Source organism: Polypterus senegalus, chromosome 10 (assembly GCF_016835505.1).
Source record: "Polypterus senegalus isolate Bchr_013 chromosome 10, ASM1683550v1, whole genome shotgun sequence".
Taxonomy (NCBI): domain Eukaryota; kingdom Metazoa; phylum Chordata; class Cladistia; order Polypteriformes; family Polypteridae; genus Polypterus; species Polypterus senegalus.
In genome coordinates, this window is record NC_053163.1 from 2,739,427 (window position 1) to 2,800,374 (window position 60,948).

Sequence of the window (60,948 nt, forward strand, 5' to 3'; positions counted from 1 at the left end):
TGAACAGCAGTCAGGTGGGTTTGGATTGTCCAAGAAAGAAGCCCCCCGCTGATCACGTGGACGAAGGAAAAGCCTCCTGGAGAAATGGCTTATGGTCAGAGGAGACAAAGACTTGAGTAGGGCGGCCATGATGGCCAGAGATATGCAGGGAGGAGAAGAGGTGAGGAATTCGACCCCAAGAACACAGTGCCAGCTGTTAAAGATGGTGTATCATGGGGCATCGCTCTCTGTGGCTGCACAAAGGGGGGGGGGATTGTCATGAAGAAGACTGGCCTCTGAAGTTTTCCACATAACCCCAAAGATTACCTTGGACTTGGCTGGATTTTTCCCCAGCACTGTGACCCTAAACACATCGAAGCTGCTGGTGGAACGGCGACGTCAGACTAACGTGAAGTGTTGGGGTCCTCACCTCAACAACCTGAAACACGCGGACAGTTTCAAAGGGTCCGCTCTGTGCCAGGGAACCAACACATCTGGTTGAACAGCCCAGAACATACCCCACCAGGATTGTGTCAGAAATGCGGTGATGGCTGCCAGACGTTTCTGATTGAGGTGGAACGCGTTAAGGGGCGCTGAAGTCCAAATATCAATCGTGTGATGGGGATACTGGGGGTCTGTACATGTAATGTGGGCCCTGTGATGGCTTCAGAAACCCACAACACTGTATGAGGAGTCTGCAGGAGGCCCAATTCCGACAGACAGGTCCACTATACCAGTCGATGGACACTTTCAGTGCCACCATAAGGGCCAGAAGAAGAGCGGCCCACCTGGGTAGACTGAGCCCATCACCCTTAGGAGGTATTCAGTCTAGGAGATGGCAAAATCCCACCTCAAACCAACTGAGGTGCTCTTGGAACTAAGAACCCCATAAAGAATAACTGCCAAGGTCTTTACCCATCAGACTCTGGAGGGCATTTGGCAGGCAGACCACCAGGACTGAGTATCAAGTGGGGCAGCAAAGGCCAAGCAGAAGGCCTCTTGTTTACTAAGGTGGGCAGTGCCAGGGACGGGGGGTTTGGTCGGGTTAACACAATGAGGTGTTGGCCATTGTCTACTGTCTTGTAATGTCTGTCTCTGTCTGAGGGATGACGCCAGTCATCGTCAGAGACGTGATAACACATGGACTTGTAATTAGGCCAGTGAGGACACCGTCTCTCCGACTCTAACCTCTTGGCAGCCATGATGGGTGATGTTTGGATGGGGTGGACATGTAAAGGCGGAGTTCGCTGCGGCTTTCTACTAGAAAAATCAAGATTATTCTGGAAATCTCCACCGCTGCCAATGGGTAGGGGAGAATCACTAGAGCCCCCCCGAAAAGGCGCTATAAAGGCACGAGGTGACCCCCACACACGTCAAACACGCCTCAGAACATCACATCACATTACCCAGAGTGCCACCTTGTCTAACAATCCCACCATCTCCGGCTCGATTGTCGTATTCGACTCTCCAGAGGATTTGCAGGCAATCAGAAGAAACAAAAGACCCGAAAGGAGAAAGAAATCGGCCACAGTAGCAGGGCGGACTGCGTGAGTTTGGCACGAGAAACCGCAAAAAAAACTGGCATCCGCCCCATACTGGCGACCACCGCCTCCCGCCCGTCACGTGCCGCCGCCTAAGTGCCGCTGACCGAGCCTTCCGCTTCGCCGCCGCCGCCGCCGCTGATGAGATAACGAGACGAGTTGGGACGAAGCGGCGTGCGCAGATCCTGCCTCTCTTTGTCACTCATCTTCAATAATTAATGAGATACCCGGATGTCGGTCTCGACTCCCACCCAGGCACCCCCACAATCCAAGACTGGAGAGCGCGGGGGGGTTAGGGGGCACAGGAGTGGGCGCAGGGATGGAGGAGACCTCTCTAGCCGTCTCTTAGCAACATCAGATTAGATCTAGAGAGAGAAAAGAAGTGCAAGGCACTATATATAGAGAGGCAGGAAAGGCGCTAGATAACCGACAGACAATTAGATGGATGGATAGGCATGAAAGGCACTATAGAATAAATACACAGATAGATAGATGAAAATAATAAAAAGATATGAAAGGCAATATATAATATAGATACCAAATGAACTATATGATGGATCGATACGTGAAAGGCACTATATAATGGACAGGTGTAAAGGCAGTATATGATATGCATAGAGAGATAATGTGAAAGACACTTTATAATAGATAGATACAAAAGGCACTCGACAGATATATAGATAGATTATATAGTGCCTTGTAGATAGCAAGATGAAAAAAGGCGCTATATAACAAACACATTTTGAAAGGGATATATAATATAGGTACAAAATGAACTATACAATAGATAGATAGATAGAGAAAGGCGCTATATAATAGTTATCTATCTATCTATCTATCTATCTATCTATCTATCTATCTATCTATCTAGTATATAGCGCCTTTCACTATCTATCTATCTATCTATGCGAAAGGCGCTATATGATAGATAGATATGTGAAAGGCACTAAATAATAGATAAATAGATACAAAAGGCACTCGATAGAGATATGCATAGATTATATAGTGCCTTGTAGACAGCTAGATAGATGAAAAGGCGCTATATAATAAATAGATATGAAAGGCAATATATAATATAGATACCAAATGAACTAAAGATAGATAGATAGATAGATAGATAGATAGATAGATAGATAGATAGATAGATAGATAGATAGATAGTAAAAGGCGCTATATAACTGATCGCTGGAATCGGTTGTGTCGCTGGAAGCGGGTGGGAGTGCGGAGTGCGTCGCTCTCTCTCTCTCTCTCTCTCTCTTTCTGTGTTCTGGGGGAGGGGACGGGGGGTCTCCGCATCAGCACGGCAGCAGTACCGCCGATCCCGTTTGACGCCGACTGCTTGTTTGTCCCTGAAGCGCCTCTCTCCTTTCCTCTCCTCTCCTCTCCTCTTTTCTGCTCTGCTCCGCTCTGCCCTGCGCTTCTTTTCTCTGCTCTTCCTTTTCTGCCCTGCCTTATTTTTTTCTTCCTTAATTTCTCAGATTTTTTCCTTCGTTCGGTTTTCTCCTGATTCATTTTCCGCTCCGTATTGCGTTGCAGAAGAGAGCCGCCTGCGAGAGAAGAGGCGAGTCGCAGACGGAGCAGCTCGCGCCTGGGATTACAAATAACACAAACCGCAGCCTGAGTAATAAAACTAGCAGCCCAGTACGCTGAGACACGCAGAGGGGCGTTCATCAGAATTGGCGAGCAGCTGGCGGAAGGTAAGCCTGTCCCTGTCCCTGTCTCTGTCTCTGTCTCTGTCCCTGACTCTGTCTCTGTCCCCGTCTGCGTCCGTCTTCTTACAGCATGCATGGGTAATGAAGGGAGCTGTCTGAGAGTGTTGCAAAATGACAAGCACGTGTCTCACGCATGTTCACCGGGGCGACACGCATGAAGCTCGGTGCGGGTGAACACATGAAGCACGTGCCGCCGTGAATGTTTATCACGCAACTTCCATTGTGTGGCGTTTTGTTTTCAACGTTTAACGAAAGGAGCACGCGTGTGTGAGTAAGAGAAACGCGCACCTCCCTCTCTGTCTGTCTCTGTCTGTCTGTGTCTGTCTGTCCGTCTTTCTGTTATATAGCGCCTTTTGGGTGTCTCCCTGTCTCTTATATGGTGCCTTCTTTATTTATGTGGCTATGAATTTCACGGCAGACGTGTGCCAGGTGCTCCTCTCATTTCTGCACACTTTGCACTCCTGGTGCCAACGCGCTGCCCTCCCTCTTCTCCTCCGCTGTGCCCCCCGGGCAGACCCAGCTGTAGGAAGCTTTAATTAACGGGCTGAGGTTTGACTGCTCTGGCACTTTTACCGACAGCCTGATCTTCTGTTGGACGCTCCCCGTTTCTACTCGGGTGGGTGTCAGTCGCCCCTCCTGCCCGCCCGAAGACGCTGTCGCCAAGGCGCTGCCTGGGCTGCGGGTCCCTTGTCGTGTCGTGTCATTTCGGCACGGTCATGTATCCCGGTGCTGTGACATCTGTCGCCCCCAGGGTCGCTCCATTTGATCTCGGGACACCCCATCCTTACTCTGCCAGGTTTACACTGTGCGGTTGTAGCAGAAACTAAGGTGACCAGAACAGAAGAGTCCCATTACAAACTGGTCACAGCTGGTGCTTAGAGTGGGAATGTAAAGGCGAGGGGGTGGTCAGAGGGGCGAGGGGACTGGGACCCCCAGAAAAAAGCAAAACATGTCACAAGTTTTGGACGTGGGGCAAATATTCTGACATGGTGGGTGGCAGTCCTGGGATGAAAAATGAGCGGTGACGTCAACCCGGGAGTGACAGCCTCGGGAGCTTTGAGGGGTCTTGAGATGGTGGAGAAATTCTCTCGGTGTTGTCGTTTGTCTCTGTCACCCTGTCACTTTTCCCTTCTGTCAGCCTGTCTGATTTACTTTCTCTGTCGATGTCCCTCATGGAATGAAAATGAAAATGGATTAGAGGAACACAAAGCGCCCCTGCAGCCCACCCATACCAGCTGAGACCTCCTCAGGGATTTCATCCCCCAGAAAAGACAAAATCAGAGGGGATTAGAAATCGAGCAGGTCACAGCGGACGGCTTGTCATGTAACGTGACAACATGTCACTTCAGCGCGGAGTCTTAGACGTCTCACTTCCAACTGGGAAGGTTTAGAGCGCCGTTAAGAGTCGAAAGATTGAAGTAAAAACACCGCGACAAGGCCACCCGATCTGCATCGGGTCGCAGGGGACATGACGGTGCGAGTCCAGACACACCCGTCCATCAATCTGCAGTGGACGTCTGGGGAGGACACTCGGAAAGAAAGCTGAACGCTGCGCCACCACGCCGCACGAGTCAGAACGAAAGGGACGCCCCGCAAACTCAAGGAGTCAACTCACAAATGGCACCACAGAGCGACCACCCGGGTCCGTGAAGTGCACCCCCCAAAAAAAAAAACAAAAATGACGACGGCGCGATGGAGGTGTTCATCATATTTAAAGATCTACATCAATTATTATTATTATTATTATTACAAGAACTACTGCTAACAATAATAATACAAATTATATTTTGTGAGTACATTACTGACTTCATCAACCCAGGAGATGTTGATTAGTAATCATTTTCTTAATAATAAATTAGGTAATAGAAGAAAATATTAAAAGTATCGTTGATGACAAAAATTTAAAGTAATATACCTCATTGGGAAATAAAACATCGATCTGATATATAGCGCCTTTCAACTACCTATCTATGTAGTCCTGGCAACTGTATGAAATACTGGGTATCTGATCAAATCTAATCCTGCCGACTACACCAAAATAGCTGTCTATATATGCATATTGCACCTTTCCTATCTATCTATCTATCTATCTATCTACTCCAAATTCTCTCTCTCCAGTGCCTCTTATATTTGTCCATCTATCGGTGTTTTCTATTTCTCCGTCTGTCTGGTTCCACCTTTCTTGCTGATGCATTGGTTCCGATTATTTTCTGATTCTGCGGAATTGGGAAATTCACCGGGGACCCTTTTGTGTTGTGCATTATTCATTTCACGATAAAGGATATGAGATCTGAAGTGCTTTCGCCATGTTATGTCTCTGTGGTATGAGGAGAAATGAAAATGGATGAGAAAAGATGAAAAATAGAAACTAAGTGATGGCATGAAATGATGAAAGGAAGAAATGCAGGACTTGGTGCACTGGGTGTGTGCGTGTGTCTTATCTTTCAAATCTATCTATCTATCTATCTGTCTAATAATTGCATGGTGTCTGTCTATCTAACACTCATAACCTTCAAAGTGTGAAGTGCTGACGCTTCAAACTGATTCCATTTGATGTAAAGCCAAGATACCAAACAACACCACCCGCCCGTCCCCCGCCCCACCGATCCCCACCACCACCACCAGTCCCCCTCCTCCATCTTTAGTGAGTTAAGGTGGTCTGGAGTCTGAGGAAAACAATAGACATTTAGACAGGAAAATCCAAAATTTATGAGCCTTTACGGATAAACACAAACACATGAAAGGTGACATAGCGAGACTGACAGAGAGAGAAAGAGAGAGAGAGAGAGACAGCAAAGACAGAATGAAATAGAGAGATAGAAAGAGAGACTGAGAGATGTGCAGGACACGGTATTAAAGCCTTTTAAAAAGTTAACATTTGTTTTAATTTAAAAGAATATTTAATGACATTTATGTTACAATTAAGTTATATTAACAGTCATCATTTTGGAAACATTTACACTTTTCAGTCTTTCTACGCACATTTTACTACTAGATACGAAAACTGTATTTTCTGTAGAAAGCAAAGAAATTATTAATACCCCAAATTTCATTAAATATGTCGATTACAATACTTACTACTTACTTTATAATATGGAAATTCAGCTTTCAATTTGCTGTGAATGAGAACCTTAAACATTAAAAAGTAAAGACAGATAGAATTTGGTGTAGTAGGAAGGATTAGATAGATAGATGGATAGATAGATAGACAGATAGATAGATAGATGGATAGATAGATAGACAGATAGATAGATAGATAGAAATGCATTATATTATAGATAGATAGATAGATAAATAGATAGATAGATTTGAAAGCCATTATTTAATAGATGGTTCCTAGACAAGCACATTCACCCACCTGACAAACACGTGAGCCCCCAGCACTTGCACAGACAGCAGGACCCCCCCCACCCTCTGCCCCCAAACATTCTCCTTCCTCACACACCCTTCTTCTTCTTCTTCTACTTCTTATTCTTATTTTTTTGTTCCACCACAGGACGTTCCCTCTCCTTGTACAGCTGCCTATCGGCTGGACAGCATGGCTTCCCATTAGCACCTGCACTTGAAGACAGGTGTGTGCGGCTCAGTGGACTCCATGGCTCACCACTAATTCCAGGCATTGTAACAGAAGGCCACCAGCAGGAGCACCACGCACAGTGCCAACCAAGCAGCCCCCTTTGATTTCTGAATTCCAGCCAGTGACCAGCAGAGCCAGCAGCCATGGCTCTGAACACGGAGAACAGCCCCTCGCTCACCAACAGCAGCACCCCCAGTGCTGTGCCTGAGCAACAGCAGGATCAGCCGACCCCTGAAAGCACACCCACACCTGCAGATGGCCCCATCATCCCCGAAGCACCCCAGGAGCAGCAGGAGGTGACTGTGGTGGACGAGAAGCGGGTGGAGAACGGTAACGGAGTGGTGGTCGTCCAGTCTGCCGGCAGCATCAGTGATCTGCACGCCACCCCTGATGCCAAACGCCGACAGCTGAAGGAGCCCCGCGGTGGGCGCTCCCGGGTGGGCAGCAAATCGGGCTCCATAGCTCACCTCCCCAGTGTGGGGACCAATTCACCACGGCCCAGCCTGTGTCGCCAACCTTCCACGGCCACCAATAGCGCCATGGACGGGGAGAAGCCCCGGGACTACCTCATCTTGGCCGTCCTGTCCTGCTTTTGCCCCATTTGGCCAATCAATATTGTGGCCTTCGTCTACTCTGTGATGGTAAGTGTGTTGTCGAGGGGTGGTCACGCCAGGTAGGGCTGGAGATGTACGTGGGCACTGTGGTCCACAGATCAAACCTCACGAGTCAGGAGGTGGTCAGAAGTGGTGTTTAAAAGCAGGATGTGGCTCCGCATGGCGCTGCTGTCAGGCTTCTGCGGCTTCTCCACCACAAGCTATGGACTGTGCCTGAGGAGGGAGGAAGTGTGGCGGGGGGGTTTGGGGGTGGTTGATGTAGGATGGAGGACGAGAGGCAGCGTAATGACCTGGCAAATTGACAAAACATCTCTGAGCCTGCAGAAAAGAGAAAGAAAGATCTGGGCTCACTGCCATGTTATCTGGTCAAGAGCTGTCCAGCATTTGTGAGGCTGAAAGGAACCCTGAAGGCTTTTTTTATCTTCATCTTCAACTACCTTAGTGGTGGGTTTAAGTCAGGAGACGTCCAGGACGTCCTGAAATCTCTGAAGATGCATCCTGTAAAGCCCCTGTTGAGCTCCAGAAGCTCAGCCCGCATATGGCTGAAAGCAGCTGTGAAAGCCGCTTCATGGGTGGAGACCCTCCTATTGAATAGTGAACTCGGTCTCACTGTCCAGCTCATTGTAGCTGCTCCACTGGTCCATTTGTCCTACTCACTGGTGGTCTCTGTCCAGCTCAGTGCTGGACTCACTGGTGGTCTCAGCTCGGCTCTTAATGCTCTGCCTTCATCTATGGACATTTGGTTGAAAACATCCATGGGGACTGTAAGGTCCAGCCACCTCATAGATGGACTTTGTCACACTCATTCGGTCACTCTGTCCTACTCCTTTACGCCGTTTGATGCTTTGGCAGATGCGATTCTCACAGCTGACCAGCAGCTCTCCAGCAGTGCGTTGGTCACTTTGGTGGTGGATTCTTTCCTCCTGAGCTCACCGGTTCAACGGTAACTTTGCTGACATCACTTTGGTTAAACCGCCCTGAAGTCCTAAGGCTACTTTCAGACTCAGTTCCGATTGTTTGGTTCATATGCAGTGTTTTGATTGGACAAAGTAATTGAAAATGAGTCTGATATCATTTTGGACAAGTCCCTGCCATAAATCTGCCCCACATGTGCACAATTAAATTCATCAGACAGATGCGACCTCACAGACCACCATGGACACCAACAGCATGCTGGCTCTTGCAATACTTCATGTTGTGAAGGGGAGAGAAACAGCAAAGGAAAAATGGTCCCTGTTGTTTATAGTGCAGCTATCAGTGGCAGATCTGTAAGTACAGAGAGAGGTGCGGGTGGGAGACGGGTGACACGGGGCAGGCAGCGTTGAGGCGTGCTGAGGATTGACAATCACGGAATGTAAAGCAGGACGTTCGATTACTTACTGTATGCCAGCATTGGGCCACAAGATTCTCTCAGAAACACACGTGTGCCTCAGGTGCACCAACTCCATTCGGAATCAGGAAGTTCTGTCTGGATGTAGGGAGAGAGTTGAGCTGATGAGCAATGGAAGCTCCTACCTACACCTCATCTGTGGTCAGGAGCTTCGGTAGAACGAGAATGAGAACGAGATCCTGGATACAAGCAGCGTTGGAGACAAGGCAAGGAGCTCAGTGTGGAGCTGCTGCCAGGCATTTAGGACGCCCACTGGATGCCCCCCGGTTGAGGTGTTTCAAGTACGCCCAACTGGGAGGAAACCTCGGGGGCAATTGTAGGACACACTGGAGGGATTAGATATCACGGCTTGTCTAAAAACACATCGGCTAGAGAGGACAGGATAAATGTGGGCATCTCTGATTGGATAACCGCCCCCCTGAGACTCAGACCGGATGGACGTCTGGCTTTAGTCTTCCCACCGCTCCTTCATTGCTTTGGTGCTCCCATCCATCTTGGTGTTTTAAAGCAGAGCTTTGACAAAGGCTGCATAGACAGTGAGTGCAAAGTCCAACCCAAATCAGAGTTGAGCGTACAAACGTGGGTCACAGTCAAGTCACATTGGCTTTAGTGGTCTAAACCTGACCTGGAAAGTTCACATTCAATGTGCTTTTTGTTATGCTGTTCACACTTTCCAGAAGTTATCAGTTCTGACTGACGCATGGGTGACAAAATCAGAATTGAGCTGCAGTCTGATCTTAGCCTAAGTGATCTGGCATCAGATCTGACCAGCATGTGACCGAGCGAGTGCTGATGTCATCTGAGCCACCTCATGGGCGGGCCCAGTCATCAGTTCTATCGTTTGACTGTCCAGTCCATCTGCTCCATGCTGGGTTCCCATCCTGCTAACTGGTGGACTCCATCCATCTCAGCACTGGACGAGGCTCAGCTCCCTGATGGATTCACCTCAAAAAATGCTCTGGCATGGCCTCTGGCATCAGGTGTTGTCTAGCATGTACATGGATGAAAACTCCTAATGTTGTCTGAGCACCTAATGGATGGACTCAGTCACGATGAAGTCAGCTCTGTCACACATATGACTTGGTTGTCCCACGCTAGTTCTTATCCTGCTCATTGGTGCATTGGTGGACTTGGTTTAGCCCCCTTGTGGATTTGGCTTAGAAAAAGCTCTGGCGTCAGGAGTTGTCCAGCATGCACATGTGCTAAAGTCAGTTGATCCACCTAATGTATGGACTCGGTCAGCTCTTTCTCACATACAATTTTAATCTGATCCATGCAAGGTTCTTATCCTACTCACTGGTGGGCTTGGCTCAACTCAGTTCTGGACTTAGGTCAGCTCCCTGGGGGATTTGCTGTCCAGCATGCATATGGAGTTTTAGTCACCTGATGGGTGGCCCACTCTGTCACACGCATCACTTGACTGTCCATCTCTCCTGACCCTCACTCACTGGTGGACACGGTCCTGGGCTGGCTCTGTTTAGCTCACTGGAGCTCCGGGAGCACATCCAGTCAGGCCACGGAAGCCCAAATGTAAATTGTAAGCACCTCTCGGATGAACTTTGTCTTATTGAATGGCTAACTCATCATCTGACTGTCCAGCTCTGTCATCCTGGTCACTCTGTCCAAGTCAACAATGGGCTCCTTAGTGCTCTTTGATAAGCTTGGGTCTATAAATGGCTGTCCAGTACCCAAAAGCATTAGTGGCCTCTGCCCAGCTCCTCCGGTGGGTCCTGTCCTGGTCACTGTGACCTCAGCTTTAAATGAAGCCATTTGTCACTTGCCTGCGAGTCCGAGCCCCATCTCGTGATCCTGTCCAGCTCTTATTTCTTTCTTTCTTTCTCTCTTTGACGTTTCATTCATCTCAGGCTCTGACTGACTGGCCTCCATCCAGCTGACGCGTCGACCCCTCTGAGACCCTAAACGCAGAGCCGAGTGCAGCTCTCCGTCCAGTCCAGTCCAGCCCTGCTCTACCCAGCTGCCCTCGGGTCCTCCTCCACCTCCTGCCGCCCCCAGGGACACGGGTTACCTTAGCTTCGTGTTGCGGCGGACGCCCTTCCCCCACTCTCCTCGACATCAATTATTCAGGACGAATTCCAATTGCAGCAGGAACTTTGTCTCCTAGAAATCAGAAAATCTTTTCAATTATTTACCAATTAAAACACGGCTGTCGCTCTTAGTGGCTGCGGTGGCTCGGAAGCCGGAGGTCCTTCATTTGAACCTCCCGTTTCTCTAAGTCATATGGCCGCTATGTGTCCAGGTAATCGGCTTACTGGAGCCCATCCGTCTCCCATTACTGGAGCCGATTGCGTTGACTGGTTTGCCTCTCTAGCTTTCTGTTCAGCTGAACTAACTTGTGAGACCAGAGTGTCACTGAGAGTGGTGACCAGTGAGGGTGGGCTCAGCGGTTTGGCCCCAGTCAGCTGTCGTGACGTGATTTAGTGACTTAAAGGGAGTGGCCCACTCAGAATTAACTGGGAATGCTGCAATTCCCGAGTGACGCTGACCTCCGGCTCTTTTATCTGATTAGCGGTCGCTCCATCTTGTCCAACGGCACAGGCGTCCACGCTTACGTTACGTGCGTTTAGCGGATGAAACTCGCCGGCTTCTGGAACGTTCTTCCTCCCTGCCCGTCTGGCGTGTCAGTTTCCTCTCTGACAGTCTGTCTGCCTCAGCGAGTCCCCCGGCTTGCCTGAAGGGTTCACTTTTTTGGCCCACCGTCCACCTGTCCTCCTCCACACCCAGATGTTTCAATAACAAGTCACGTATATTTAGATTTGTTGATTGGATGGACATCTTTATCTATGGCGACTTACAACATTCAGTCCCAGGCTTACTCAGGGTCACACGTTACAGTCAGTGAGCGGGAGCCCACCCTGACCATAATGGGCCCAAGGGAGGGAGCAGTCCTGGAAGATGGGCACTACAGTAAATACCATCATGGGCTGCTCTGGTCCAACTGGAAAGTGCTAGTTAATTAAACGAGAGAAAAAACTGAGCACACGGCCTAACCAACCCAGAGTCGCTAGGAGGCAATGGCGCTACACACTGTGCCACCCTACCGTTAGACTGCAGCACATTTCTTCACTTCTCGTTTGGAGTTGTCATGCAGTGCTTGGGCCGAATCTTCTGGTCTAGAATTTCAAACACAAGCGTATTTATTTATTTACTTTTCTATTTCTGTCTGCTTTGTGCCGAGCTCAGCTCATCCCACTCACGCCATCTGGACGAGATACCAGCTTGTAGGTAACCAATCAATCCACGCACAGGCTGAAGGGTCCTCCGCCATTGGGGAAATTTCTCATGTTGGAGCCCTCTTGGTGGTCCGAGATTTGGCAGGAGAATGGAAGTGTGGGTAGAACTTCACTCAGGAGACGTCTGCCTCACCAGAGTTAGGCGTTAAATGGTGGCGGGCAGTGTGGCGCAGTGCTTAAGATTGGGGATTCAGGTCCTGCTGCTGACCCTGTGGGACCCTCAACAAGTTATTTCACCTGCCTGTGGGACCCTGAGTAGCCCACCTCACAACTGCCATCTTAGGAGACTGGAGAAATCGCCACTCTGTCCGCTCACCAACGCTTGGGACACTCCCAGACAGACAGTGGGGCATACGGCAGCCATGCCACCTGCGCTGTGTCACTTCTGTATGTTGTAGAAAGGGCTCAGAACATCCACCAAAATCGAAGGTCCAAACCTAAATACTGTGGCATCAGATCTGACCAGCATGTGACAAAGGGAGTGCTAATGTCATCTGAGCCACCTCGTGGATGGGCCCTGTCACCAGTTCTATCGTTTGACTGTCCAGTCCATCTGCTCCATGCTGGGTTCTCATCCTGCTAACTGGTGGACTCCATCCATCTCAGCACTGGACAAAGTTCAGCTCCCTGATGGATTCACCTCAAAAAATGCTCTGGCATGGCCTCTGACATCAGGAGCTGTCCAGCACGCACATGGCTGAAAACAACTGGCAAACTCCTCATGTCATCTCCTCCAAATGGTGGCCATATTGCCAACACTTCAGAACAGGTAATTCACTTCAAGCTAAGCATGTTAGACTGCAGCCATCACTTGGATTGCTGCTGAAGGAGATGTTGGTGAGGCCAGCAGGGGGCGCTTACCCTTGGGTGGATCCCAGTGCCCCAGTGCAGGAATGCTGTCCTTCAGCTTCAGATGAGGCCCTTGCACTCTGTGCTTATTAAAGATGTATGAGCAGCCTTCAAAAACAGTAGGGCTAAATTGCCCACCCTGATCTTATTCATTCTGGCCCCCTAATCAGCCCCTGTCTGCCTCTGTCACCCCTCCGCCACCTGATAGCTAATGTGTGGTGAACCTGCTGCCACAACAATGGCTGCCGTCGCATCATGTTGGTGGTTGAAGTGGCTCCCCAGGTTAGAGGGGCGCTATATAAATGTCGATTATTATTATTATTATCATTATTAGTCCATTTGGATCACTGACGGACATGTTGTCGCTCTTCCCTCAGTCTCGAAACAGCTTCCAGCAGGGAGATGTGGATGGAGCGCGGCGCCTGGGTCGTGTGGCGAAGCTGCTGAGCATCGTGGCGCTGGTGGGCGGAGTCCTGATCATCGCAATGTCCTGCATCATCAACTGGGGCAGTAAGTATGGTGACCACACCCCCTGACGTGTACTCAGGCCGCTTGTCTGTCTCCTCTGCCCTCTCTCCCCCTGTTTGTCTGCCCTGCTCTTGGCACCTTGCCCTCTCTGTACTCTTTTTTTTTTAATTCTTCATTTTATGCCTGTGTTGGCTGGGATTGGCTCCAGCAGACCCCGTGACCCTGTAGTTAGGATATGGCGGGTTGGATAATGGATGGATGGATTTTATTTCTTCCTTCTTGCTTTGTCTGCGCTTGTAACAATAACGGTGCCTAAGCGGTTCTTAAGAGTGATGTCACAGGGGAACCATCTTGGGTTCCCATTAGGACCATCCACACCAGGGTTTCTTTTATGTATGTCTTCAGATCCTTAACAAACTCCGTAAATAGATGAGAACTCATTTTAGAAATGCCACTGAGTTTCCAAATTCCTCGCTGCACACCGGCTCAGTTCAGGGTCTGGTGGTCTGTTAGCAAAGTGCGTTTCGACCGCCTATTGGCGCCCACTCTGTCCCAACCAGTGGCATCATTGTGGGGGATTTAGGGACTTTAGCACCTGATCTTCGAGCGACTCCCCTGTATGCCTAAAGCCCATGATCTCCTATGAACCTCCTTCTGAAAATAGCCGCGTACAACGCGAAGACTCAGCACAGCAGAACAGCACGGAAACTCCCGTCGTTGAGTACAAACCCCCCAGTAAGTGCAGAGGCTGGCGACCCTCCTGGTCCCAACCACATAGACACCCCCAAGGCGAACCCTACTAGGCAGGAGACCATTGCTCTTCATTCACGTGTAGCACGCAGTGCTCTACGGGCCTCACATTCATGTATGCTGTGAACAATGGACAGAAAATACATCGACAAAAATGAAACAATAAAAGAAGATTAGATTTAAAACGGTAAACCGCAAAAGAGGCCTTAAGAGCCTTTCAAATGTTACCGTGAAACGGGAAGCGAAGTAAATCCTGCCCGCACCGCTCGTCCCGCACGCTTCTCTGGACGCCGTCGTTTGCTTCAGACTCCGCGCAGACTTCCGGGACGTTTAACGGACTGAAAGAGAAGTTTATAAAAACCTCAAAATCAGAACAGTGACAGGCGAGCGCGCCCACCTGTCATAAACTCTTGGGGAGAAGGACGGCAACCATTACAGGCTACAATTTGGAGATTATAATCCAGGAATAAAATCTGAACTCACGAAGATGAAACTGGCGTCGAATAAGAGGCACGAACGTGACAAAGTCAAATGTGACAGAACTGCAGCTGTGCACTTGACATGCAATGCGACAAGAAGGATTCCATTCCAAGTCCGAGCGTCTCCTTCGCGTTAAAACTCCGCAAGTGCCGTCCTTGGATGTTCAAGACGCACACGAATAATCGGGTTTGGGTGAATAACATGATCGGGGCGGAAAACTCATCTCGAATTAATCTGCGTTTAAATCTTCTAGTAATTTCGGAGTTCGCCTTTGTCAAAACGCTCTGACGTCATTAAACTGCACCAAAAAAAATAAATAAAATAAAAAGAGTTCAAGGTCATCGTCGGCCACCGTAAATATGAACATGACGCCTTGTCTTTTATTAATTATTTTACTAAGACTGACGCTTTATTTCCAAGTTTCTGTTACTGGGTGTCACAAAGCAGACTCTGAGCCCTGAAAAAGACCGACACGCCGGTACGTGTGCTTCATGCCGTTCACTCAGGGCTGATAAGGATAACAACGCCGGTGTCTGCGTCGGGTTATCGTTACTGTAAAAAGTAATCCGATTACTTTTAACTTGCTAACTTCCTGCTCTCGAGATTGTATTGATGAGTTTAGCACTTTACTTTACGTTCAGCTCATCAACATTAATTCGAGTGATTTCTGGAATATTGAGGGGCAGCACGGTGGCACAGTGGGTAGCGCTGCTGCCTCGCAGTTAGGAGACCCGGGTTCGCTTTTTTGCATTATTAATATATACACAGCTACGATGGGCTGGCGCCCTGCCTGGGGTTTGTTTCCCTGCCTTGCGCCCAGTGTTGGCTGGGATTGGCTCCGGCAGACCCCCGTGACCCTGTGCTTAGGATATAGCGGGTTGAATAATGGATGGGTGGATGAAATATTGAGACAGATTACTTCAGCCTGGAGAGACTTAGGGAATTTATCTTGTGGCTGCTCATACCGTGACTGCCGAATGGGAAGAAAATCCACGCGCAGCCAACACGCGTAGAATACGAAATCGTTAAGAGTAACCCAGTTAAGGGTTTACACGGCCTCGGTTAATTCGCGGAGAGATCTCCCGCTGTTTGTGAGGTTTCTCAAAGGTCCATAACCCGATTCCTGTACTCTCTTACTGTGCATAACGGGGTTAATGCATGTCAACACGCTAAGCGACTTGATGATTCGACTCTTCATATTCGCTCCTTCTCCTTGCTGCGCTAGAAAACCCAGCATCACTGGATAATAATATTATTGTGTTATCTGCATCCATGATCCACGATTGGGTAAAGAAGAATCACGGGTAAATGTTACAAGTAATCATTACACTTTGATGGCATTGAAGATCTGATGATATTAGAAAGTCAGTTTAGTTCAAGGCTGAAATATTATTCACACAGTTACAATTTATGGGATTTCAAACTTAAATAAAGAAATTATAATAATTCTGTCACCACTATTGTAAGCTACCTCACAGGCTTAAATACGGAGCACGTTTTATTATTCAAGTGTGATTTTTTTCCATTTGTGACACAGACCCAAATCTTTTTACAAAACTGTGTAATCCAAAAAAAAAAAAAAGCATTTCCTCCGAGCCATTTTCTGAGAGACACATTCGGCGCTGATGATCCCACTGCAAGCATATTTAAGCCCCAGCCATCGTATGCTGGTCAGTTTGTCGTGACATGGGAGTCCCAAAGAGGGGGTGTCACCATCAAGGGGACAGACAGGCCATGTGCAGCTGCTGCTCCTCGCCTGTGGAGCTCTTTACTTTGTCACGTCGACAATTCAAAACGAGATTAAAGACTCGTTTCTATTCACTTGCTTTCTGTGACCTTCAGTAATACTGATGGTTTCCTTATTATGATTATATAGCATTACTTCTATTTATTATTTATGTTCATATATTTGATTTCTATTTATGTTTCGTTTTTTGTATGTTTTCTTTTATTCTATTGTTGTAAAGCACTTTGGCCACAGCATTCCTATGTTGTTTTAGATGTGCTATAGAAATAAATTGACATTGATGTCAAACCCCGGCTAATCATACGGGCAAGCGCCGCATCCTTATAATATAAAAGATTTACTCTTCACAAAAAAGTATTCCAATGAAGCTTTGTGGAGCACAAAGAAATGGAATTGCCGGGGACATGAAGGCGATCCAAATCAAACAGGTTCCTAGTAGATTCCAAAAGTGAGGTCCAAACTCAGAGCAGAAAGTCCAGAAAATCGCAATAAACACAAGCCGATCCGATCCACCAACTAGCGGACTCACAATGAGCCACCAGCTTCCAGGGTGCTGGGCAGTTCCTAGCAGTGATTGGCAGGTGGCCCCGCCTCTTGAGGGCACCATCCACGAAACACAAGGAGCAAAACCAAAAATGAAAAGTGACAGACAGACATCAATAATTACAAGAATCCAAAATGAACACTCGAACCCCAGACTGAGACGCGACACAATTCGCAGACTTCCTGGGCTGCACAGACTCTGATGGCAGCACGAAGCTGATTTTCATGTTTATTTGGAGGCATCTGTCTGATAAATTCATTTTTTATTAATATTACCGAATCAGAAAAGACATCAGGGAAACGAACGCCGATACCACGGACTGGCCTGTGGCTCCGAAACGCGCACGCAGTGTGTCGAGGTGGGCTTCTTCTCGTTTTCCGTTCCTGCTCCGGTGGTCTCTCCAGAGCCCGGTTTCTAATCTATTGACTGTTTCTTGACGCACACCGACAAGGTTCTTTCAGGGCCACATCGCCGATTGCCCGTGTGGGTTCATTTGGCTGAAAGAGGTGAGCTCGATGGGGGTACCATTTAGCAGGACACCCCCAGGCTGTCCTTCTCAGTGAACGAGCGCATAAATGCAATCTTGTGTTTTGTTGTAATGTTACATACACAGAACTCCCCTGAGAATATTCTGTATGAAACAAACCCTGGGGGCTCCGACATCTTCTGTGACTGATGGGTTTGGGACTGCATGTTACGAGGGGCGCGCGCCCAGACCTAACACGGGAAGAGCGCGTGCACGCGCATTCCCCCCGAGAACCAACGAAACTTTCTGTCTGACACGCGCACTCCGCCCAATTTATCCGACTACCTGCACCACGTCACGGATTCCCCCGGTTTGCCCGAGGAAGAGAATTTATTATCCGAGACCTGACCGCTCGTCACGGCCCACCGCCTAGAAGATCCACGGCGAATCCGCTGGAGCCCAGGGAGGGAGCCGCGCACGAAAGCCTGCAGAGAGTGATGGAGCCGCGGCGCTGCAGAGGCACTGACGCCTGCCAGCCTCAGTTTCCCTATCAATTACCATTTGCCTGAGATCGGCACTTTTAACCGTGAAATGACACCGAGCGCACCGCGGATAACGAGAGTGTTTGTGGACCGAACGGGGGGAGCGCGTGTGCGTCTGTGTAGTTCGTATGTGTGTGTGTGTGTCGGTAGAAATGCGAGGGTGCAGTCAGACCTGGGGGCTGGTGGGGTGGGAGGGGGTCAGCAGACGAACCTTTAAAATGAATTAGAGTCACAGCCGTACTGCACTGTTGAAACGTGGCTGTACATTCACAGTCAATAACTCTTTTACTTTCACAGCATTTTGCGTATCATTGACTGTATATTACAATAAAAATACTCACAGTGGCGGATTGAGGTGCGGGCGACAGGGCCAGGGGGCACCAAAATATTCGTGATGGCGACTACAGCCTCAGCCAGTCAGTCCATTAGGGGCGCGCGGTCCGTAAAGTCCCCGTTATGTACATGGTGGGGGCGGTTATGGGAGCACGTAATCCGGACCCCAATATTAACGACCCGCTATGGTCACCAGGGAGCGCCACTAATCCCCGCCATTAAAGTGACGTGCCATTAAGCTGCTGTTAAAATGCCGCAGAGTCCTCACCTTTTACATGTTCAGTGCGGTGGCCGTGATTTAAAGTCAATGTGGCGGTGCAACTGTGTGCGCATTTCTATCACTTTGTTTCTCACCTCTTCCGACCGTTCTTGACGTTTCTTATTTTGCTTCAAGCTGAGTGGGCGACGCACAGACCACAAGTCCCGTCACCTTAAATAAACTGATTGAACGTGTGACGTTTAAATGGGTGATTTAGAATACCAGCGACAGCAGGATTACTTCTTACGACTTCTACAAAATCTGCGGTGGGCTGGCACCCTGCCCGGGGTTTGTTCCTGCCTTGCGGCCCGTGTTGGCTGGGATTGGCTCCAGCAGACCCCCGTGACCCTGCAGTTATAGGATATACCGGGTTGGATAATAAACTTTGATACAAAGTGCCAGCCATTGTGTCCATACCCCGTTTGAGGGTTGGTGTCAAACAGGATTCGATTCGACTTTCTTTTCAGCTGTTTGCTCTTTATTCTGGGTGTTCTTCCAATGCAGGTTTTCAGCCTTCTCGAAGACATTGATAAAGTAGACACTGCAGCAGGATGTATTCTTCACCTTAACGGTGGATCACGTACCCGAGTGGAAATTAGGTGGAAGGGCGTTTAGGAAGCCAGGAAGCGGAGTTTTATGAATCTGCAGCGAGACACTTTGAGAATCTTTAAGAAGGATCAGGATGAGCCGTTGGGACCGCTTAGCCATTAGCCGAACAAACGAGCGTCACGTGGACCGAATGGTCTCCTCTCGTTGGCCAGAGGTTGTTATGGGTGACTGCACTGCCACAGGCTCACAGCGATGGTGTAAAATCGTAAAGACACTGCATGCTGTGTGCCATTACTGTTGCGCCCTTGGTATATTTTACGACGTCAGCTGCTGACCAGTCACATGACCGTTACTTTACGGTTCCATTTTTGTTCGCACGCCTAACCTAACGGCAACGACTGATTTACACTCCTACGTTGAGCTGACGTCGTGTCGAAACTGACCCTACGCAGACCCCCCACGTCTCTGATTGGCCAGTTTAATCAAGTACGGCGTTCCTGAAACGCATTTCTATTTGTCTTCTGCTGTTCTGAAGTAAACTTGGAGCAGATCGAAGAAAGACTTGTTGAGGAGGGTAGAAAATATATGCAACACATCACAACAACATCAACATCAACATTTATTTATATAGCACGTTTTAATGCTACGCAAAGTCCCAAGTACTACAACGACAATCAGATGGCGGCCAGTTTGTGGTGCAAAGTATTGGCTTACATCAGCTTCGGAAGCCGGCGAATGTATGAAAAATTAAGCAATGTGAGGAACAAATACAAGGAAAATGTGTCGTGGCGAGCGGTGATCCTGCCTAATTTTTAAAGGATCGTTCACTTTTTTTGCGGGCTACAAACATCGCCGAGTGTTCAGGCGCATGCGCCTGTCATGTTACGCGACGATTTCAAGGCTCAGTGCAGTAGTTTAAATCAGCCACGAGGCGCATGCGCATGTTTGTCCACGATGGCCTCGGCTCGATGCTTCACGTCCCCTACCCATGATGTGACAAGTCTTCGTTGGATGTTGATATGTCGTTCTGCTTGCTGCCCTCTCTGACTTCGCCTTCTCTCCATCTTTTCTTCTTTTCCAGTCTTGTCGTGAGATGATCCCCAGCGCTCTTCAGATCGAACCCCCGTCCTCCTCCTCTGTGCCCCACCCCACCCCAGATCCAGCCTGTCACCAATCACTGACTCATCCTCGTCATCCCGACCCATGGCCGGCCAATGGACACGACTTGCGGTACCTAAACCGATGGGACTCCGAACCTCAGAAAAGGAGTCAAAGGAACGGGCGCAGCAATGCGGAGGTAAAGAGTCGGCACCTTGTTAATCGATCGCCCCCATTACCATTTAAAAGGATCAGCTCACCATTTTCTTTTTTTTTTCTACACGAAGCTTCTGGTGGATCGTTTTTGAAAGTGACTGAATTTCGAGTAACTTGTATTTCTACCATCGATCCATCCTTTTTTCCCCCACCTTCGTTTTTGTCGCTCTTTTTTGCGCCCAGTGGCCCGTGACGTGTCTTTCTTGCCCGTCTCCACTCGCTGCAGCACAACGCTATGCCAAGCCGTGTTTCTTACTCCTAGCATGCCTCCTGCCCATTAGCCCACTGTGGAAAAAGAAAAGCGAGAAGCGACGGTATGTTCGTTTTGCCTTTTCGGACCCGTTCCTTCAAACGCGACTTGCAAGTGCCAATTTCAACTCTAGAGGGCGCACCCACATCTCACACAGGGGGCGCCCGGTTTGATCGAATTCACGATACACTGAGACGGGGGTGCCCGGGGGGTCTTCATTTCAGCCCAAGTACTCAAAAGTCAAATTGGAGGACTCTAAAATTGCAAAATGTAGCGCAATGAGCTGCTAACTCCGGGAGACGACTGAGGGACTGTAAAAGCACACGGGACACCTACAGCCCCACGAGGCGCCATGTTCTCTCCCGTTGCGTTGGCTCTCTCTGGTTCCATTGATTATATAAACCCTTATAGCCCCCTAACTCCCCTTGAAAGATGCCCCTGTGGCCTGGAATGCCCCAAGGTGGAGAGACCAGAACTTCCAGACAGACAAGAGTGCTTAGGCTGTGAGCAAAAGGGTCTCATGATGTTTACAACACAACCTCAGACAAGTTCAGTTCATGCACGTACCGCAGGCTGAAACCCCCTTCCACGCTACCCTCCCACCCAAAAAAAAAAAAAAAAAAACAGACCGACCGCGTCGGCTGGCACCTAACCGCACACGCGCCTATGGCCCCACTCACGCGGCCACCGTGAGACCCTGTCATTCATCCAGAACGTCTCATCCCGAGACCAGCGGACACCCTAGCGGTCTCCTGAATGTAGGGCGGGCCGTCGACTCCCGTTCTCACGCACGCGCATTCGCTCGGAAGAAACGCCACAGAGAACGCGCACACAGACAGCGACAACACGTTTTTGCGCGCCATCGGTTTCGATTGATGTACCGGCATGCAACACGCGCACGTTCGTGCCACTGGGAATCCTAGTCAAGCACACTGACTTGAGGGGCAGACGCACAGCCAGCTTTTGAGGTGGGCTCTCAATGGGATGGACATAATGGCAACGTTTCTTTTTAGAAATCAGGGAGGTCTCCTTGGGAAGGAGCCCAGGATCTTCCTCTTCATCGTTTGGAATGAACGCTGAACAGACGGACTGGCGTTTTTTTAATGCCACAACACAAGTTTACACATTTCTGTTTGTCTGAGCACTAGTTAAACCGCCAGTCATTATGGCCTTGTACCAATGGCTGATAAAAACAAAAACATGATGCCTGACCAAAGCTTTGGATGGACTGACCTTGTCAAGCAGAGCTGGCTCCAAGCTAGCAGTCGCCAAGTCAACCCAAATGAAGCCAGACCAAGGGTGGTGGGTCGTGCCAGGCGAGCGAAAAAACTGGTCCGCCACCTTTGAATGGCTTCACCTCTACGGATGCTCCTACTTGATCTTCACAGAACTTTTGAGTTGCTACAGAACTTGAGATCTTTTTGAGCGGTGGCCTGGTGGTTCGAAGAAGCGGGAAAAAGAAAGAAAAAAAAAAAATGAACGTACCAAGTGCCTGTTCTTTCATGGGGAACTGAGCGGCACATTTCTGAGGGCGGGCACTGCCACTTCCTGGAAACATAAGAGACGAGTGGGTGGGGGCACAGAAGCTTAGAGGGTCATGGAGGAGGCAAGTGATCAGGGTGGTGAGGATCTGCGCTTCTTCAGAATGGTTCAGGGTGCAGCTCAGAAGTCAGACATGCGCTGAGACTCGGGAGGAATTGTCATCATGGCAGTCTTAACGCATGGGCACGCTGGGCAGATGCCCCATGTTTTTTTTTTTGATGCATATGTATGTTTCTGCTTTGCCTGGGGGGCTATGACGCTATTAAGACAGCCGTGACCGTGATGGCACTCAACTTCATGAGCTTTTAAACAGGCCATCATCTTTAGTCAGATCAGAGGTGGATATGAAGAGGAGGGATGGTGGCTCCAAGAACGCTAGGAAATGTGCTGGAGGAGAGCAGATAACACGAGAACAGGGAGGGGAGGCTTTGTCAGTCCCAGGTGGGGTAAGCTGGATGCTGGGGGCGATAAGCAGGTCCTTACGTGGCAATGCCATGCGAGGTCTGCAGACTGAAATGATAGAGTAGATGATGAGCGGTGCAGTAAGGACAGAGGTCGGTCTGATAAAGTCTCAACATGGGTTCACTAAGGTTTTGAGACCTTGGGGACATCTTTGGGTGGCTTGAGGTGGACCAGACTTGAGTCATTGAAGGCAGACAACGTGGTTGGCATCCTTAGGGCTATCAAGAATGTTGCTGATGGATATGGTGAGGAACAAGACAAAGGCTCAGACCTTGAGAGAGATGGCAAAGCTGAGTGGGCACAAGGTGGTTCAGCAGGTGGAACGTTTCTCCAAATATGAGTGAAGCTGGCAGCTGCAGGTGAAATTGAGGGAATGTTGAGATTCCCAAAACAGTTTAGTGTGTCCTCGGCCATCAGGAGGAGGTCCACATGTGGGCTTTCTGAGGTGCTGCAGATAACGAAACAACGTTTTTCATGAGTCACTTTGACAGGGCGCTGAGGTTTCTGGGAGTATCTGTTATCACTGGAATCATCCAGACATGAAGAAGGGTACTTTCAAACCCACTAAGGTGCTGAGCACAAGGAGGGTGGGCTGAGGTGGCCCGCTTTGAGCTTCTGAGGTTTCCTAAGATATGCGCTTGAACAGGAAGTGACCTGCCATCAGAGATGTGCCGGCCAGTAGAGATGTGCTGAAGATGCCGTGGTCTGCGGCGGTCCCGCCTCAAGTGTCAAAAGCTTCCAACTCAGCGGTGAAGAAGACATTGTTTACAGAAGAGAATCTGTTTACAGACCAGTTCAAAACCGTTTACTGCCAAATCCTTCTGGGCTCGTGCGGTGAGACTCCGAGAGACAGGTGAGTCGGCGGTCGTGGCCCACCGGCCGACGCGCATGACACCCACATTTACTCTTGCATGCTGAAATCACGCATCGCCCAGCCTGTCCACATGTGCAGAAGCTCTGGGATGTTATCTCCAGGTGCCCTGCCCCCAAAAGCAGGGTCTTCCAAAGGATACGGGGTCCGACCAGAAAGGTCACCCAGGCGCATCCCTGTCTTGTGGGTGTGTGTGCCACCCATCGACTGCTCACAGGCCTCACGGCTCCTGGTTTAGGTCAGGGGAGACGGGCTGACTTTGTAGCACAGGAGCCACGTCGGGGGGTCTCGATATGGGGGTCTCGACGAGAGCTCACTCCCGAGACTGCTGCTCAACGCCAAGCTCTCATCCCCCTCGCTCCCACGACGGATAACTGGGAGCCTGTCTGACCCCGACTCCCACTCCCACCAGTGGGCCCAGGACCTCGTGACACTCTCAGAAGCCCCTGGGCAGGCGGGGTGCCCCCACAGTGCAATTCCGAGGGCGGGACGTGAAGCGCTCGCCCCCCCCCGAATGTACTGAGCCGGAGAGAGCAGGAGAGTCGGCCCCGGGCCTCAGGGCGCCTTCATTTTGGGTTTTTGCCTGTTTACAACACAAACCGACACACTAAGCTCCTTCCGTTCTCAAAGTGGACAGCCCACCCGCGAGGGCTGCATGGTGGGCTCCTCTTTCTTTGATGGAACGGAGGCTCGAAAGTACAATGTGTTTTATATGATGAAGTATGTAACCGTTTTGCATGTTTTTTAAGGAACAAGTGAATGAAATCATGTAAAAAGCTATGCTGCAAGTTTTTATAAAAATGCACTTACGACGTTGTTCTTCATTTACTCTTCTTAGTATTACTCTGATGATTGTCCTTATTAATGACAGTATTGCTGTTGTGTACTTTGACTGTTAAAGAACAGAAGAATACTCTCTTTCATGTCTCCTTTCTGTTGCTCGTCCACAGCCTCCTGCAGACTAGAGGGGGCGCCAAAGATGCTTCTCTCTTCGGATCGATGGACACCCCATTAGACCACCTTGAGCTAATCATCCAAAATACCGATGGCGTTTCTGGGTTACATGCTAAATGCCTCGGGTCGTAAAGACCACCCCGTATTACAAAGACTTGATTTTGACATCGGGCGGCACGGTGGCGCAGTGGGTAGCGCTGCTGCCTCGCAGTAAGGAGAGACCTGGGTGTTCGCTTCCCGGGTCCTCCCTGCGTGGAGTTTGCATGTTCTCCCCGTGTCTGCGTGGGTTTCCTCCACACAGTCCAAAGACATGCACGTGAGATGCACTGGAGATACTTAATTGTCCCTTGGTATGTGTGTTTGTGCCCTGTGGTGGGCTGGCGCCCTGCCCGGGGTTTGTTCCTGCCTTGCGCCCTGTTTTGGCTGGGAACGGCTCCAGCAGACCCTGTGTTAGGATATAGCGGGCTGCACGATGACCGACTGACTGATTTTGACATCAATCCCCCAATTCTGGACTGCCCGTGGCTGTGGACGAGCCCCTCGTTGCACTGCCTTCTCTTCTGTTTCTCTCACTTGATGTTCCAAATGCATTGCCTTGTCACCAGTGGTGTCTGGAGACCACAGGCTGGGAGTCTAGTCGGCCCTGTCACTGGGTGAACCCCCTGGCCCACCGGGGGACAGCGGTTACTGGAAATTCACTGACTGACGGGTTAGCAAAGGAGGAACAGTCGGAGCCTAGTTTATAGATTGGACCTGACGTTCAGGGGTCCGGTGCACTGGGAGACCACCTTGCTGTCAAAGGCACTGGCTGGTACGGTACACTCTTAAAAATAAAGGTGTCAAAGTGGTCCTTCGGAGCGAGAGCGATGCTATAGTGGGGAGCAGTTTTGGTTCTTTAAAGGACCACCCGTATGAAGGTTCTGGAAAGACCCTTTCAATTGCGTTCATAAGACTTTTTTTTTGGTCAGACTGAGACACACCCTTTGACCCGTCTTGATGTCTACTTACACAACACACCAGGCTTTTTGGGGTTTCCCCCTATTTTTGCCCCCCCCCCCGACCTCGATTTCAGGTCGGTATTTTGTGCCGGTGATTACAGCCGTACTGTAAAGAGTCAAACGGTCGCCGTCTCCAGCAGAGATGAGCACAACAACTTAGGGGTTTGTCCCAATCTGGGATATGAGGGGTCAAAGTTACTCCTTTTGACAATATTGGCACGTCAGGTTATTATGGGATTGCCGTCGTTCACTTTTTTGACATTTGGTCCTTGCCCCTCCTGGAGCCCCCCCAGATGATAGAGGCGTGTGGGGTGTCGTTTCGGACTACTTCAAGGTCCCTGATTGTAATCTGGTGCTGGTTTTCATGTTTGATCCTTTATTAGCCCTCTGTGGACCTCAGTCAGAAGGTGACACATTTGTATTACAATCAGGAATGTTTAGACCTCAGACATTTCAACTGAAGTACACTTGTTAACATTTCACATATGTGACTCTGATAATCTTATTTATGATGTACTTCTAGCCAGGGGTGGGCTTCAAGGGGCCTAAAAGCCTTTGATCTCTGGTCCTTAGCCCCTGGCCTTCGATGGCATCATACCCCAATAAGGAACTGCTCACGCAATCGATAGACCATGAGGGAGACCCCCCAACTCTTCAATCTGGCATACATGTGATGTGTCACACGAAACCCCAAGAGGACAAACACCCCCACCACCCCCAACATCCAAAATGACAGAGGGGGCTAGGACCCCGATAACTGCAAATCCTACACATTTCTTTACGCTAATCCAGACTCTTCTAGATTTGTGACATGGCACTGGATGTGCCAATGGGTTCCCGATTATGAAAGGTTAAGCTCAGTCGTATCCTGCCAGCCAGCCAACTATACGTTAAACATTTCTGTTTTTGTCCAAATATTCAAACCTCAGATATTTAATATCCCATAATGTCAATCACCGAGGAACCACACACCACACCAGGATTTTTAAGAGTGCAGAACTTTGGACTCCCACTTTACTGTAGAAGGCAATGAGGGAGGAGGAGGAGGAGAGGGGGGTGAGTGGGGGTTTAAAGACGGGGGGTGCTGCATTTCTCCTTATTAAGGGACAGACGTCACTGGCTATGGGTGTACTGGTGGAGGACGCAGGCTGACACGGTCCAAGCAGCACCGGCATTAGAGGTGACTACTGGGACCCTCACTTTGATTTTGGGAGACTAGTTAGCGTAGAACACGTTAGGGGGTACACGGACTGGGACATCGAGGGGTCATTCAGCCGCTATGCTTCTCTTCTCGTTTTCAGTTCCTGGTCCTGTGGTCTCTCGGGGGCCCGGGTTTGGCATTTTTTATCTATTTACAGTTATTTCTTGATGTACACTGAGAAGGTTCTTTCAGGGCCACACGGGCCACCTCAGCGATTCTCCGCAGTGCTTCTGTGGGTTGAATGAGGTTCGCACGAGGGGAGGAGGTCCACTGAGCAGGACACCCCCAGGCTGCGGCTCAGAGGGCCTTCTCAGTGAGGGAGCGCAAATATGCAATCTTCTGTTTTGTTACAAAGTCGCATGCACAGAACCCTGAGTCAATAAAGAGAAGATTCTGCATGAAACAAATCCTTTGGCCTCCGACTTCTTCTGTAGCTGACGGGGTTGGGACTCCTACGGGGGTTGGGGTGGCGCGCGCCCGGATCTAACGCGGGAGACGAGCGCGTGCACGCGCATTTCTACCCACATCTCTCCGGGAATCAACGGAGCCTGAGGTGCTGCGCTACCTGCCACTGTCGGCGGCTACACCGGAGTCCCCCGTCAGGTCCGACGGCCTCGTCAGGCGCTGGGTAGTGTGGTCAGATCACGGCTGTCATAATGCGACTGCACAGCGCCTGCTGGAGAAGGGAGGAGAGGGGCGGGGTGGTCCCCTGGGAGCGAAGCCAGAGGAGGCTTAAGGAGGTCTGAGGAAGCCAGCGCTGAGTGAGCTGCTGAGTAATCAGGACAAGCAGCGCATTGAACGGTTAGCGGTAAGGCGCTCGCAGACAGCGAGGGGGGGATGATTGGGGGGGATACCATATGTTCACATCACCACGATGGAAAATAACAAAACAAAATGAAAAAGGGCAGGGGTGGGCAATCTGGGGGTACACGCGCACACCTCTCAATACGTGCGCACCACAGACCTCCATGCGACAAGAGGGAGCTCCCTTACAGTTACCCGCTTCCACGCGTGTCTAGGGTGCGATTCACACACACACGGGCCAGATAGCCCACTGCTGCACACTCGCGTCGCGTCGCAGGATCGCGCACGCGCACTTACACACCGCCCCTAAGACTGCAGCAGAAGGCTTTTGCGCCCAGAGGCGTTACCATGGCAACCCTCTTCCAGGCAGCGCCAATGAAGTCCAAGTGATTTTTCGACGAGAATTGGATTGGGGTTTCGGGGGTGGGGGAGCTTGGGTTTGGAACAAGTGGCGGGGGTTTATGCCCACATTTAAGTCGGAATTCGTTGACAGGTCTCAGAGGCAGGTGGCCGTTTGGCGGAGAGCGAGCACCTAATGTCCATTTGTGTTACGGGAAAGGGAACAGCAATCTGCAGCAGACCTAAAAATCCACCGAAGGTGCCTCAGTCACAAACAGACTGCAGTCACCGATCACACGGCTATGGCTGGCCGTTTTCATTTTCCGATTTGACAGCCCAGCAGCCCACAACAGTAAGTCAAACCGAGGGGCTTTCTCATTGACCCCTATGGAACTATGAAACCCAGATGACTGGTTAACGTTTGACTTGTCATATTCGGAATTTGGGAATTCTTCAATATCAAGCACGACACGTAGGAGGGCATGGTGGCGCAGTGTTTAGCGCTGCCGCATCAGAGGTGCTGACTCTGGGCACTTTGCATGTCTTCTCACATACTAGATCTGGACCACCCTGTACGTGGGTTAGAAGATGGACGGATGCATAACGCTGTGAAAAAGTATTTGTATCCCCCCGATTTCCGCTTTTTTTGCTTATTCATGGCACTTGTTTCTGATCTCCGAGCAAATCTCTCTATTATAAAAGGAAATCCTGGGACAAGACTTTGAGGTAATTTCAGGTCCCGCGAGGCGAGACTTATGGCTAAGAGGTTTTCACAAGTCCCGCCCTCCTCTCAAACATTTAAAGCCACGCCCTCGGGCCGCTCACTTCTCATCCGTGTGAATGCTATGGTCAGACACAGTTCCTGCACTCTCAGCTCCAAGTGGGGTCAGAAACAAAAGACAAAGTAGAATGTCGTAAAGAGGTTCAAAAACGTTGGTGTGACACAAATGCAGAGCAGGTTAGAGATTAGGAAAGTACTAAAATTCTCAAAAAACTGATAGTAAAGATCGCTTTAGCACTAACAAACGGAAATTATTATTCAGTGAAATAATAGAACAGTGAAAAGAGATCGAATATATGGACATGGGTGATAAGACACAAGTATGTAGATATTGTTCGAATTTATACTTTAGGTCAGAGACTTGAGGATCGTGTAATTCGTGTTGCCATCAGGGAGAAGTAGTGTTTCTTCATAATGAAGAGGCATATCCACGAGAATTAAAGGATTTGTTATTTGGTGAAAGTGAAATCCACAAACGCGAGTGGCAGAGACACAAAGTGGCCGGTGCGTAGTGCAGGCTGGGGTGGGGTTGGGTGAGCAAAGCCCCCTAGTTTAATAAATTACAAAAGACAATCGGAGTAAACACAATGCACAGTTTTTAAATGATCACTAGATTTATCAAAGTTCACTAACACCTCTATCACCCCTGTGAAAAAGTAACTGCCCCCTAAACTTAATCTTTGGTTCTGCCATTCTTAGCGGCATCAACTGCAATCAGACGCTTCTGGCAACAGTAGAGAAACTTTGGCCCAGTCTTCTCTACAGAATTCTTTTAATTCAGCCATGTTGGAGGGTCTTTGACTATAAACTGTACCTTTAAGGTCCCACAACAACATCTGAATGGGGATCAGGTCAGGACTTCATTGTGTTTTTATTTTTCAACCATTCAGAGGTGGACTTGCTCTTGTGCTTCAGGTCGTTGTCCAGCTGCTTAACCCAACTGCGCCCGAGCTTCAGATCTCAGACTGACGACTCGACCTTCTCCTTCGGTACTTTGTGAATTGACGCTTCTCTCAATGATGCATCCCCATGCCATCACACTACCATGTGCACATGATGTTCTCATCTCTGTGTGTCAGCTTTAGGCCAGATGAGTCCAATGTGACCCATACCTTCCACAAAAGTTCCGCTTTTGACTCCTCAGTTCATGTTCTTCTTGTTTAGTTGTGCTGTTCGCCTTGCGGCTCTCCCATGGATTCCATTTTTGCCCAGCGCCTTCCTAATGATGGAGTCCAGTGGTGAACGATGGCATGAACTGAGCTGGGAGAGGCCTGCACTTCCTTAAATGTTCTTCTCCGACGAGTTTTCTATTCACTCTTGCACATTCCTACCACTGCTCCAAGTTTTCTCCATTCTTCTGGTGGTTCAATGGAGTCCCAGGGTTTTAGAGGTAATCCTTCCCCGACTGGTTTATTTCCGTAACTCTGGAGTTTCTTTTGATCGAGGCCTGGTGTGCAGCTTAGTGTTGAGTCCTTTAAGCCAACTTCACACTCCCTGACAGGTTCTACTGATGTTGAGGGTCAATGGGGCTGGCAGCGAACACGCTTGGGTGAGGCCAAGTCTCATTCACATTTGATTCATTGGCTGATTGAGTAACCAAGGTGCCAGTTACGTTTTCACATGGCTGAAAGAGGTGTCAGTGAACTATTACCTTCAATAAATCAAATGAAAATGTAAAAAGTGTGTTTTGTGTTTACTCGGGCTGTCTTTTGTATCGTAGTACATTTGTTTGGAGATGAGAAACAATTAAGTGTTACCATTAAGCAAAACCAGAGGAACTCAGGAGGGGGCAAATACTTTTTCACAGCACTGTGGATGTTGGTGAACTTTATTTCCCGAGTATTGTGGTAAATTTGTTTGGAGTTCAGAAACAATTTATGAATTAGGAAAAACAGAAGAAATCAAAAGGGGCAAATACTTTTTCACAGCAGCGTATCTCGACTAGTTAAAAACAAGACTGCTGAAGAGTCAAAATGTACATTCGACACCTAAAAAGCAACTTTACCTCACCAGTGTAAGGCATCGAATGTGGTATGGTGTGTTGGTGAAGGTTTTGGACTTCAAACCCTGAGGCAGTGGGTTGGAATCCCACCGCTGACACCATGTGACCCTCAGCAATTCACTTCACCTGCCTGCGCTGCACTTGCAAAACCAAACCACAAAGAAATGTATCTGAAATGTTGCCAAGTCAGGCCATTACAGGTATACAACATGTCAGCAACGTACCCTAAACTCCAGTGGACCTCCATGCCCCCTAAAGCATGAATCCCACGATCACAGTCCACAACTCCCACCCCAGAGGCAGCACTTTCATTCAATGAACCCGTGGAGCCCGTCTGTCTGAAGCCGAGATAGAGAACATCCCAATTCATCAAAAGGGACCCAGCCTTGGACATAAAGGTATGTGTAAGTGACGGGTAGAGCCGATGACACAGGGCACAGCTGCCAGCCTCCACTTTATTATAAACGTGCAGCTCCACGACTCCACCTAAAGGCTCACAGAGACACTGCCGGGCAGACAAAGCGAACCGGGGTGCCAAGTAGGTGGAGTTGTCCCACTCGACAGACGTCATTATTGAGCCACTGTGAGATGACATGAAGCAGGTGACACCTGTCATCACCTGAGTCACCCAAATCTTCACTGTAGTGTAACCAGGCGGAGCTCTGCAGGTCGGCAGCGAGAGTTTATTGGTCCCCGCCGGAGTCAACTCCTCCTACTTGGAGCTCCAGGGCGGAGCTTTTTTGAGGGGCAGAGTTATGTAACTGGCAGTGGACAGGCAGAGACACTCAGAGGACGGAGGGCAGAGTCTGAAGACAGCATCCTTTTATTCTACTATGTACAGGAGAACATTCGGACACAAGGAGAACGAAACAGAGCAAGTGGACTTTACAGGAATGTACACATTTCTCTTTTCAGAAAGTTTTCAGGGCGCCTGAGGCCTGAGGTTGGGGAGGGTCAGTGCTCAGTCCACGTTTCTTTGTCGGTGCTCCCGGCCAGCCTGATAGGCCTACAGGTTGGCAGTGGGCATTGCTTGTCAAACGCGGGCCGGCCAACACTTCTCCGCCCCCTTTTCCCTTGGCAAGGATCGACACAGTAGGCTCCATCCAACGCCCCCACCCAACACCATCTGAACGATCATAAACACTAACCATTTAGGGTATGGCGGAACGTGACCTCTGTGAGCGTCACGGGGAAAGTGACAGCATGAGGCCACAGTGGTCAGTCATATGCACTGGCAATCCACTGCCCACGCCCGCCACTCATGGGGAGGCTCCACCCAAAAACAGAAGAGAAATGAAACATTCAAGCTTGGAGAGAGAAAATAAAAAAAAACGGGGAAAAAATACATAAGTAGTACAGCATGCCGTTTACATGGTGGAGCAGGTCTTTACAAAACGTGCCAAGCGGACCGGGGCAGCACCAAAGTCCAACAAGTGCCACACACCCTTCTGAGGCCCCTGCCGGCTGTCCTGCAAGGGGTTGGTGTGATGCTTAATTAAGTCCTGTGTTTGACCACTTGGCATTCAGGCAAATCGAAGTGCCCCGCATCTCTTTGGCCAGGGTACCCTCTTGGCAGTCTGCAATAGAGGAGACCCGGCGCCATGTCCCCCGCAGTGGCACCGCCTCGGCCTTCCCCAATCACCAGGCCTGTGGCAACGAGGTTGTTGTCTCTGGGGGCGGGCACTGCATCTCCAGGGTGGCATTCTGGGCCACACTCACGTCAATCTGATTGGCTGAGTGGGGACAGGTGCTATCTGGACCTGCATTGGAGAGGACAAAAAGAGAAGAAACGCATCGAGAGTTAGGAGGTGCCTGAGAAGAGACAGTGACGAGACAGGAGAGGAGCGGAGCGGAGCAGAGCTGGAAAGACGGACAGGTAAGAAGGCAAATTCGACAGGCAAGGCATGGTGGGCGGAGTTAAGAGAAGCAGACAAGCATCGGATTGGGTGGGCAGAGGAGCAAAGGCAGGGCAAGCAACCAGTCAGGTGAGTGAACGGTCGAAAAGAGGAAAAGAAATGGAAGACAGCAAACCTGGACAGAGACAGAACAGGCCAGTGGGTGAAGATGTGAGAGCGAATATTAGGAGGTCCCAGCACGGGCACACGGGCGGGTAAGCGAGAAAGTGCAGAGAGCCCAGTGCGTGGGGACAAGGGTCGCACACCTAGTGGAAAATGCTAGGAGGCAAAGTTAGCAGTGACAGACAGGGAGATGAAGAGCGGGGATTACAGCTGCCCATGGTACAGTAAGTAAGCAGTGCCAGCATGGAGTCAGGACAGACAGACAAACAAGCAGAATGTACAAAAGGCAGAGTCTGGAAAGATAAGACAGGCTGCCACTGAGTTGCCCTAAAGCCCCCTCGGGTACTCTTGCCTGCATCGGAGTCACTGCACCCCCGTTAGCTGCTTGCAGTGAGGTTGGCGTCCCCGGTGCCCTGGGGTGTCCCGCCCTCTGCGTTCTGTCTGTTGTTGTGCGTTCCCATGTGCCCGCTGAGCTGCGACGCGGTCTTGCAGTGCACGCCGCAAAGTTGGCACACCAGAGTCCCGCCTGCGCCCCCCGCAGGGCGCCAGCTCAGCCCATGGTGCTTCTGGGCATGCACACGAAGGTAGGCCAGCGTGGTGAAGCCTAGACAGACAGACAGACAAAGTTAGAGACACACTTAGAACCAAAGTGTCCTTCAAACAACATCTCTCTCTGTCTGTCTGTCTGTCTGTCGGCTGAATTACTGACTGCACCCTGTCTGCCTGTCTGGGGAAGGAGCGGGACAGGAGGGGGGGGTGATGGGGGGGGTTTGGAAAGGTATGAGGGGAGGTGGGGCGCCCCCTGTCCCTGTGGACCTTCAACATGACGGCTGGGCGTAGCTCTAAGTGAGCGCATGTATGAGAGTGCAATGCAGGGTGCTGACATGCACGACACGGGAAAAACACACCGGGCATGGACACACACACACACACTCGCACTTGCACAATCACACACGCGCGGGCGCTCACACGCCTTTACCGGCTCACCTCGGTTGCAGGTCTCACAGACGTGGTTCTGCGATTGGTTGTGCACCCTCATGTGGTCAGTGATGTAGGCGGCGGACAGCAGCTTGCCGCACACGTGGCAGGGCACCTTCTCCTCATGCCGGATCATGTGTGCCCGGAGGCGGTCTTTTGTGGCAAAGGCAGACTCGCAGGTCTGGGGAGAGAAAAGCGGGCAAGTGCGTTAGAGATGGCCCCCCCCCCCAGTCTAGGGGATGAACTGAGATTTGGGCAAAGTCCCAGCTCCAGGCGGGTGTGCACCGTGCTAATATACATAAATAAATAAAAAGACGTCACATAACTGTAATGCATTTCTAAAATTCAATCCCAGATGGGCTTTCCAATCTTCTTCTTCTTCTTTCGGCTGCTCCCGTTAGGGGTTGCCACAGCAGATCATCTTCTACCATATCTTCCTGTCCCCCTCATCATGCTCTGTCACCCCCGTCACCTTCATGTCCTCTCTCACCACATCCATAAACTTTCTCTTAGGTCTTCCTCTCCTCCTCTTGCCTGGCTGCTCTATCCTTAGCACCCTTCTCTCATTGTACTCAGCATCTCTCCAAACCAACTCAATCTCACCTCTCTGACTTTGTCTCCAAACTGTCTATCCTGAGCTGACCCTCTAATTTCCTTATTCCAAATCCTGCCCGCCCTCGTCACCCCCAATGCAGATCTTAACATCTTTCGGTCTGCCGCAACACTTTCATCTTCTAAGCAATGTGCAGATGTGACTAAAGAGGCAAATAAAAGGCTCAGGTACATCGTAAGAAGTGTTGAGCAGAAATCTAGGGATTCGATGATATGATGAGACCACATCTGGAGCGTTGTGTGCAGAAAGACAGCAGGACATGTGCCGAGGAGAACAGCCAGGTGCATCATGGAACTTGAGGACACGTCCTACTGTGACAGACTCTGAGAATGAAACCTGCAGAGTGACAGGCAGAGGAGACAGTGTGGGGACCTCAGCCCGGTTTTATCATTAATTAAGAATCGTGTAGCCGAGGACACAGCAGTGGAAATGAAGGGGAAGGAGAGCATTTGGGACTGAAGCCATGTGGCACACCTTTACACAAAGAGTTGTGGGACTCTGAACAAACTACCGAGGCCTGAAGCGGAGGCAGAAACTTCGAGAACCCCTGAGATATCAACTCCTGGCTAATGGTCTCCTCTCGCTCTTTTGTTCCTGCTAACCTTGCCACCGCTTATTCATGCATTGGAGGCTCCATGTCATTGGACCACAGGCTGTTTGCAGTTCTGCCGCCTTCACCTCAGTGCAGTGTGGCTCCTTAAGAGCTTGTGATTTGCCGGTATGAGAGATTCATTTGATCTTATTAAGTATTAAATAAAGATTCTGAAGCCTTTTACTGACTTAACACTAGAATTACCAGAGCCTACGAAAAAACTCAAAGATCTGTCCTACCTTAAATCGCTTCACACCTCTCCGTCAGCGTCTTTTGTCCTTTAAATGTGTTGATAAGCAGCAAACAGCAAGCAGCCTGCTATCACATCCCCCCAATGCCACACAGGTGTCTCAGCTCAAGTCTGTTTACCTGCGTGTCAATTGCTTAGAGTTGTATAGAGTGACAGGTCGAGCAAAATGACACCTTTTATAAAAACTATATCGTTATTTGGAACACTTGCATATCATGTTACGTGTCTACAACAGTCTATGTAAACACGTCATTAAAAAAGAAACGTTTTCCATGTTTTAGTAATAATTGACAAAATGTAGACATGAAGTGTATAATGTGTGAAGCCTGAAGTCCAAATATCAAAGAAACACTTTCACAAAAGGTACAAATATAACCCAACAAGTGAGCTTCTATTCAAAAATATAACTGTAGAAAAAGAACCCGCGTTAGGGTGCGACATTGACATGCAGTTGCTACGACATCTTCGGTGGTGCAACGGTATCAACTGTTGACTGGTAATCAAAACTTCACGGGTTTGACCCCGGACAAGTCCGTTTTGAGAAGTGAGCTGCTCGTATTCTTACTATTTTAGAATAAAAACACACATCTGATTCCAGTCTGTAACAGCTGGTGTAATTTATGATACTTGTAAAGGTTAGCGTTGTTTTTTTTTTATTCAGTTTTATACTCTCAGTCGCGTTCACAATCCAAACCTTCTGCCACTGCTGTTTTCACAAAAAGACGCGCTATGACAGATCATGATGACGCTTCTGCATCGGAGCAAGAATGCACTTTTGTCATCGCTGTACTTTGTATATGTACAAGGGAAACTCTGCACTCTACTTGTGACTTTACGCTGTAAGAAGATGAGTAAAAAAATAAAACAGTCGATCTGGCTCTTACATACAAAGTACAGCGATGGCAACTTCCACCTGCAGCTATAGACTCTTCAGTACGCGAGCGACTCTCCACGCTAGTGTTTAAATCTGGACGGTGTATGTGCCCCAGAAAAAAAGTCTAACTGCATTCTCGTACCATTGTTTGCGCACTAAAGTGTCAGCAGGCATTTTTCATGGCATTACACGTATTTTTTGAGCATGCCCTCTGCACTCTACGTGTGACTTTACGCTGTGACTTGATGCGTGTCAATGTCGCACCCTAACGCAGGTTCTTTTTCTGCAGTTATATATTTTAATAGAAGCGCACTTGTTGTGTTAAATTTGTACATTTTGTGAAAGTTTTTCTTTGATATTTGGACTTCAGGCTTCGCACATTATACACTTCATGTCTACATTTTGTCAATTACTACTAAAACATGAAAAACGTTTCTGTTTTAACGATGTGTCTACATAGATCGTTGTAGACACGGAACACACATGAAATGCATGTGTTCCAAATAACGATATAGTATTTATAAAAGGTGTCATTTTGCTTGACTTCTCACTCTATACAACTCTAAGCAACTGACACACAGATGAACAGACTTGAGCTGAGACACCTGTGTGGCATTGGGGGGATGAATTAGCAGGCTGCTTGCTGTTTGATGCTTATCCACACATTTACAGGACAAAAGACGCTGATGGAGAGGTGCAAAGGGATTTAAGGTGGGACGGATCTACGAGTTTTTTCGTAGGCTCTGGTAATTCTAGTGTTAAGCCCCCAAGAAGTTACTTTAGTACTCCACAATGCCCAGAGATAAGCGACCACTTCATTGACGATTTGTGTGCTCTGTTAATGTCTTGTTACATTACAGCCTGTGACTAACAGATTACAGGCACGGCCTCATCTAAACTGTCATCTTGCATTTCTCAGAACATCGGATAAGATATACAAAATGAAACAGTCACATCAGTAAGAGGTAGAATGGCCAAATGATTTGTGAAAATGGCTGGAGAACAGACCAGCGGCCACAGGGGGCCCAAGACGACGCCAGCACGCGTTCACTTGTGTCTGTTATAAAAATTCTGGCACATCTAAAACAAACTGCTAGATTCGCACAACATGGGAAGAGAAGGGGAGAGAAAGACGCCCTGGACGGAGGCAAGCAAAAGATAAGAGGAGTGTTTACAGCTTATGCTGGTTCGTTGGCATGAGTCGGATTTTTCTATTTGCTCAGATCACAATTGAAATTTAAAAGGTTTGAAAGAGAAAACGCATTCAACGGATTTCAAAAGAACGCCGTGACAGCCACTGACAGGACACGTGCCAGGTGTGTAAGTAAAGACCACCCTCATCACACACTGGGATTTCACAACGACTCACAATCTAAGAGTTGAAAGCGCAGGTCTCTTGACAGGACGTCTGGGCGCCAATTCAAGACATGAGGACAGACATACCTTGTGTTCTTCTGAACGTCAGATAAAAGAAAAGAAGTCAGCTAATTAAACAATCACATCTGCACACCTGCGGCCACAGGTGGACGCTCACGGCTTCACTTCTATTTATTATTAAGGCACCCGGGAGAAGCAGGCAACTCATTTCAATGCTGGAGACCAACCTCGAGTAACGCCAATAAACGGTGTCAAGTGCTGCATGGGACACCACAGTGGTCCCGTGAGCCGACTCAAAGTCGTGCTGTCAGACAAGATGCCCTCCATGAGTACATGCAGGGTGACCACCCAAAAAAAAAACGCCTGTCTGCACGTTTCTGAGCAGTGAGGACTTCTAAGAGTTCTGTCCAGTTCAGCTCTGTTGGACAGCAAGGCAACACCAAGCAATCCGAACATTTCAACAGTCTGGACGACGAGATGCCATTCGGCCCAACAAAGCGCGACAGTCATATCCACTTAACTCCTCCACAATAACATTAAGTTGAGTTCTGAAGACCCCTGAAGTCCCACCCTACTACTTGTCCCAGGTTCTCTGAGCAAAGAAAAACCTCCTAATGCTTTTTGTGAAATCTCCCCGTGACAAATTTCCAAATACGTCCCTGTGTTCATTTTCAAGTCACAATGTCACCCACCTATGGTGAAACATTACTGCCCTGCTGGTATGGACACCTGCCCCCTAAAGAGAAGTTTGTGTCAGTTGTAGTGGCCCAATGATGCCCTTTGAAGACAATTATTAGAGGCATTTCTCGTTAGCTACCTGCATATATATATATATATATCACAAAATATCCAACAGAAATTCACATATCTGAGAGATAAGAAATGAAGATGGCAGATTAAAGTGGTTTTGATACGTACCTCGGGTACCCTGTGGCATTATAATTACTTGTCACAGCTAACGGATTTCTGGGAGGAATGAAACATTTAGAGTTACATGAGTTTGTTACAAGGGCGGCACGTTGGCGCAGTGGTAGCGCTGCTGCCTCGCAGTTAGGAGATCCGTCTGGGTTCGCTTCCCGGGTCCTCCCTGTGTGGAGTTGGCATGTTCTCCCCGTGTCTGCGTGGGTTTCCTCCCACAGTCCAAAGACATGCAGGTTAGGCATTTGGCAATTCTAAATTGTCCCAGGTGTGTGCTTGGTGTGTGGGTGTGTATGCCCTGCGGTGGGCTGGCACCCTGCCCGGGGTTTGTTCTTACATGCGCCCTGTGTTGGCTGGGATTGGCTCCATCAGACCCCTGTGACTCTGTGTTAGGATGTAGCGGGTTGGATAGTGACTGACTGACTGACTGAGTTTGTTACAATATGCAGGTAAAGAACAAACGTAGCAGGATGACATTATTGAACAGCTGAATTTGGTAAAGAAAAGCATGGAATGAAGTGCATTTAAATAATTTTTTTTGCATTATTTATATATACACAGCTGTGGTGGGCTCGCGCCCTGCCCGGGATTTGTTTCCTGCCTTGCGCCCTGTGTTGGCTGGGATTGGCTCGAGCAGACCCGCGTGACCCTGTAGTTAGGATGTAGTGGGTTGGATAATGGATGAATATATATACACAGTGCATTTTATAAATACATATGCAGTGGGTGGGACACGGGATGGGCAGACACCCCAGCAGGGAGTCGGGAAGATTCCTTATCCCGAATGGACAGAAAGGCATCCCGGCTGAGAGAGGGAGGAAGGTCACACCCAGACAAAGCTTCCCTAATGGAGGGACGGACATCCCAGCCGGAGTAGATGGTCCCTTAACCGGACGGGAAGCCCAACACAAATGGACAGGAGACTGGACCGGGCACATGTGTTCCACTTTCCCTGGTCGAGATACAGGAAGAGAGGGAAGGCCTGTGTCTGAGGGGTGTTTGCTCCCCCCAGGCGCTAGGTGGCAGCAGCCCTCCATATCAGCAACCATTTGGGAACCAGAGGGGAATGCCAGGAGTTGTAGTCCAGCAGCACAGCCCTGCTGGGGTCTATGGGTGCCACAAGAGGGTGCTGCAGGGGGGATATACTCCCTATAATACAGGACTTCTGTGTGACCAGGAAGTACTTCCAATGGTCAGCAGGCCTGGCACCAGAAGTACTCCCGGGTCTTTAATAAAAGGGACCGCACGCCCTTGTCCAGGGAGCTGGGAGGAAGGAAGGCAGCACTCAAGTGGAGGAGGGCAGTGTGGTGGAAAGAGGAGAGCTGAATTGAACTGGAGGAGACATTACTTGTTCTTGTGTTTCGTGCTTCAGTTTGGAGATATTGTGTAATTATCACACCCTTTATTCGAACCCGGGAATGTCCAGCGTATTTATGTTTGGGGCTCACAGGGGCCCCCTTTCCATCATTACACACACACACACCCCTACTCTGCACCGGGGTGCCATACAATGGATGGCCCTGAGCTCTGAGCCCAAAAGATCATGCGAAAAGATAATTTCCACTTGGGGATTTATAAGATATTTTAAATTAAATAATCAAAATACAAACTGTGAGTACCACAGTGGACGGACAAGGGTCACCAAGGGGGATGGAAAATGATTACTTGCCAGGCTGGGATACCATAATGAAGCTTTCTGGCTGGGATGGAAGAGGAACCCATACCTAGCTGAGTGGAAGGACCAGGGGAGACAGCAACTTATGAATCCTTTATCCCCTGATACACTAGGTGGCAGCCTCCCAGGGCTCAGTACCCTGCAGGACACCCACAGGGCATGCTGGGAATTGGAGTTCTGAGGTGCAATCCTGTCAGGATCCTTGATTGTATAATCCCTTTTTTTTATGGGACTTCCATGTCATGAGGAAGTGCTTCTGACGGACCAGTCATGTCCTAGTATGAGAGGTACTACTGGGCCTAAGATAAAAGGAACTGCTCCACCTGGCCCAAAGACTCCAACGTCAGGAGGCAGAAGACAAATCTCTTGGAAAAGTGAAAGGAGAGAGGAGTTGCATTTACCCTGTGAGTAATAAAAGGACAATACCGGAACCCGTGACTGGGGCTCAACGGCGCCCCCTACCCTACTGGTTACAAGAGTTTTCAATTATTTGAAGTACCATTATCACTGTGTAAGTATCCATCTATTTCTATACATAGTGCACATCAAACCCTATGGAGGTTTGCAGGGTGGCTTTGTATTCAGCACTGTCATGGATTTCTTTTAAATAAATACAATTACAAATTTGTCTTTATAGTTTTGTCTATTTGTAATTTGTACATCTCACATTTGTTATTGGCAAGTCCTATGGGTTATGGAGAGTTGCTCACTATCTTCATACATACATAGTGTACAGAAGCCACTAAGAAGGTTAGATGACACACAAATGAAGTGTGAAGTAAAAGTCCAAGGAGTCAACGCTGAAGCTTTATGACACAGTAGTGAGGCCTCACCTGAAGTGCTACGTGTAGCTTTGGACTGCTGGCTCCAAAAAGACACAGCAGCACAAGAGAAGGTCCACAGACGAGCGACTGGGCTGACGAGCAACGAGGAAAGACTGAAGGATCTGAACCTTCAGAAGCAAACTGAGACTGACTGACTGAACTGGTTACTATCAGGAGGGATCCCAGCTATTACTTTTAAATGAATTCTTCAACCACACAGGCACACTAAATCACAGGAGATTTTGCCCAAATGTTAGAAATCATTTCTTCACACGAGAGAGCCACAGACACATGGAATAAGAGGACCTTCAAATCCCAACTGGATGTCATTTTCTAGGAGGTTGGTCTGAAGAGCCCGTTCTTGTTAGAATTGTTTTAACGTTTTTCTAAGCTGCACGGCCCCAGTAAATGTAACCTGTCAACTTTCTTTCTCCAAACATCAGCTGGCCACACAGTCACATATTAATGTCTTGTCTTTTTATTCCGCCACATACCTACATTACGTAGTGTCACGACTTATCTGTTTATTTGTACCAATCTATTAAAATTATTAAAAGCAAGTTGGTCAGTGAAAAGCGTTACCTACTAGGGGCTCTGCATGTCGCTCTTTTATTTTAGCAGTGGCATAACTATAGGCACTGCCACCATGGCCTGAGGGGTTGGGGGTCCACAGCCGCTGAGAGACTGTATTATTAACATGCTTGACTACTTAACATCTGAAAGGAAAGGCTAGTGACGTCATCAATCCCACAACTCCGTAAAGGCTAATTAAGAGGTGACGCTGTAGATGAGCAGGTATACCCATAATGCACCTGTTAGTCACATGCTATTAAGTAACAAGACTTCAATGACGGCATCGTTTGGCTTGAATAACTCCTACAGAGCATCAGTGACGTGCTTATTTATATTTGCAGTGTGGCACACTGGCGCCTTGTGGGTGAGAACATACGTGTCTTATCAGCACAAGTGAATCCTTCGTGAATGTTTGACACGACTGAAGGAAGCGCTCATACGAGAGTATCGCAGGCTCATAACACAGTGTTATAAAGAGCTAAACAAGCCTTTGTGATAATAGTAGGTGACTAACAGGTGCATTGTGGGTAATCACCTAAAGTGTCACCAGCTACGACTCCTGGTGATTTACGCAGCTGGTACACTCGGTGTATCTCACTGATGGCGGTCCTTTTAGGCCGTGACCGCTCTTCTTCTCTTTAGCCAATTCTGATGTTAGTTTTCTTTTCTTACAGTCATTCTGGTGTGTATTTGAGAGGGGGGTCGTTGTTGCTTATAATATGACTAGGGGGTCCGCCCCCTTCTCGCTTCGCTTGCCCACCACCCCCCGGCATGTGCTACGCTCCAGCCACTTCGTGTCTCTGCCACTTGCGTTGTGAAGAGGGGGGCTGAACACACTCCAAGGAGATGCAGTCGCTACTCCGAGACCCCCTCTTAAACATTAGAACACTCTGGACGAGAGCAGGCCATTCAGCCCAACAAAGCTCGCCAGTCCTCTCCACTTGTTTCCTCCAAGAAAACATCAAGTCAAGTTTTGAAAATCCCTAACGTCTGACTGTCTACCACACTACTTGGTCACTTATTCCAAGTGTCTGTCGCTCTTTGTGTAAAGAAAAACTTCCTAATGTTTGTGCGAAATTTACCTTTAACAAGTTTCAAACTGTGTCCCCGTGTTCTTGATGAACTCATTTTAAAGTCACCGTCTTGATCCACTGGACTGATTCCCTTCATAATTTTTAAACACTTCACTCAGGTCTCCTCTTCATCTTCTGTTAAGGCTCAGCTCTTTTAATCTTTCCTCATCACTCATCCCCTGTAGCCCTCAATCAGCCCAGTCGCTCTTCTCTGGACCTTCTCTTGTGCTGCTATGTCCTTTTTGTAGCCTGGAGACCCAAACTGTACACAGGACTCCATGATGAGGCCTCACCAGTGTGTTATAAAGCTTGAGCAGAACCTCCTGTGACTTTCTACTCCACACATCAAGGCGCTATATAACAGGACAGTCTGTTAGCCTTCTTCATGGCTTCTCAACACTGTCTGGAAGTCGACAGCTTAGAGTCCACTACGACTCCTAAATCCTTCTCATATGATGTACTCTCAATTTTCTGACTGCCCATTGTGCATTCAAACCTAACATTTTTATTTGCAATGTGTAATTCTTTACATTTACTGACATTAAATTTCATCTGCCACAAATCTGCCCAACCTGTCTGCTGTCCAAGTTCTTCTGTAATGATATAACAGATTCCAAACTATCTGCTTATCACCTCTCTTGATGTCATCTGCAAACTTCACCAGCTTGTTCCTTATATTCCTATCGAAATCATTTATAGATATTAGAAATAGCAACGGCACCAGCACTGAGCCCTGCTGGTCACCACTCTTAACATCGGCCAATTCTGATGAGCTTCCTCGCACCATCGAATGGTGACACAATGGAAAATAAATACCAATTTTTTTTATCTCCTCTTTGCTCAATCAGCTGCTGCTGCTGCCATGTCATGTGATCTTCATCTCGTGCAGCGCTATCGACATTTAAAAGCCCGTATAGTAGCTGTCTTTGTCATCTACTCTTTGTCTTTTATTTCCAGTCCTGGTCCTGGTTAAATCTCTGGCACAAAGTCTCGTCTCACAGGACGCGAGTTCTTGATATTTTTTAGTTTATAATTTAAAAGCGGAATAAATCAAACAAGGGCGGCACGGTGGCGCAGTGGTAGCGCTACTGCCTCGCAGTTAGGAGACCTGGGTTCGCTTCCCGGGTCCTCCCTGCGTGGAGTTTGCTTGTTCTCCCTGTGTCTGCGTGGGTTTCCTCCCACAATCCAAAGACATGCAGGTTAGGTGGATGGCGATTCGAGATTGGCCCTAGTGTGTGCTTGGTTTGTGTGTGTCCTGTGGTGGGTTGGCACCCTGCCCAGGATTGGTACCTGCCTTGTGCCCTGTGTTGGCTGGGATTGGCTCCAGCAGACCCCCGTGACCCTGTATTCGGTTTCAGCGGGTTAGACAATGGATGGATGGAATAAATCAAACATCACATTAAAGCTTGATAAATTCTGAAAAGAATGATACCAAACATATTTAACGATTTAAAACATGAGATAAAATCGTTGCACTTTTAGGTTTAGGATTATTTTATATATAGAGAGTAGTCAGTCAGTCAGTCAGTCTCATTATCCAAACACAGGGTCACGGGGGTCTGCTGGAGCCAATCCCAGCCAAGACAGGGTGCAAGGCAGGAAACCAACCCGGGCAGGGTGCCAGCCCACCACAGATATACAGAGCAGATAATATTTATTAATGTTTGAGCTCCTGTGTTCTGCGTGATCTGAAAGAAGATTCAGAAATGCAGTTTAGCTTTTGACAAGGTGAAACAATCTAACAAGCTGCCATATACTGCAGTGAGTAAGCGTCCATTTTGAATAACAGACCCCCAGCATGTGCGCTGCTGGACACGGCACAAGGGCCACACAAGTCATCCTTTGGTTTTGTGTCAGATCAGTTCACTTGTGTTGCGCTTTTCATTTACATTAATCCTAAGACGCTATCCTACAATCTTCAGCCCTTCAGTCAAATGAAATCAGGTACAGCCTGGACGTCTGAGACGCTGTGTCACGCTGAGGCTTCTGCACGGTCATGAAGGTCTGATGTGGAGGGGTGGAACGTTAGCCACTGGGGGGCTTCCTGGGTTTGAATGCACACCTGGTCCTTGCCCGTGTGGAGTCTGCATGTTGTACCCGAGTCGTTTTCCTCTCCAGAGACACTGACACGCTGACTTTGTGTGTTAACGGGACCCCTGTGACCCACCTACAGCGTCCAGACCTCAAACGCTGATCTGGATTAAGACGGCGTGAGGATGTCAGGTTATGTTTAGGCTGACGCCACATGAAGCACTTTGTTGGACCCAAACTGGCAAGCTGAATCTGCCATTTTCAGGTTCACAGTAAGAAATAAAACAAACGTCCTCTTACAATGCCTTCATTTCATTTAAAGACGATTATTTAAAGATAATTAATCAGCTATGCTTTCATTAATTTTAGATTTGCTGCATTACTCATTTCTGAAGTTGTACTTTTTAAGCGCATTAAACACTGCTGGAATATCAGTGACAAACCCCAGCATCACCTGGGCAGTAGAACTGGCAGAGAATGCCGACGGGCGCACACGCTCAATCGACCCAAGGTTTTAAATGATGCTTTTGCTTTTTTATGAGAACGTCGCAAGCTAACAGTGATTAATGAGATTCTAAATGGCTGCCGCTTTCCAGCTCCCTCATTTTTCTCCGCACAGTTATTACATAAATTTATCAGAATGTTAGCAAAGGCTGAGATGGCGCCTTGCCCGGGATTTACTTCCTACCTTGTGCCCTGTGCTGGCTGGGATTGGCTCCAGCAGACCCCCACGACACTGTAGTTAGGATATAGCGGGTTGGATGATGGATGGATGGATGTTACCAAAGGCAGGCAGTTGCTGGGGGTCTAAAAAAGGACAACATCCTTGAGCCATGCGAGCCACTGGCTGCTGCTCCTCTCCAAAAAACGTCACGTGCTTATTTCAGGATTAATGCTGGCAGACAAGTCCCCTAAGCAGTCCTTTACCTAACGCAGGGCAACTGCCAGATATGTAGGCACAGCTTGGCTTCGGAGTTTGGGAAGGGCGGCCATATATGCAGAACAGTCTTTAAATTCTTACGCAGCATTTAATCAGTCGCACCAAAGAACGTGTCCATACAGAAGTCAGCATATGATGCGCATTTTATGTCACAAGTGCAAACTTCTCAATTCTTTGTGCACAATGCAATCTGGTGAACCGACCCACAAGAATAAATGACATGCTGCCATTAAAAGCTTCAAATAGTTTCTGTCTCTTCTGAAGCAAATGTCACCTCACACGACTTGTAGTCAGATGGTTGTTAAAATTGCCAGATCTCGGATGTCAGATTACACGACTCAGCCATGACTTCTCACATTTGTTCGCTCACGGCCCACTAATGGCCTGCCAGGACCCCTACAAAGGCTTTAAAGGTATGGCAAGTTAAGCCAAGCCCCCCCTAGCATGCGCTGTCCCTGGTCCGTGATTTGACCTGGCCTACCACTTGGTGGCTGACCTGCTGTTGTTCCCAGTCGTTGGCACTTTGTTATAACACCACTGACAGTTGACCGTGACGACGACATGTCACGACTTATGGCACAGGTGGCATCCTATCACGGTACCAGGCTTGAATTCACTGGGCTCCTGAGAGTGACCCATTCCAGATGTTAAAGACCGGTGGCCATGGAAGTGATTGGGACACCTGAATTGAATGATTTGGAGGGAGGGTCCCAATGCTTTTGACAATATGGCGTATATAGTTGTGCACCCATTTACAGCCAACCAAACTGAGCCCGTTAGTACTTAAGGCCGAGAGCCACAGGAAAACAATCGGGTGATAATGTTCTAGAAATTTCCAAACTAAATAAATCGTTCATCATCATCACCATCGTGATTATTATTATCACAGGCTCTCATATGTTTTCTGGGCCCTTAATGTTTGATTTGATCGCCGCAGCTCCATTTGGATCGTTCTTATGCATTCGACTCCACACCGCCTTCCTTACGCCCACGTTACTCAATGGCAAACTGCCCCCTTGGTGAACCACGAGCATCATTAAAGGTCACCCTTATTGAAACACACAGCACAGCACAGCTCTGCAGACCACTTTGGTGACCCACTCGCAACCCAATGACGCCAACCTGCACCCTACCGGCGGTGTAACTTAGTGGTTGGGTGGCATTGCCTTACATGAACCCGTCACGTGGACGCAGAGACTAGAAGATCGGCTTGTTAGAAGTTACGTGAACTTGTGATTCACACCCTGAACTGCAATGACCTGAACGCTTTGTGACCGACATACGGCCAAATGGCCGGTCCCACGTCAACGGAGACAGTGCTATGCCACAATGACCTGCCCTGAGTCCACCCTGGAATTGAGTCCCATAAGACCCTGCAGCAGTGGCACAGCTCTTTCCTATGATTTCCTTCTTTTCAGTCACAGCTGTGCAGGGAGACCCCCTGCATGTTATTAGACTTTTATCAGCAGCCCCCATTTACCAAACTACCCACACGACTAATGCTGGAAGTGCCACTAAGGCCCACCTCGCCCTTGACCACCTGCCTGTCTATATGCTAACACTTTTGAAAGTCAAACTCCCTGGATGGCAGATACCTGGCACTTGAAGGGTCTCTCCGTGGAATGAACTTGCCGTACATGGCTGTTGAGGTGGTCTGGCCTAGAAAAAGAAAAAGAGAAACGGTAAGAGACAGCTGGCCCTGGTCTTCCAGCACCGCACACCACGCCTGTACAACAGCTACTGACCTAGAGAAGCCCTTGGCGCAATGTGGGCATACGTAGGGCTTCTCCACACCCCCCTGGTGGGACCGCACATGGTAGCTCATGCGGTCTTTCCTCTTGAAACGCTGCTGGCAGATGGGGCACTCGAAAGGCTTTTCGTCCGAGTGGGATAACTTGTGTCGGTTGAGGTGGTAGACGTCACGGAACGCTTTGCCACAGGCCTCACACGCGTGGTTCTTCCTCACACGCCGTGCGTTACTGCTCTCGGGAGTCTGTACATGAGAAAACTTCGAGTCAAATACTCCTGCCAGGCCAGTCACAGCCCCAGATGCCCGCGACGTCCCCTACTCACTTGAACGGCGCTCGCCAACACGGCAGCCCCCAGGATGGGCTGGGCATTGGCCGTCACCGTCTCGGTGGAAATGGAGCCTGCAGGCTGCTGTGTGACCGTGATGGGCAGCGCCGCGGTGACGTCACTGCCTGGAAGCTCAAGGAGACTGACGGGGACTCTGGGCAGCTCCCTCTGCTCACGCTTGATCCCAGTGTGGACTGCTTGGTGTCGCCGCAGGTTGTAGCCATTCTTGAATTGCTTGGAGCAGGTGGAGCAGATGTGGCTCACCACGGCCCTTGGCCGTTTCTGTCCGCGATTCACAGAGCTGGCATCCACACCTGAGAGGGAGAAAAAAGAAAAGGTATTTAAGGAAGGAATCGTCAGAAGATCGAGATGACAGGCACACTGGGCTCAAGTGGCTAACAATGAAGGCCATTTTGTTGTTCACTCAGAGTGGGCCAAGATCTCGTCACCAATAAATGTCTGAGGGGCCGATAAGGAAAACGCGCTCTGGCTACTCTGGTCAGTGCCAACCACACGATCCCAAACCAGCCTGAAGGGGGTCCGGTGGACAAGATTCCAGATTGTGGAATAGTGGTCAGTCTAGCCTGTCCAATCACAACTCGTCTAACTAGTAAACCTCGTCACGTGACAGGGTCACTAAGGCTTTGTAGAGGCCCCAACATGGACAGGGCCCGGGATGTCTGATCGGCCGCTACTTACCCGAATCGGTCTCTTGGCTTAGGGCAGCGGTGTCCACTGTGGAGGGAGGAGATGGAGTTATTGGGGTGATCGAGGTGGCTGGCGGAGGTGGCGGAGGGGCCTCCAGAACAGGAAGAAGCTCCACCTGCAGAGAGTCCGTCGCTTGAGCCTGCGTAGGCTGAGTCTGCAACAGAGAGAGGGACACAAAGATGAGAGAAAAAGTGAGGGAACGAAACAAAGATGAGTCCAAGATCAGCTGACCCACCGGCCCCCATGTTTCAGTAAACCCACAATAGTCGGAGGAACTGCAGAAACTCGTACAATTAACAAGTCAACAAGGTCCATGCCACCTCCAAACCAGTCTTACCCTACAAAAGGCGAAAAACGGAGACAAATGTCTGCAATTTTAAACGTAGGCGTAGTAGTCAGGACAGAGCGTGAGCGAACCGACTACTTCTTTCCACTGCCTCGTGTGTTCTCTCAGATGCCTTTTCTCCAATATATAGCACTTTGAGGCCATTCATATGACCAAAGACTGGAGAACATACACCAACATGGCACTGCAGGTCCGGACCTACGAGATCAGGCTTATGTTGGCCTTGTAATGACCAAGCATGTGGCCAGAGCCAAGCTGGCCTGACACCCGAGGACTGAAGTGGCCTGAGGATGAACTGAAACTTGACAGACGCCCCAGTTGGACACGTGGGGCAGACAACAAGGTGCAGCTGTGCAGTACGTCAACACTGTCAATATAGCGCCTTACAATTGCAATGCAAATAACATTTGGAGGGTGGCACAGGAAAGGCAGGGGTGTTTCTGGATGAGTGTCTGGGGACAACGCAATTGCTTCAGATGTGTTGGGTTTGTGTGACAGGGACCATCAGGAGGCTGCTGTTCTATCTGTACAGACTTTATTTATCCCAGCTTGACCCAAACCAGGCCTGCTGGTGGGCACAGCCTGCGCCAACAGTACTTACTGGATGTAGGGTAGAGACTAAGCCAAGGTGGTACAGCTGTCTATTGCAAGGCATACGGGCCTATAGTATATACACATCCTTCAATGACAAATATGTTTTGAAATGTTTCAGGACTGAAAATCTGAGGTAAAGTCATCACACACGCTAATCATAGCAACGTTGAAGGACGAGAACGGGCATCTTGGCCAGGAAAAAGGATGGTTTATTACCCAGACGGGAAGCCCGAGCAGAATGACGGAAGGATTGGCCAGCTGGAGGAAGAAATAACTGGTGTGCCCAGCGTGTATAGAATAAAAGACAGATCAGCGGAAGCCGAGAGTGGTGGCAGTGGGCCTTATATGGTAGCTCAGTGGGGTGCTTGAGAGTCGGGGGACGCTGAGTGCCGTCATGGAGGACCAGAAGTGCTTCCGGGGAGACACGGCGTAGCACCAGAAGCTTTTTCAGTTTCGGACTAAAAGGAAGCCTACCGCCTCACATCAAGGAGTCACAGTCGGGAGGCAGCGGACAAAACTCAATGCGAGGACGAGAGGAGGAAGAATTGGTTAATGTTGTGTATTTTGGCAACTGGTCTTTGGAGTACTGCTTTGGATTGGTGCTGAGGTATAATAAGCACCTTTCACTAACACCTACTCTGTCTTGGGTTTGGGGCTCGGTGGCGCCTCCTGGTGGTTACCATTAATTTTAAATTGCAGTTTTCTGTCAAACAGACAGAAAATCCCGCCGACTACGCCAATTGAGAACACTGCAACAATATCGCCTCCATCTGGGGTCACAGTCATTATGTTTCATACTTTTGCTCCTGCAGTTTTTTTAATTATTTGCTGACCAAACCCCACCCAACCTGAATCACAAAAGATGCGTTTAAATGAGTGTGGCTCCGGAGTGCATGATGTGATAAAGTATTTAGATGAACAAAAAAAAACTAAACACAAACCACCTGCTTGTAACTCCAAAGCACCTTTCTGCTCTTTCTTGGCTTCTGACATGACGATGAGTTCACTGAACTCAAATGGCCTCTGCAGTCACCAGATCTCAATCCACTAGAGCACCTTTGGGATTCGGTGGATGTGCAGCTGGCAGATCTGCAGCGACTGCGTGATGATCTCATGTCAATGTGGACCACAATCTCGCTTACAGCTCACTGCTGAAGAATTACGGCAGATCTGAAGGCAAAAGGGGGTCCAACTGGGTGTACCTAATAAAGTGGCCGGTGAGTGAAGGTCAGGGGGACTCGGCTCTGGTCCTGGAGGTCTGCAGGTCTTCACTTTAATCTCTCGAGTGTTTCTTCAGGATTATAACAATTATAAAGTTTTTTTTTTTTTGTTAACTTGCTTGTTACAATTCATCCATCCATTACCCCACCCGCTATATCCTAACGAAGGGTCATGGGGGTCTGCTGGAGCCAATCCCAGCCAGCACAGGGTGCACTGTTACAGTTCAAGACCTCTTAATGGCCTCTTTCAGCTTTAAACAGGACATTTGGCTTTGCATTGTCATCGGTGTCCTTAACCAGCCATCAGATAATAATGAGGTGCCAATGACGGAGGTGCCAGCTAAAGGCGACGTTTTCAAATAAACGATGGAGAAGAAGAGCAAATCTGCTCGACAACACAAAACACGCATAAAGTTCTCAGGAAGTGAAAAATCTACAATGTGGTAAAAGATTTGAAAACATGAAGAAGCCATTGGATTAAACACCAAGTTTCATTATCTCCTAGGCCTGACTTCGAATTACAAAGCTGGGCGGAATGAACACCTGCAGTCACTGTGGACCACCAGGACCAGAGAGGAGTACCCCTGATCAGGGAGGAAAGGGGGCTGAATGACTGATTTAATGTTCTAAAACCCCAACAAGAGCCTGGTGCCCGTCACCAAAGTGCACTCACGGCCTCTCCGAGTCTTAGTCCTGCTCACTTGCCTTGGGGTTTGCACGCGCACACACACACACACTCACACTCACAGGTCTCTGTATAATGAGTGCTCAGTCTGCGTTATCTCAGGTGAGGAGGGCAGGCCGTCCCAATTCAAGTTCGAGTCTGTTGCAGGACACCTTTAAAGCACCTCGGCGTTCATTAAACACTAGAATTACAGTCTGTTGGATCTCGTGAATTTCTAGGCCTCGTCAAGTACAGTGGACTGCGGTGGCATTGAGACCCCCTGCACTTTCTGCTGTCATAGGTTTAACTCTAAACGGTCACATTTGCCATTTCTGCCCATCAGTCTACAGCAGGGGTCTCCAACTCCAGTCCTGGAGGGCCGCAGTGGCTGCAAGTTGTCATCGTAACTCTTTTCTTAATCAGTGACCAGTTTTTGCTGCTAATGAACTATTTCCCTTTATTTTAATTGACTTTTCTTGAGACTCTGACCGCTGAATTGATTCTTTTTTTCCCTAAACATAAATTTGACGTGAAGTGAGGAAGCCAACAGACGAGCAACTAAGCTGGGGCCTCAAACTACAACCAACTTTAGTTCATTCATTTTCTTAAGTTGAAGCCAATTCTCGCTCATTCTATCATGGCAGACTTTTCCAAACCTTTATAAGAGCGCTGGCTGTGAAAATGTTTTGTGGCCCTGAGCAGATCGACGTTACTGAGGCCTTCACCTTTCTTTATTTTCAGTTATTGTGTGATGGACGCAGGTTGTTGGTTCATTTTGTGTCTTAATATTGTTTGGCTGCTAATTAAGGAAAAAAGAAATAATTAATGGGGCCTGAGTCTTAAGTTGTGCATCAATTAAAATGAAGGCAAAGAGTTAACTAGCAGGGAAATCTGGTCACTAATTAAGAAAAGGGTTGGAATGAAAACCTGCAGCCACTGGGGCCCTCCGGGACTAGAGCTGGAGACCCCTGCTCTACAGTCAGTAACCCATGTTGACCAAATGCAAACATTTTATTAAAAATAAAAAACTGAAAACTTTCATTCACAGCAGACACTCGGACCCCTTAACTCAGTACCTGGTAAAAGCACCAATGGCATCACATTACAGCTTCAAGTTCGCTTGTGTACGTCTCTACTTGCTCCTGGCCTATCGGCTCAAACTCCGTCAGACGGCGTCAGTGAGCTGCACATCGCACTGCTGTCCAACACGGTGAGCGATGCTGAAAATGGTTAACGGCCATCAAGGGGTACAGCATGGAGGAGCACTGGAATCGTCAGGTAGAAGGGTCCTTCCATCTGATTGGCCGGCCCACCACTGACTCAGCTGTGGAATGGCCAGTAAGGGGGAGGCGGCTTGATGGCCGAGGTCTCCAGGACTCTGAACAAATCGGAATCCTGTTAGGTGACATCATCGACTCTGTTCTTGTAATGTCACTACTGTCCTACTGTCCTGTTGTATTGAGGATTACTTGTGTTCTCTTCTCTCTATCGTGTTGACCCCTTTTGTGACGCTCACTGCACGCCCAAACTACCTGGTAAGGGGTCTCTCTCTGAATTGCCTTTCCTGACATTTCTTCCTTTTTTATTTTTGGGGAGTTTTTCCTTGTCTTCTTAGAGAGTCAAAGCTGGAGGGGGGGGGTCTGTCAAAAGGCAGGGCCTGTTAAAGCCCATTGTGGCAGTTCTTGTGGGATTTTAGGCCACACAAAAATAAATGGTAGAGTCGACGGACGTGTCATGGACCTTACGTTTGCCATTGACAGTGCCATCTTCACACAAATGAGGTGCAATCAACACTGAAAATAACCCAAGTAATGGCGTCTTGTCGGTTCTCCAGCTACCGTCTACCTTACAAGCACCCAGCTTAAGCAAGTAGCGGAGTTCAAACATACAGGAGAAGACAATGGCCACTTGCTTTAAGGTCATCGGCCGAATCGGCCAAGCCACTGCTGCCTTCAGGTCACTAAACTGGAGCCTTTGGTGAAAAAAAACAACAATCAAGACTAAGATGGGACCGCGCTGAGCACTCGTCATCCCAGTCCTGCTCCATGGCTTTGGAGACCTGCAGGCTTCTGCAGATGAACCTCAACAGAGCTGGAAACATCCCTGATGCAACGCCTGCAGTTAATTCTCGGAATCTCGCTCAAAGACCGAACACGAAATGAAACGATACGACGAGGATCAGAGGCCACCAACAACCCAGTCATTCAGAAACTGCGCTGGTCCTGCCGAATGAAAACCGAGTGCTATGGAGAAACCGCCCAACAAAACACACCGAAGACAATGTGGGGACGTCCAGCCGAGGACGAGCTCAAACGACACGGACTGAGCCTCATGGAGGCCAAGGCGACAGCACAAGGTTGGAGCAGCTGGAAGCAAACTGTGCACATTGGCACCTACAGTGGCATACTGGCTCCAAGGCAGCCTCGTCCAGATGCCCGCTCAAGGACTGACGACAATGAGTCAGGGTGAGTCAGACTGTGAATTGCCGTCATGGAGGTCTCTCCTCACGTGTTCTATAAGGTTTAATGCTGGGCCACTCAAGAGCAGTCGTGGTGTGTTGACGTGGCTGTAAGTTTCGGGTCATTGTCATGAAGGGTAAACCATCTCCCCCAGTTTAAGGTCATTTATGCACTGGTGCAGGTTTCTTTTTTTTAAGGCACTCTTTGGTGGGCTCCACTCCACCGACTCTCGGTTCTGACCCGTCCCTGCACACCCATGGCGTGACGCTGCTACCACCACTCTTCACAGTAAGGATGGCATAGGCCAGTGAGCCCTGGTTTTTCTCCCCCCAAACACTACCCACTGAGTTCTACCCAAAGAGTTTGTGTCTCATCAGACCTGGCGCTCCGAGTCCTTTAGATGCCTTTAACTCAAGAGTGGCATCCAAATAGCCGCTCTGCCATAAACAAGAGTGCTGCCAATGTTGGCCGTCATTCTGACAAGTTCTCCTGCCCCAGCTCTGATAAGAGTGACAATGGAGACCTCGACCTGACCGAGGTCCTTCTTGGCTGGAGGGCCAACTGCTGAAAGAGTCCTGGTGGCTCCCAACCTTTTCCACTTCACAATTATTGACAGGACCCTCAGAGCTTTAGAAATGGTTTAAGCCCCCCAATTGCCCTGATCTGTGGCCCACCGCAATCTGATGGAGGAGAGTTCTCTCTCTCTCTTTCTCGCAGGAGCTCATGGTTTGTTGTTTTCTCCTGGACATGCAGTGTGAATTGTGGGGTCTCCCGTGTCAGGGACACGAGTGACTGTCTACATGATGTCCCGTTGGGCACAGGTGGTCTCCAGTCAAGGAGAATTAAAGCAAAGGGTCTCAATACTTCCAGGAATGAGAGGTTTGGATTCGGTAGAAAACAAAGATGATCTGACTGAGGGGGTCACACGCTGCTGCCCCTCCGCTCCGAATCACAGCCCGGTCAGGACTTGGGGGTTTGCCTGTGTGTTCTTCATTTCTAGTCCCAAACGTGTGCAGGTTTGGTTATTTGGTTACGTACTGGTGAGTGGGCTCTGAACTCAACTGGCAGCCCAGCGCCCTGCGTGGGTCCCTGCTTTGCAGCCAATGCTGTTCCATTAACTTTTGCCATTTTCTTCTTTCCTGATAAAGCTAAGCCTTATCCTGTAAATATCATATAATAAATATAGATACAGTATATAATCAAGAAAATGAAACAGGGATTCCGTAAGAAAAAATAAAAAGGAATGAGGGGTTCAGTTTTTGATTTTTAATGTTGGCAAATCTTCCTAAAAGTTCATGTTGTTATTATGGGTTACTGTGGGTAAACTGAAGGCTAAAAATGTCAAATTCACCACTAAACACTGAATCACAGCCATCATAAATTACGGAGAACGTGACCTAATGAATCCACCGGGTGGCAATAAGACTTGGCCGAATCCAAAGACGATGAGGAGACCCCTTTAGTACAACAAGGGTCTTTCATAAGAATTACATTCACAGCAGTCATAGAAAAGAATCCACCCCTTTCAAAAGAGTCGGATTTTGTTGATTTGTCAGCCTGAAATGAAGGCACACACACTTCTTCTTCTTCTGGCTGCTCCCTGTTAGGGGTCGCCACAACAGGACGATCATCTTCTTCCATATCTTTCTGTGTCACCCGCGTCACCTGCAAGTCCTCTCTCACCACCTCCATAAACCTTCTCGTAGACCTTCCTCTTCTCCCCTTGCCAGGCTGCTCTATCCTTAGCACCCTTCTCTCAGTATACTCAGCATCTCTATAAACCAACGCCATCTCGTCGCCTCTCTGACTTTGTCTCCCACCCTGAGCTGACCCTCTAATGTCCTCATTTCTACTCCTGTCCATCTTCATCACACCCAGTGCCGATCTTAACATCTTTAACTCTGCCACCTCCAGCTCTGCCTCCTGTGCCACCGTCTCCAGCCCATATAACACAGCTGGTCTCACACCGTCCGGTAGGCCTTCCCTGTCCCTCTTGCTGATCCCCGTCTGTCACTAATCACTCCTGACACTCTTCTCTGCCCACTCCACCCTGCCTGCACTCTCTTCAGACATGAAGACACACACATTCACCCAATGCCACTCATAACAGCCAAGTGAAAGATGAAAGCAACAGTTCAGACAAAGCAAACAAATAAATAACGGAGACGGTTAAAGGACCCCCTGTTGCTTGGATTCCAGCCCCCAGTCTGTTGCGATTCTTCTGTACCAACTTTGCCCATCCAAGCTGTGTGCTAATATTCAAGCTCAGTCTAACTGCACGGTGACCGTCGGTGGGCTGCACTCTTCACCTCACCCCACAGTTTTTTCAATCGGACTGAAGTCTGTGATGAGACCACCCGAGGACATGCGCCTGTTCCGGGTCACTGTCACATTAGAACGTCAACCTTCTTCCCATCGACGGCTCTCTGGGGGGACATCAGCAGGTTATCCTCAGGGTATTTTGTCTCAAATCCATTTCTCCTTCTACCCTGTCAAGTTCCCCAGTCCGTGCTAAGGCTGGACACCCCCATCTCCATGCTGGACTGGAGGTCTGGCGTGGTCTTTAGATCAGTTGGTCCTGGGGTCCCCCTGGGGCTGCAGGTCTTTGTCCCAAGCAGTTTCCGTTTTTAAATTGGACTCCTGGGCTCATTAACTGAACTCTGAACTTCTCAAGTTTTGTAAACAATAAAGAAATTAGAAAAGTAAAGTCTGGTAAAAATAAATATAAATATACACACACAACTATATATATTAAAATGTACCAAGCAGTTATATGAGAAGAATGTATTTTGTTTTGCTTTTTACATCATTTTTTAATCAATTCCTTATTTACTAATTAGTGGATCCGACGCCAAAGTACTTGCAGTCTTTGATTATCCCGTGTGTTTGCCTGGGGGTCCGCTCTGCTCGTTCTTAATTGTCATAATAAGACACAACGAAAGGGGAAAACGGCACAGAGAAAGAGCAGAAGAGAATGAAATCAACTCAAGAGAGTTCAGCATTTAAATCAACAGCAAAAACAGAAAGGTTGGTCTTAGAAATGTAAAAGTCTGTGCTTTTCTGAACGTAGAAGAAGAGAAAAATATACCCGCTAATTAAATGAGCTCAGTGTGATCAGGTGTTGTCGCCGACTGGAGCAAAAACCCGCAGGCACGGTGGACCCCCAGGACCGACTCGGAGACCCCCTGCTTTAGCTGGTAAGCTGAATTGACCTTCTGCCAGATTCACCATTTGGTGACAAGGCCAAGTACTTTGGTCACATCTGATTGAATGGAGTTCTGCCCTACAAGTCACATTTGTCACAGAGTCGTCACATACACACAGTGGCCAGAACTTCCCGTACCTCCTTCTGTGTCACCATCGGCCTCTCTGACCAGTTTCCTCATCGCTCCGCCATCCAGTGGTGGGGGGACAGCCTGACGTGAGAAGGGCCCTGGTGGTCCCAAACCCTTCCCACTTCTTTACTGTGAAGTCCATAAAGACTTTGACTTTTTTTTTCTTCTGCTGAATTGTGGCCGTCCCACCTTTAGTTCGATGACCTTCGGACTGTGCCTTGCGCCCCCCCAAAGTTGACTGTGTGCTTTCAGATGCACTTCTGAGGACTTAAGTGCTTTAGGAACAGCTGAACGAATCCGAAGGATGACAGCCGATGACACGTGGAAGCCAAAGAGCTTGGAGTGCAATGAGGAAGGTGATTGGGGACAGGAGGGGGGATTCTTAAGCCATCCCGGGGACTCTGCTTCTTTACTTTTCTTCAGAACTGTTGCTTTTATAACTTGCATTGAGTAAATTCAGCTGGAAAAACAGTGTGTGTGTGTGTCCGTCTTCAGTTCAGGCTGCAAAGTATCAAAACGTGAATACGTTGAAGGGGGGATTCTCTGTGACAGCCCCTGTACGCAGACGGTGAAGACCCCACGATCCTGGAGGATGGGAGGGCAGCTCTTTGCACTGCATTGTCATAGAAGAAGAACGAAGCAGTAATCTAACAATAGCGGCACCATAAAAACACTTCAGGTGGAAGTTAAGACAGATGGATGGCAGGGAGGCTCAAGGAAGAACTGCAGAGGAGCAGAGCTTAGAGAAAAGGCAGAAACCAACACCTACCGTGCGACACTTCAAGTACAGGGCTGACTCAAAAGGAACGGCACCCTTTCAAAAACACATCACAGAAAAAGTTCCTTTTAGGAGTTGGTCTTACACTACAGGTTTATTTTAATTTTATTAAATGCTCATTAAGCACCCCACGTGTCCACGGCACACATCAATCACCCCAACACCTTTGTGGAATGGCGACCACACTTCACCCCCCCTTCCTTTCCTCAAATGTCAAAATCTGGAACAAGAATAAAAGGGACAGACAGTTAATTTAATGACACTACACGTCCCTGGTTATATTTTTGAACACGTTCAATTATAATTATTATTATTTTTAGTCACCCTGAATAAAAGGAGACCGGGGAGTTGGATCCACATCAAGAAAAGGCTAAAATCTCTGCGATAATAAAGTACGTTGAACTCTCAAACACCGAAAACTAAGCCACTCAATATTGCTTTGTGAGAAGGAGAAAATGTCACTTCATGAACAGCAAACCCTCACAGCCGCAAAGTGACTAGAAGTGGACAAGGCCAGCCGCCCGCAGAAGGGGACAAACGCAAAGACCCCAGTAAAAGCGCAGGAGGACGCAGGCTCCCCTCACACCAAGCCAAGAGCTGGAGAAAGAACTCATTGGATAAATGAAACTACGAAAATAACGCCTGCCACCCAAGCTTCCCTACCGACGTCAATCACGGCGTACCGCAGGCCGCGCACACTCTGTTCGGTGAGGCTAATATAGCGCCTTTAACGTGCACTGCAAGGAGAATGAGCTCGTCCTTGAAGTTCTGCCGCTATTTTGCATGGCAGAAACCCCCATAAGGGACCGCACTGAAGTCGCAATTCTAATCACATTTTTCTTCATTAAGGTCTGAATAAAAATGCAAAAATGTATAAACACACAAAAATGACATTGCCAGCCTCCGGCCGGTGTCTTATTCCTACTCTTCAGAGAAGGTGGTGCGCTAAGCTCTCAAGTAACGAAACGGTGACAAAGTTCATCAATAAATAGAACACAAAAGAAGAATCAAATCTTAACAAATTCAATAAAAAAAAAAAAAATACACAAATGAGGGATTCTGGGAGAAATTAAACTGCTCCACAGTGTCACAATATTCCCTGAAAAGGAGATGGCAGGAGACACACGATGGCACAATAAAGTGCCTATGCCCTAAACTACAAATGGACTGAGTATCTGGGCTTGCCAAACAGAAGTGAAGACTGTCATTTTCTTCTTCTTCTTCTTTCTCAGTAATTTCCATTTTGTAACCGAGGCTAATATAGCGCCTTTAGAAGCATACGGCAATGAGGTGGAATGATGCTCTTCACATCAACGTCCCCAGAGAGGCTGCCAGTTCAAATCCCTGTTACTGCCCTGGGCCGTTGAGCAAAGCCCTTAACCACCAATCGCTTTGGGGCACCGTATAGTGGCTGACCCTGTACTCTGACCCCAAGGGGTACATGAAAACTAACAAATTCCAAATATAAGAAACACTAAGGCAAAGAAAAAGAAAGAAAGAATCAGATGACTGGATACACCTAATGGAATTCTAACATGTCTTTGTACTGAGCCACAAAAATAAAGTACACATTCAGGCTTTCCTAATAACTGCAACAACAGTGGACTACAGGGATTAACGAAATCACATTCGCTGACTGAGGACAATATAGCGCCTTTTGGGTCTTGAGGAGACCCCCTTTTACGTAATAAGTCCTGAGAAACAGATGAACGGAGACACACTGGCGCTATATAAGCGCCTTCCCATGGTGACAGCAATCACATTCCGTTAGGCGAGGCCGCTATAGCGCCTTTGAAGTGCACAGGAGATGCCCGACTGGCCCATAAAGCGCCTTTGCTCTGTGTGGGCACCCAAAAACAAAGCTTACATCGCACTGAATGAAGTCACATTTTGCGACTGAAGCTAATATAGCGCCTCTGAAGTGCGCCGCAGGTGGCATCAAATCCCCCTTTACGCGACATTGCATGAAGAACAAGCCGGCAGGATACGTTAATGACAGCGAGGTAATAAAGCGCCTTGGCGCAGCCCTCCCACAGAAGGGAGGCCTTGACAGATGACAGGAGGCCTCCCCCGCTCGCAATCCCACCGAGAGAGAGAGAGAGAGAGAGAGATAATAAAGCGCCTTTGCAGCGCACTGCCAGTCAACGGCACCGGCCCCCCCGCTCGCTACCGCTAGACTTACCTGAAATAGGAAATTGCTCCAGGCTGCATCCATGTCGCCTCGTCCTCCCGGCTCCTAATTTCGTGTAATTAAACGCAACAAGTCCCGCGCTCCTGCCGCGGCCCGGGTCACCCCGAGGTGGCAGACTAGCAGTCGATCGGCCGGTCCTTCCAGAGGCTTGGGTGCGGTGGGGGAGCCGCTGGGTGACCTCACGTTCGAGTAGCTCGCGGATGGATGAGAGTCGTAGCGCCCCTCACTTGCCTCTCCGATTTATTTCTCCATCACGTCTCCTATATTCGAAGTTTCCCCCCCAATTCTCCATTAAAGCTTCCCACTACCCCCCCGCGCGTTGCGACCGTGGCAAACGACTATTCGAGACCCCCGCTGGTGGACGGCGGCCCACTCCTATACATCGCCCCCGCGCGCCGCTTTCAGTTCTCACTTGAGAGCGGAATATTTTTTGCAGGCTTTTTTCTGAATTTACAGTTCACCGCGACTCCATTTTTTTCCCCCGTCCTCGAAATTAAAGGGGAGGACGATCGGTTCTCCTCCTCCTCCCCAACCCGAAAGGACGTCTGTCAGCAGCCTCGTGTACGCCGACGAAAAACACCAAAGCGACGCGGTGCCTTAAAGGGAAAGGGGCTGAGCGGGAGAGAGAAACCAGAAGGGGAGGGGGAGCGAAAGAAAGCAGTGAGCGAACCAAATGCGGAGTGGGAGGGGGGAAAACAGAAGGGGGGGGCGCGCGAGTGCGAGCGAATGAAATGCGGAGAGGGAGGGGGAGGCAGCGAGCGACAAACTGCAGAGGGAGGGAGGGAGGTAGGGAGAGAAAGAGCGAGCGAGCGGGCGCGCGCACGAAATGCATAGTGGGAAGAGGGAGCGAGCGCGAGAGAAAGCGAAGGGAGTCGCTGCGGAAAAAAAAAAAAACACCCCAAAACAAAACTGCCCGATCAGCATTCGGTCGTTGGCTTCCGATGATCGGTCAGCAAAATGTAACGCGCGATCTAAACAGTGGATTGATTATTTTGCCTAATGTCGATATTCTGTTATTTCGAATTTTGTCGTTTTTAACCCCTACGTCCGACTTGCTGTGTGACCCTGAGCAAGGCAATCAACTGACAGCGCACCAGCGATAAAAGATGCATGTTAACAGATGCGAGTGACATCGTTTACAAAGCGATATCGATAATGATATTCTGCGTTTACTTTTTTCACATTTAACGTATTAAATGCTTACTTGCATTTTAAGAGGTCCTATAAAAGGCACTATAAATGGGGAAAAAAAAATGATACAGGAAATGGAAG

At 48.8% G+C, this 60,948-nt stretch overlaps 2 protein-coding genes across 3 annotated transcripts; one reads left to right on the plus strand and one right to left on the minus strand.

The window, feature by feature from the left end:
• Positions 1 to 2,783: 2,783 nt before the first annotated feature.
• LOC120536492 (proline-rich transmembrane protein 2-like) lies at positions 2,784 to 20,378 on the plus strand. Its single transcript, XM_039764880.1, has 4 exons — positions 2,784 to 3,217; positions 6,729 to 7,450; positions 13,291 to 13,423; positions 20,133 to 20,378. Exons 2-4 carry the CDS (start codon positions 6,953 to 6,955, stop codon positions 20,141 to 20,143), a joined length of 642 nt encoding a protein of 213 aa, XP_039620814.1. The 5' UTR covers positions 2,784 to 3,217; positions 6,729 to 6,952; the 3' UTR covers positions 20,144 to 20,378.
• A 10,991-nt stretch (positions 20,379 to 31,369) lies between these two features.
• Positions 31,370 to 60,207, minus strand: LOC120536493 (myc-associated zinc finger protein-like). Of its 2 annotated transcripts, XM_039764881.1 has the most exons (8): positions 59,668 to 60,207; positions 48,081 to 48,243; positions 47,379 to 47,695; positions 47,051 to 47,298; positions 46,901 to 46,964; positions 33,575 to 33,746; positions 32,940 to 33,191; positions 32,238 to 32,329 (listed from the first exon to the last, which is right to left on the minus strand). In XM_039764881.1, exons 1-7 carry the CDS (start codon positions 59,698 to 59,700, stop codon positions 32,965 to 32,967), a joined length of 1,224 nt encoding a protein of 407 aa, XP_039620815.1. In that variant the 5' UTR covers positions 59,701 to 60,207; the 3' UTR covers positions 32,238 to 32,329; positions 32,940 to 32,964. The 2 variants fall into 2 exon arrangements, with proteins under 2 accessions (XP_039620816.1, XP_039620815.1); XM_039764882.1 differs by lacking the exon at positions 32,940 to 33,191 and having other exon boundaries at positions 31,370 to 32,329; positions 59,668 to 60,196.
• Positions 60,208 to 60,948: the final 741 nt, after the last annotated feature.

Coding starts and splice junctions, on each gene's coding strand:
- LOC120536492 (XM_039764880.1), top strand. CDS start 6,953: ATGGCTCTGAACACGGAGAACAGCCCCTCGCTCACCAACAGCAGCACC. Junction 7,451..13,290: donor CCTTCGTCTACTCTGTGATG/GTAAGTGTGTTG, acceptor CTCTTCCCTCAG/TCTCGAAACAGCTTCCAGCA.
- LOC120536493 (XM_039764881.1), bottom strand. CDS start 59,700: ATGGATGCAGCCTGGAGCAATTTCCTATTTCAG. Junction 46,965..47,050: donor TGCGCCAAGGGCTTCTCTAG/GTCAGTAGCTGT, acceptor TTCTTTTTCTAG/GCCAGACCACCTCAACAGCC. Junction 33,747..46,900: donor AGAGACCCTTCAAGTGCCAG/GTATCTGCCATC, acceptor TTCTCTCCCCAG/ACCTGCGAGTCTGCCTTTGC.